This window comes from Leptodactylus fuscus, chromosome 2, assembly GCF_031893055.1.
Source record: "Leptodactylus fuscus isolate aLepFus1 chromosome 2, aLepFus1.hap2, whole genome shotgun sequence".
Classification (NCBI taxonomy): Eukaryota; Metazoa; Chordata; class Amphibia; order Anura; family Leptodactylidae; genus Leptodactylus; species Leptodactylus fuscus.
Window position 1 is genome coordinate 139,387,447 of NC_134266.1, and position 72,089 is coordinate 139,459,535.

Here is a 72,089-nt window from a genome sequence, read left to right on the forward strand (position 1 = left end):
CCAGGGTAGGTGACAAACATAAAAACCAGTGTTAGGGTAAGTTCACGCGGGGTTTTTGGTAAGGATTTTGAGGCCGTATCCGGAATTAAATCAATGGGAGCCGGTGTAAAATATCCAGTATTCTGTGAAACTTGTGATCACGTGTAAAGAAGCCTTAAGAGATAGGTCTCATAAGGTAACATGATGGGAAGAGTCAGCTTGTTATAAAAACAATGTGAAGTTTTATTACTGTCTTCAAGGGAAACACAGGAACAGGGAAAACTTCCTGAATAACAGAAATATCAGTCAATGTCTCATTAGCTTACATCATCAGAGAAGCTCATAGCTAGGTTTCTTCCTCTGGATATTTTGTAGAGTTACAGCTTGGTTTGTGCTTGATCATCTGGTTGATGGACTCTGGACTGGTCACGACATCTTGTTCAGGATGACAGAGACAGCAGGCAGACTTGCCATAGATCCCCCATGGATGACCACCACCACCCATGACGACCACCCAGGCATGTGTATCTGTCACTCATTTATGTTCATGTTGCCCTCCATCTTCTTGCTTTATAAGGACTCTAAAATGGTGTACGCTAACCTCACCCATGTACCAAAATATAGAAGAGTGAAGTCAGCAAAGTATTAACCCTATGTATGACATGAATATTGTAATATTATAATATTTAACAGCCAATCAGTTCTTTATTCCAGGCAGTGCACGGCAAGCAGACGGAGCCCATTATAGTCTACTAGCCTCTGCCCGCGACTTCGTCTTTATTGGCATCTATATTCAGCAAATTGCTGCCGTCGATGGTTTGCCTGCTCAGGCATTTTGGCAGCTCTCAAGCTGTCCTGCTGCTGAACTTGTTCCTCACACCGTTCCTGTGATTGGTCAGCATGTCAGCAGCTCGCTGGGACGCCATATAATGAGTGTGTTGTTGGTGTTGATGATCCGCCTGCTCCAGCGTTTCAACAGTTGTGAAGCTGGCCTGCTGCTGAACTCATTCCTCGCGCTGTGCCCATGATGGTTCCAGCATCTCAGCAGCTCCCTGGGAAGCCATATAATGAGCATGTTGTTGGCGCTGATGATCCGCATAATGAGCGTGTGCTCAAGCTGGCCTGCTGATGAACTTTTTTCTTGCACTGTACCTGTGATTGCTTCGGCATCTCAGCACCTCGCTGAAACATCATTTAATGAGTATGTTGTTGGTGTTGATGATCCGCCTGCTCCGGCAGCTGTCAAGCTGGCCTGACGCTGAACTCGTTCCTCGTGCTGTGCCTGTGATTGTTCCGGCATGTCAGCAGCTCGCTGGGATGCCATATAATGAGTGTGTTGTTGGAGTCGATGATCCCCCCTCAGCTGTGCTTGAGGAGAACTGTGTGAATTCTGGCTACCTTCATAGCTGTCGTTGTTTGCGACAAAGTAGATTTTTTTTTTCCAGGGATGTTTAAAATTGGCAAACTGTCAATTTGGATTAAAGGTGTTCGCCTATGTCTTTTTTCTCAGCACTGGAGCAGATCAGATAATATGCAAATGTGTATACACAGTGAGGGTTAGCGTGTGTTTACTGAGAGAGATAACAGCCCTGGCTTTCTCAGAAGCTGAGATAAGAGCTGTGTAATATAGTATGTGAACTTAAATTCATAACTGTCTTGAAGCCATGTCATTTACCAGAATAAAAAGTAGCCTATATTTAATCGAGGTTACAACCTTGTCAGCTGTTTTTGCGTGATTTAGGAACAAACACACAAACAGCCAAACATACAAACTTTCATATTTATAATATTAGTAGGATGGGGTCTGTTTGCTTTGACAGCACATAGCTTCCAATTGCGATTGTATTTCATTTGGGGGGCTGTCCATGCGGACTCCTTCCAGATGGAATACAAGCGCTAGTGTGAACCAACCCTTACATTAAAAGCAGTTAACCCCATCATGTCCCTCATATTAACCCCTGTGTGCCACATATAAGGGTTACTAATATGTGAAAAGACCTCAATAATGAAGATGCTTAATTATTACCTCCATATGTCTCACATATCAGCAACGGTTACACAGGGGTTAATGTGAGGGACATGATAGGGTTAATTGCTATTAATATGAGGCACATGGAGTTACTAAACTAATGCACATGACCATATTTTTTCCACAATTGTGGATAAAAGTATGGACCTGTACATTTCAATGGGCCCATACACATAGGTGCCGTTTTTTCGGCTGTGTGTCCGGGCCTAATTGAAGAGCTGCAAACTATAGAGCAGGTCCTATAATTGTCCTATACCTGTAATATACAGTATTTGTCTGCATTTGCAGCTCAATTCATTTTTAATCTATAGGTCAGTAAAAATCACATCCTTAGGATGCCTAAAGGTGTCAGGTGTCAGAGCTGTAAACTAGCACTAATCTGGTGTTTGAATCTGATATCTGAGGATGTCCTAATATGGTCACTGTACACATTGTAGCCGATCATTATCTGAAGTGTCTGGTCATCTTATATAAAAAAAAAAAGATGGAAAAGAGGAAGAATAAATAGGATTTATTAAAAATATATCTGTCTTCTTAAACAGGACCTTTCAACATCTACAACAATTCCAGCTCTTGGTATCATTTAATAGATGCTGCTCCACTGATTGTGGCACATTTGAAATTTTTTCTCTAGCTCCCACTGTTCTTGAGCAATCAATGCCATTAGTTTTGGTGCCTGATATGCTATTTAGTCGCTGTACTGTCAGAAGGGCAATGTGAGACAGAAGCAGACAAGAGGTGTAATTCTGAGCTGTGACACCGGTTGCCTCTGCGTGGAGCTTTGAATGACTCCCCCTGCCTGACACTGCCCTACTGACAGAGCTTACATAGGACATCCGACACCAAAACTAACGTCGTCATAGTTGCTCTGGTGGGAGCTAGAAAAAAAATCCCAACTGTGCTGGAATCAGTGAAGCAGTCCCTATTAACAGATGCTAAGAACTTGAATTGGTTGAGGTGGAAAAAAGGACCACAAATATATATATATGTGTGTGTGTGTGTGTGTGTGTGTGTGTGTGTGTGTGTGTGTGTGTGTGTGTGTGTGTGTGTGTGTGTATATATACACACACATACATATATATATATATATATATACACACACACACATATATATATATATATATATATATATATATATATACACACACACACACATATATATATATATATATATATATATATATATACACACACATATATACACACACACACATACATACTTAAATACATATACGTACACACAACAAATGATGCTATATTTCAAGCAAAACAATGTATCATTAAAATGAATGCTGTTCTCATAGAGTGGAATAACTGGAAATAATCTGTTCTAGAGTTGTAAAGCACTGCAGGAAATCTTCTTCTTCAATGCCATATTTTGTGTATTGATGAACATATGCTCTGAAACAGAGGAAGAAATACAAACAACTTACTTTACTGGCTCCACCCAAATAATATTTCTATGTTGGAAGGAGTTGGCCTTTAAAACCTTGTTAATGCTTTATGTGCTGTCATTCTAAACACTGATTTCTATTCCAATCTATTTCATATTTTATGGACTGTTCGGGGTTCTAGTTACGGCACTGAAAGCTCTAACATTGCCAAAATGCTTTTTGGCTTGGGTTCCACATTGCCTTAGCCTTATGTGAATGACTGTGCACACTTAAATATTGCATTATAGTAGGGAAGGACTAACACAACCTGAGTGGAAGGCATACATATTTGCGATTACCCATTGTGAAACAAAAAAACATCTTAAAGAGGACCTTTCATGTCCTCATGCATGTGCGGTCTTTATATACCACTAGAAATCAGACAGTGTGGACTTTCCAGTTATGTGTCCCGCTGCGGGAGATATTGGTGCACTTAATTTCAGCACTACTCTCTCCCCACTGTCAGAAGGGCGTTCCTAACAGTTTAGCGTCATCGCTGGGTTGTGAGGAACAGCCTCCTCCACCCCTTCTCAAAAGTACTCGTCCATAGACTTGTGTTCGGGGGCGTTCCTCACAGCTCAGCATCATGGCTGGGCAATAAGGAATGCCCCCTTTGACAGTACAAGGCTATGTTAGAGTACTGTCAGGGGCGTTCCTCACAGCGATGACGCTAGACTGTCAGGAACGCCCCCCGGCACAAGTCTATGGACAAGTACTTTCAGGGGAGGGGCGTTCCTCACAACCCAGCGATGATGTTAGACTGTTAGAAATGCCCTTCTGACAGTGGGGAGAGATTGGTGCCGAAATTAACTACACCGATATCTCCAGCCCCAGCGCACATAACGGGAAAGCCGACAGTGTGCTGAATTCAGCGCACTGTTGGCTTTCTATCAGTATATAAAACTACATGTGCTTGAAGACATGAAAGACACAAACAGACAGACCAATGGATGAGAAAAGAACTGCGCTTGCTCCAGATCCGTTGATTCAACACGCTCTTTTATTAAGGTTTCTTAATGTATTAAGAAACCTTAATAAAAGAGCGTGTTGAATCAACGGATCTGGAGCAAGCGCAGTTCTTTTCTCATCCATTGGTCTGTCTGTTTGTGTCTACTCCACCTTTCGAAGGTGTTGGATGTTGTTACTGCTGCTGATCAAAAGCTCCCACGGTTAAAAACCTACTATCCAGCCAAAAATCGAAGTCTTGGTGGTTTGCTCGGTGAAATCCCTTAATGAAGACATGAAAGGTCCTCTTTAACATGGTTACATGAAAATATGCAAGTGAAGAGTCAGATGCAAGAACGATCAAGGTCCTAAAATTTGTCAAATTGAGATGATGGTGCCCTGTAGTATGGCGCTTGAACCTATAGGCTGTCAGTTAAAAGTTGGAAAAGCAATCAAAGTCCATGTTTATATTAGGCTTGCAAATATAGCATAAGATGGAAAAGCGATCAGAGTCCTGCGACACAGAACGAAGCGTACAGCGTTCTGGCAAAAAAGAGAGCAGGCCTTAAAGAGGACCTTTCATCAGATTGGGCACAGGCAGTTCTATATACTGCAGGAAAGCCGACAGTGCGCTGAATTCAGCGCACTGTCGGCTTTCCCGATCTGTGCCCTGGGAAAAGCGCTTTCGGTCCCGGTACCATAGCGCTTTATAGTCAGAAGGGCGTTTCTGACAGTTATCCTATCGCGCTGTACTGTGGAGCGGGGAGGAACTCCCCCCTCTCCTCCTGATAATACTCGTCTATGGACGAGCTGTGTGAGCAGAGGGAGGGGGCGTTCCTCCCCGCTCCACAGTACAGCGCGATAGGCGCTGCTGGGAAGAAGGGCGTCCCTGGCTAACTGTCAGAAACGCCCTTCTGACTATAAAGTGCTACGGTACCGGGACTGATAGCGCTTTACCCGGGGCACAGATCGGGAAAGCCGACAGTGAATTCAGCGCACTGTCAGCTTTCCAGCAGTATATGGAACTGCCTGTGCCCAATTTGATGAAAGGTCCTCTTTAAGAAAACTACAAGAGGAACAAAGTCAGCTGCATGCACAGGCACAAGCTTGGGGCAAAACACAATTCCTTTTTGCCCATTAGCAAAGCCAAATATGCTGATTTGAAAGTTTTGAAGAAATTCTGTGGTCAGGCTGCACAGAACTTCTTCAGCAAATTTCCCTCTAGTGACAAGGTTAAGGATAGCAGTTCTGAGGATGAAGCCTAGAAACTTTAAAATCAACAATTTTTGAATGTTTTGTGACAATATATAACAACGAGAAATTTTGATAAGAAGTAGAGTTATAAGTCTCCAAATATTAAAACTGACTTTACTTAAAATTTACGTTTTTGGACCTTGATTGATCTTCCATCTGACTCTTCAAGTGTTTTTAACGTGCAACGAAGACTGACACACAAATGGGCCTATGCAACATCTCATCCAAGGACCCATGATGCAATTTTCATTATAATTTCACATATTTTCTTGATAAAAAAAAAAAGGTTTAAAAGTTACATATTTCTAAAATGTACTTATTAAAACCATATCTTTATTTTCAAATGGTAGATTCCTGTTTTTTTTTTTTAATTACCTGAGCCTCTCTTCTGCTCTGTTAACAGCATTTACGATAGGCTCACACCTGCGTCCATGATTCCGTACATTGGGTCCGCTTGGGGACCCCACAAACAGAAACCTAATCCGCTTTATAAGGTGGTTACCCGTGGAAACAAACAAATTCCATAGACTATAATGAGGTCCGCTGGGTTTACGCCCAAAAAAGGCAGAAAAAATTCAGAGAAAAAAAAGGACTTTTCTCTCCCCATTTTTTAAGCAGTTTCGGGGATGGAAACCCTAAACGGAGAAAAGGCGCAGTTGTGAACCTTGCCTTAGTAGTACATTTTACAGCATAGTCACGGCCATAGGCAACAATACTCTGTTGCCAACACATTAAAGATTTTCTAGACATGCTCTGTGCAGGGAGAGGGAATAGATAAGCTGTGACATTAACTATTATTAGTAATGGAGGCAATGATGGGTCAGTGATGTTATATATAGAGCTGTTATCTTGTACTGTTATACTGTCTGTATTCTCTGTGGTGTAAATTAAGTGACTGCTGCGATGAAAATTCCTATAGAATTGGCAAGTGCCAGTGTATTATTGTCCATGAGGGGATACGAAGCTGGGATTATTTGATCCTCTGTACAATATACTGCAATATGTCTGTATTGCAAGATATAGTACATCACTGTTTATATGTTATAGGCCAAGGCAGCTAGATGCTCTAATGCAGAAATAAAAAAAATAATAGAATAAAGAAGCAGATGTTCTTACTTTGACGCAAACATGTTCCAAGCTTTTCCAACAATGCTGTCCAAAGGCTTCAACAGCCCTTGGCTATTGCTCATCAAAGTTGCTGACTTCTCGTATTTGTTGAAAGCTCTTGGTGATTTCCAAATACTAAATGAATCATCTGGTGACAACCAGGATGTATACAATGCTGGATCTCTAAAGCTGTCTGAAATGAAATAATTTAAAATAAATAAATAGTCAGGGGACCAGTCTGTAGGTTTTTTCCACCATAAACTTGTTCTATCATGTGTAATATGAAATAATGAACTTTCCATTGGCGCCCCTCTGTAGTCTTTCTGTTGCAGCAAAGTGAAGTTATAAAGATTCCTCATGTCATGAGGAAGAGGTCAATCATGCCTAAGGGAGCCTTAGGGCGCTAGTGTGAACTCCGGGCGCTAGTGTGAACCTAGCGTAAGACGTATGATTAAAGAGAGGACAGTATGACTAGGATGAAATGGCCCCGATCGCCCAGACAGCTTATTATAATTCACATATGACCTTTTATGCCTTCAAACATTCATAACTTCTTTGATGCAACAGAAAGATTAAGAGTCCTCATCTCACGTCGTCATAGATATGCAGCATTACATACCGCTAAAAAGAAGACTGCGTGCACTGTCAGCTTTCCTGGTATGCTCCCCAATACCATTAATTTTGTTAAAGGGGCTCTATCAGCAAAATCATGCTGATAGAGCCCCACATATGCGTGAATAGCCTTTAAAAAGGCTATTCAGGCACCGTAAATGTTATATTAAACTACCCCCCCAGTTTTAAAATAATAACCTAAAAAAGAATGTGCTCTACTTACTGAACGTGCACCCTGGGCGGGCATTCAGGGTGTGTCTTCATCTTCATCCCCGCCTCTTCTTCCTCAGATGTCCTCCGGTCCCGTCCTCCTCCGGCGCTCGCGAACGGACTTTGATTAAAAAAAATGACCTGGGCGCATGCGCAGTAGCATGCGGCTTCTACTGCGCATGTGCCCAGGTCATTTTTTTTAATCAAAGTCCGTTCGCGAGCGCCGGAGGAGGACGGGACCGGAGGACATCTGAGGAAGAAGAGGCGGGGATGAAGATGAAGACACACCCTGAATGCCCGCCCAGCGTGCACGTTCGGTAAGTAGAGCACATTCTTTTTTAGGTTATTATTTTAAAACTGGGGGGGTAGTTTAATATAACATTTACGGTGCCTGAATAGCCTTTTTAAAGGCTATTCACGCATATGTGGGGCTCTATCAGCATGATTTTGCTGATAGAGCCCCTTTAATAAGATATCTTACAAAATTTAATTACACAAATACTGACAGAAAATCAAAAGCTGTACGAAAGTTTAGTTATGCTTTAAGAGAAGCATCAATAGGAAGGAAATTATCCTGCATATGATGGGGTCAGTTTAAGGTGGGAAAAATAACAAAAAAGTTCCCTATAAATAGGGAAGAGTTCACAATATATACAAATACACAAGTAATATGGTCTTTTTATGCTAAGTGATAACATTTCAGCTAGCCAATGAGAAGATGCCTTCCCTTACAGCACTGCTGTTTCGAGTGCATAGAAGCAGAGTGAATGCTTCAGCCACAATACAATAGTCACATGTGGCTCACTCATTTGACTACACAGGATGTTATGCGGCTATGCATATTTTGGACTCCTTGGATGCCTCTGGCTCTTAAATCTTAATCTTTGTTACCAAATCATCTCTTCAGCAGTGATTAAAAGAAAATCAATGAAGAAAGCTTTTCACTGTACTGTGAATTGGCTTTAATAGAAATGTTCACAGTAGACTGTGAACTGACCAGTGGTACTGTTTGTACTCGGCTAAGCATACACCGCTCGGCTACTCGATAATATGACAGTGGGGCAGATAAATAAAACTGTCTAACTTTTTTGACTAGACCAGTGGTTCTTAACCAGGGTTCGATCAAACTCTAGGCCATATGCACGGTTCATTTTGTGTACCAGTAAAAAAACATATACCTATGTCTTGAATTTGGAAAAAAATCATATTTGATTTATCACTAAAGAAGGGTTCGGTGAATGTACATATGAAACTGGTGGGTTCGGTACCTCAAACAAGGTTAAGAACCACTGCTCTAGACATTCTTAACCTGCACCAAATTTTCTAAAGTGTCTGATGGGGTTTGAATATCTAGTGCAGTTTTAGACTGTCTAGTCTAACTTTACATAAATTATTAATTGGCTTAGTTTCCAACAAAACTGTGGCTAAAAATGTGATGCAAAGTCTAGCTCACAAGAGCAACATGGTGGCTCAGTGGCTAGCACTGCAGTCTTGCAGCGCTGGAGTCCTGGGTTCGAATCCTGCCAAGGACAACATCTACAAGGGGTTTGTATGTTCTCCCCATGTTTTACATGGATTTCCTCCCATACTCCAAAGACATACTGATAGGGAAAAAGGTACATTGAGAGCCCTATATGGGACACACAACCTACATAAAAAAAAAAAAAGTCTGGTTCACAATTTAGCATATTAGGCTATGCCCAATTTTCATCAGGCCCCTTCTACATACCATGCAAGGCACATAAAGTGGTAGAAAAATTGTCTAAGGCTGAGGCCCCATGTCTCAGAAACGCAGCTTTTTTTGTTGCAGATTTTGGTTGCCTTTTTTTGAGCCAAAGCCAGAAGTGGATTGAGCGAAAGGTAAAAGTAAAAGAACTTCTTATATATTTCCCATTCCCTTTGTAGCCATTCTTGGCTTTGGCTCAAAAAAAAAAAGCAACAAATTCTGCAACAAAAAAGGGGCCTTAGCTTAAACATATAAAATAAGGTGTGCAGCATGTATGCCAGTTGTTTGGTGCAAATTACGCCGGAATTTTGATTAATATTTATTAGTTAATCTGCCCCAGTGTGTAAGTAAGCTCCTGTGCCCCCTCTAGTGGTAGCTAGACAGATTTATCCCACAAGAAATATTTATATCCAATGAATAGGAAAATTAAATAAAACAAAAAAACTAAAACAAAAAACCCAGTATGATGAGGAGGATGCTAGCTTATGCTTAGAAGCCGTGATGGGATACAGCTCCTATTGTGTCTTATCCAATTGCTGTGCCAGAACTACCGTATGTTACAACTCTACAGCCAATGTTATACTAATGATACAAATCCCATCTATTTTTTGTCTATACAATGTATAACCACACCTATAATGTATTTAAACTACATTTTTCCTGCCATCAAAACAGAACTCATTATACACACAATATCTATCTGTGTGTGTGTGTGTGTGTGTGTGTGTGAGAGAGGGGGGAGTTCAACTGGCTCATATACCAATTGTTCTAATTAGGTCTTCAATAACGTGATACTTAGAGCGTGATTGTGCTCACAATGGTTAGTGGGTACAACTGCAGGGACCCCAACAAATCAGAAGAAGGAGGGACCCAGTCCCTCATTCCAGAGGCATTTGAATGGATTTCTGATTATGCATCCACCTTCCTGCTACATTAAAAACCTATAAAATTAATGAAGATAGTCAAGTACAGTGCTTGGCTATCTAAGCAGTTATCTGAACTTGGATCATGCTGTGGTTAGTAACTGTACCATCTTAAGTGATTGTGGGTGGCCACCAGCTTTACCTAACACAACTCTTTACATAACTAGCATTGCTGTTGCCTTATAAATGATACAATTATCACATTATGTAATCTATACACAAAAAAGATAAAGAAACAAAAGAAATGCTTTTTTTTATTATGTTCAACCTCCTCTCAAAAAAATCCAACAGAATAAAAAGTGAGCAAAAAAATCAAATGTACCAAAATGGTACCAATGAAAACATCACCCTATTGTGCAAAAACAGATAAACCTTCACACAGCTCCATAACTGGAAAAATTAAATTTTTATACTCACCCTAAATCTTTCTCATTGTACTTATTCAAATCCATCCAAGGACAATATCTGCATGGAGTTTGTATGTTCTCCACATATTTATGTGGGTTTTCTCCAGGTACTCCTGTTTCCTCCCACGTACCAAAAATAGACTGATTGACTCCCTGTACAAACAACTGACTCTAATGGGTGTTGGGGATAAGTGACTGTATGGCAGCCACTAACTACCCTACTGCATTATACTCCCTGTGCTTAATACTAATAGGCTGGAGAGGGGAGTATATATACAGAGAAAGGCCCAAACTAAATTTGAAAAAATTTGGGGAGCATGGTTGGACACACCTGGCCTTCCCTCCCCGTGAGGGATCCCTGGGGAGCATAGCCATCAGAGAAGTTCCCTGAAAACCCGGGGAAAATAAAAAAAACAAAACAAAACCGCCTTTGTTGATAAGCCAACCAAACTGACGAAGGATTCAAGGTTATCCAAAAGCTGATCAGGTTTTCCCTCAAGGAGGGAGCATTCACCAGGACTTCGTCCAGGTATGGCATAACAGGGACTCCTCTGGAGCGAAAGATTCCCATGAGTGATGCCAGAACTTTGGTAAAGACCTGGAGGGCGGTGGCCTGTCCAAAGGGGAGCTTAACAAACTGGAAATGACGTGGTCCCACTGCAAAGCAGAGAAAATGCTAACGAGACATGGCTATAAAAACGTGGAGGTAGGCGTGACGATGCTACCACTGACCACAGGGACTCTGCGTCCACAGGTTCTGCATGGACGCAGAAATCTTTTGAGCCGCTTAACCGTCCCCAAGAAGGACAGCTCTCTCCTCCCCAACTTGGACCTGAAGGTTTGAGTAAAAACCTTGGAAATGTTCTTAAGTAGGGACAGAAATGATGATGCCTTGGTGAAGGAGAGTGGAAATGGTGTGAAAGAAAGCAGCTACTCGAGAAGTTGAAGACGGCAAAGCTGATGGAAAAAAAATCTTCCAGGAGGAAGGGAAGAGATACCAACGGAGTAGCTGGTCAAAACCACCTCCTGGACCCCAGGCTAGCCAGGTCTCTGAAAAAGAGCAGCCATCCAGAGTGGGGGAAGATTTTCAGGTAGGAAGACTTGGAGCAGAATAGCCAAGCAGGTCTGGCCTTGAAGGAGAGCTTCTTGGAGTGGGAGTTGTTGGGAAGACTATCCTCCAGAGAGGGAAGTGGAGCCATGCATGGAGCGAAGATGCCGAGATCAGCCAGAGGAAAATGGAAGATGGTCGACACCTCGGGCAGTGCTGTGGGAGGAGAAAACTTTCCTCCAGTAGCCTCCAACATTAGCATCTCAAAGCCCTTCCAAAGAGGACTGCCCTGTTCATTTCGGGACACAGATTCTGCATTCCACAACCAAATTCAAAAGGTACGGCGGATGGCTACAAGCAGCATTGTAGAGGTACGTTGAGGCATGTAGGATCTGAGAAACTAGTAGTTGGTTGTCCTGAGGGGGAGCTCAAGGGGAGAGGCCCTTCTGGATCCTTTTAACCCAGGCATTGCAGGCCTCTCTAACACAGGAAGCTGTGAAGCAAGGCTTAAGAGCAGAGATGGCTAAAGCTGCTTTGGAGAAGAAGTCCACTTTCTTGTCCACTGAGGCACAGTCTGCCAATGGCAGTGTAGTAGCCTTGGACAACCAAGCTATGGAAGTATCCACGGCAGGGATTTGGACAACAACATCCAACTTCTTTGTGGTAGACAGGCGGGTCCTGATGAAGCCATCCCTTCTTCAACATCTGGTCCAAGGCCCTGTGGTTTGGGAAGACCAGAGGGGGTGGGCAGCAATTGTGCCAGAAAGAGAGACATCCTCCTGGGCAGCAGAGTCAGGGTCTTCAGATATATGAAGGGTAGCCCTAATCGGCCGAATGAGGTCCTGCGTAGTGGCTGATAAAGATATTCCTTGCTGAGGCTCTGAGTCTGAGGTGTTCCCAGGAGCAACAGACTGAGTATGGGGAAAGTGGTTCCATCTGTTGTAGTAGAACTGCAGGCCACAACCCTGTCTGGTAAGGAACCAGAGAAAGGGGAGACCTATATGAGGACTTCTTGTTTCGCTTACAGGGGCGACAACTGAGCAGCAATCTGGGAGTGCAATCATTCCAAGGTCTCCACCAAAGACTTGTTAAGTCTGGCAAGGTCACCTATAGTCCAGGTAAGGAAAGCCACCCAGTTCAGAAAAAAGGGTTGAGGAGGTCCTGGGATGGCTTGGCTGGTAGGCACTGGAAGCAGATGGGTCAAAAGGCAGCTTAATATTATAGTGGGTGCATGTATAAAAAACATGGCAGCAGGGGCAACACGGTGGCTCAGTGGTTAGCACTGCAGCGCTGGAGTCCTGGTTTCATATCCCGCCAGGAGCAACATCTGCAAAGAGTTTGTAAGTTCTCCTCGTGTTTGCGTGGATTTCCTCCCATTCTACAAAGACATACTGATAGGGGGAAAAAAAAAGTACATTGTGATTCCTATATGGGGCTCACAATCTACGTAAAAAAAAACAAAAAACATGGCAGCAACTGTGGGGGGCCAGATAAAGGTGGGACTCTTCATGGGAGGATGACGCCAAAAGTAGTTACACAAAGGCTAGCCTACCACGAATTAAAGAGTGTCCAACTCCTTCAGTGGAAAAAGCTCCACAGAGAGGTTCTGCAAGTGCTGTGTCCCACCGAGCTGGCAAAGGCTCGGGTGCTTGAGCAGGTGCCTGGAACACAGAAAAAAAAGTGCTCCCTGAGATAAGAAATTGTAAGAGAAGTGAAAGACCTTTCCCATGATTCTCAAGCCAAGTGGATTATTATAGTGCTAAAAGACCCCTGCCAATAGAGGTCAAGGGGAAAGAATTGCGCCTAGAATCTGGGGACTAAATTTGGAGGCCGCGGCAAGCAAAGCAGCACCCTCCTGGAAAGGCCCCAGAAGACTGACAGATGCCAGGAAGGGTAGGCAAGAACCCCAGGGAGGCACACTAAAGATGACGGACCTGCCCATGGAGGGAAAGGGGGCTTGGAGGGGGAATAAGTGCAGAGCAGGAATGGGGGTCATCCATTGTAAAGAAGCAGTAGGTGTGGGAAAGTGGCAGATATGCTCACCAAAATTTGAATTCTTTGGGCGCATGCAGGGTCACTCTTTCAGTGACCACCCTCATGAAAGTGTAGCCACTGGTGCTCCAGATGCAGCAGTGGAGACTTAATAGAGCACAGTGCCTGCAACAGGATTTGGTGTACATACGGACAACCTCCTTGCGCCTGAAAAAAAATAAAATAAAAAAAGCAGAAGACCTGAATGCAGGTAATGTCTACCTTATATGATTCTAAGCAAAAACTGGCTAGCCTTATGTCTGAGGAGAGGTTATAGCCCAGGGGCAGAGCCAACCCTTTTTTTTAATATTCCTAGAGTCAGCCTCCTAGTGGCCAGTATAAAGCAGAATATATGCAGCTCTGACCACTGTGGAATGACCTGTATATGTATTCACTGGATCTATTGAACGAACAAATGGGCTGCACAGAGAAACCCCCGGACTGTTTCACGGGGTAGACAATAGTAAAAAAAAAACTAAAAATTACTCCAGCATGCCCAATTATATATAAAATATAACTTTTACTTCAAAAATTTAAAAACATAGTACAGACATGGATCCAGGCACGTACAAAAAACAGATAAGCTTACGCGTTTCGGGAACAAGGATGGGGTCCCTTATTCATAGCATAGCATAGCAAGGATGGGGTCCTAGTGGCCAGGCCTATACCATGTGGTGCCGTGTCTCCCAATGATATAAATGAGAAAATGAATTGATGGCTCTCAGAATATAATAAGTTTTTTTTAATGGAATCTCTCACCAAGTCTAAAGGTAGCGAAAGTCATCATGATTCCAGCAATGTGCCACTTGTGGGTTTTCTTGCAGTAGTTTCTCTAAAAATCTCACTTTATTAGGTGTAGCTGAGCTGAGAAGAGTGTCCTCGCATTCATGAGCGGTTTGCTTTCCTCATGGCTAGTTGACAATTTTTGCTTCTGCAATTAGCACCAGGGGGTGGCAGCTCATAAATATAATGGACTCCAAAGCATGTGCACATCATTAAGAGGTCTCAGTGTTTGGCTGCACCTGTTAAAGTGACAGACACCCTAAATATAGCCATGAGTCACTTTTGTATTTTCTGGCAGTAGTTTCTAGAAAGACACACATGTATTAAATGTGGGGACTCCACACTATACTGCACCAAAGTGTGGTTTCATGGAAACTACTGCAAGAAAAACTATAAGTGACACACTGCTATAATCAAGTTGTCTTGTGACTATGTCACATAGGGCAGTATAAATCTAAAGACAGATTCCATTTGATAAAGTGTTTATTGTGCAAAAGTAGTAAAATATTAACCAACTATATCAATCTGGTAATGCCGTGTAATAAAAAAGAAACCCAGATGTGTTTTTCCACACATTATATGTACATTCAAAATACTTATCTCACAAAAAAAAACAATGTCCTTATACAGTTGTATGCTACTAATGCTACTAGAAGTGGCTGCCTCCAAGTGACATACTGTCCTGTACTGATTACAGATAACTTTATTGCTACACGTCCCTCTCCCATCATAAGGTATAGGCCAATAAATCCAGCCAACACATAGACTGAATTTTACAGCTGAAACTCAGTTGTGTAAATGTGCCCTAAAGGCATGGGCAGCGTCAGCCATCTCTACTCTTCAGATATTTTGCACTGGTTTGTGTAACAGGCCAATACCAACCAGTGTTTATCCTTAAAGTAGGTTTACACTACTGTTATTACAGGGGTTTTACCCTATGATGGATGAGAGCAATGGATGTTCATAACTGTAGTATGAACATACTCTTAATCAGTGTGAGTTCTCCAAGGATTTACACTAAGGGAATGGGAATAATAAGGCTTCTCTAATGTAATATATAGGACTCACCATGAGAAGCACCTTCAATATCTTTTCCACGGAAAATAGCAAGGTTTGCTATAGATTTATTGAACTGCAGTTTATCCGTCAACGAGTTTCTTCCTGTTGCTGCCTCGGAAGGGAGTTGAACTTGCCAATTTATGCCTAAAGATTAAAACAAGTATTCTTTAAGATAGCATAAAGCAGATGTTATGCAGCCGTTGTCTATAATGACTGTTAATGTAGAATTGAACTCAGAACTTTCCAGCATGAATAAAATCTCTTCAAGTAAATGTTTTGGACAGAGGTCTGAAGCATTTCAAGCAATAGTTACAGTCTATAATTCCCTAGTAATGCCTTTAACCTGACTCCCCAATGTATATAATAATATTCTGGGGTAGACTGGAACTTGGTGGTGAGCGTTAGGAAAACAAGGGAAACTTATTTTCTGGCTACCACTGTGCAGGTGACCTGTGTTTCTCCCTACAATCTTCCATACAAGCACTGTCAATTCACAGGAGTAGCCTTAGCTGGGAAGATATTTTATTACAGCCTTCTTGAAAGGTGGTGACCTCTTTAGCACAATGCATTGTATTGTAAATGTGCGTCTATGGACATCGCATGACTGCATGGTTGAATTTCCTTCCAACTTTTGCACTTGATAAAAGGGTACTGAGACCTGAAATGCGTTATGTATTTGTCTTTGGAATAAAGTCAACTGTTAAAGGAATCTGGATAAGCGAGGTTCCTCTATTTCCACTTTTGGATTTGGTCTACCATTGCAATCATTTTGACATCCCTCATGGGTGATGTGGATTCTGCTCCTACTCAGTGACAAGGATTGGTGTTATTCCGTGACTTAGATCACAACCTGCTAACATGAGGCTATCCTTTTAACCCTTTGCTATCTCTATTTTTGTGTATTAACGGTGTTACACGATGCATTGCTTGGTGAGTTTTCTTTTTATTAATATCGTTTAAGTGCTTGAGTTTAATGACTGGGTATGGCTGAATGGGCATGACTGAAATGTCTGCACGCGCAGGGAAAGTGTATATCACTTAAACTGTGCTGAATAATTTACATAATCAAGATAAGGATACAATTTTTATAAGGCAATGTAAGATCTACCTCTTTGGCAATACAATAGTGAGTTAAACGATTTTTCTTACTGACCCTGAATCTATTTCTAGGGACAGTCACGTCAGGTTTCTTTTAGACACACCCATTCCCAGCTATGTAATGGCTGATTATTTTTGTTTCCAAAGGGCTTAAAGTCTAACCAGAAATGACCCAAAACAGACGAAAGATTACTAAAAAGTGCCAAGTGCATGTCTAGCTGGGGATACAAATACTGAGAAGTGTCTGTTCTAGAATGGGAGTTGCTGTCGTAGATTCTGGTGGAGTTTGGATTGTGGGTGCTGCAACCACACTATGTGCTAGTAAAGATGCTCTTTACTGTACATGGAAGGAGTATTTTTTTCCACTGAACTGGCCAATGTCACTAGAGGAATATCCAACAAAAATAATCCTGAGTAGCTTACAAGAACACATTCAAACTGCATAGTTATCTGTATTTATTTTAAGCTCTGCTACATGACTACTCGCACCTTCTTCCATTTTTGCATTAGCAATGAGCATTTGTCTCAGATGTTTGATGAGACCATGCCAAGTAAATGTACTATACGCCAGGGAGTGTTCAGACATCTGAGGAATGTTACGAAGACCTAACATCTTGAATTCCGGGTGTGGAACCAGGCACTCCATCAGTTCCCCTGGGAAGAAAGTATGTATTAGCAAACCTGACGAGAACAAGTATGCATTATTTTTACAGGAATTTTTGTGTAATGTTACATTCATTATTTAACATTATAAAATAATGGTCCATTTGAGTGCATGAAATATAATAGACCACAACTACATAGCTATCTTATAATGGGACCAAAAAGACTTACGGTAGCTTACATTAAAATAAAAAATAAATAAGTGGATGGATTCCAAAAAATACATTCCTGCTTTCTTCTGATGGGATTTGTTCCAGTTTTTGGCTAGAAAAATTGTACACTGGTATGGAATGGTCCAACAAATATACCAATGTGAAAGTAAGTTAATGCAAAATAAACATAGCGTATGCATAGAATATTGAGATACAGCACAGGGTATCAGGAGATATAGTTTTGATATGTTCACATATCACATAATTGCTGCAGATTTTCAGTGGGGGTTCTGCACATGTTAAACTGCAAATTAAACAGTACAATGTATGTAATTTTTCATTGAAAGACTGTGAAATACAATAGCACAATGCAGATGAAAATGGTTTTGAATTTCCTATTCAGGTTTATTTTTCTCCTTTGCATATGAAGATCTAAGAATATGCTGTGGATTTTAATTCCTTGAGAACCACCTTTATTTGCGCATTATGGATGCAAGCACTAATAGCCATCACTGTTACAATGACAGCCAATCTATTAGACCACACCTTTGGCATGGTCTAAAAGGTTTATTCCTATGACAACCCTGGGTGAAATCTTTTACCCATCAGCACCCTACCCCATCCATTAAGCTCCTTGGATGCTACAACCAACAGCTATTGAACGTGACCAGGCCAAGGTTTAAATGACCAGGATCGGAGGTTTATCGGTGACTCACCACTGGGCTCCTGGCTTGGACCAAGCAGGCACAACAATTGAGCATCCCTGACCCTCAAGACATAACTGTATGTCATGGTGCCTTAAAGTGTAACTCCCATTTTTTTTCCCTATTTTGTCAAGGGTTTTTAGTGACTATTTTGTAATATAATTTATTAAGCTATCTAGCGTTCTTTCTAATAGAAAACAGGTTGTAACATTCTCTTTAGCAACCCTCTAGCTGAGATTTTACTAAGGAAAGTCCGTATACATTTATATTGTGAATATACAGAGCTGAAGCATTTACTAAAGAGGAAGTGGACACTTCAAACGGCTGTATCTTCGATTTTATACCATCTAGAAAAATGGTTCTGGTATCATAAGAAAGCTGAGAATCTAATGTAATCTATTCATATGATGCCAAGATTGAAGTAGTAGGTGTAACATAACCTGAGATATCACTAGTTAAAAACAGTCAGTCAGGAAATTGAACTTAATGTCATGCAGTTCATGTTGCATATAAAATCACTTTCCGAATGTGTTTTTAACTATTGAAATCTCTAATTCTTTTACAGCTACATATGAAACATATGAAAGTGGAGAATCTCAGTTGTCTTGTTATACTAGAATCATTTTTCTGGATGGTATAAAACCGAAGATAGAGCTATTTAAAAATTAAATACTGCCGGAAAATCAGAAGTTGTCCTAAAGTTTATTTCTGCTTTAATATATGGCAATGGCCAAGTGCAGCATATACTGATGTGGAAAGAAACTATGAATAGGCATTGCAGAGTCCTTGCTGCACTGCTCTGTGATAGCCTCTGATGTCACTGGTCTATAGTTTCCTCAGTCCCAATGTGCTGGACTAGGCGAGGGTTTAAGAGACACTTCATTTGCAAGAGGTCACATGGTTCTGTGAAGTCTCATATGCAGGCCTCAGTGCTCGCAGGCAACTTGCAACAAAACCAACCATTGGTCACGTGGCCTGAATGTAAATCAGGTAAACTGAGCCAAATTTTAACACGATGATATTAGAAAGTTGTTTATATTCAACATCCCTATTTTATGACCAATGTTTTAATTTTAATAAACCAGATTACCTCAAAGTATTTGAAATCTAAATGTTCTTTAGCTTGTCATAGATCAGTTTCCAATTATGTCACATATTCCACCTACTCTGTTGTGAGAAAATCTGCAGCAAATATCCACTTGAGGTTTATGTTTCTAACTGAACATGGTAGATTAATCTGCAGATTGTTCTTGTTTTAAGAGCTACAGTTGTGGACAGACAGTTCATATTCCATAATCGCAAACATATTATCAACTTATCATACCAAGAGGATTTCTACTGTAGTGTGAAGCTCCATCTGCAGTGTATGCAGGCTGAAATACACTGCCAAGCTGGTGTGCAATAATTTTATTCACATCCCGGAAGGATATCTGCTTGATGTTCATCCGCTGAGAGCAGACCTTGTGAAGTACATCATTTTCATGAACCAACAGAGCATCAGATACTTGATAGAGGTGGGAGAGCGTCAGAATGGAGTTGTAGTTCTGAACAATAACCTAAATGTAGAGTTTGGAGAATTCAATGAGATTGCATTACTTTTAGCCAATCATAATAAAGTTATCAATAAAAGAAAGCTTAATTGTATGCATAGAATTCAAAGTTTATTAAAAAAAAAACCTAACCCCAACTATGCATGCTATGTGATACTGAAGCAACACCAAGTTATTTTGATAACTAGCTTTAAACACACCCCAATCAACACTGTTGCCTTACAAGGTTCACACTAGCATTTGGATTTTTGTCCTTCAGGTATGCTTGGGGAGTTGAAAAAAATTAAACCCTATCTGTTTAAAGAGGACCTTTCACGTCCTCCGGCACTTGCAGTTTTATATACTGCTAGAAAGCCAACAGTGCGCTGAGTTCAGCACACTGGCGGCTTTCCCGTTATGTGCCCTGGGGCAGGAGCTATTGGTGCCGTTACCGATAGCTCTTCACTGTCAGAAGGACGTTCCTAACAGTATAGCTGGGCTGTGAGGAACGCCCTTCCTGACAATACTGTCCGTAGCCCTGTACTGTCAGAGGGGGCATTCCTTACCGCCCCTGCCATTACGTTGAGCTGTGAGGAACGCCGCCCCCCCCTCCCAGTACTTGTCCATGGACTAGTACAGACTGGGGGGGGGTGAGGGTGCTCCTTACAGCTTAGCGTCAAGAGAAAAGTCCTGCTTGCTCATTTTAAGTATTTTAAACAGAATAGGGGGCGGAGTTTGAAGACTCCCTGAGGAATTCACCTGTTTCCCTTTGGGTCAGTTTGAACCAAAGTGTACTTCCCTGGATTCAGTGAAACACTATGGCATACAGATGGCATACACACAGATAGCATACAGACAGGTCCACAATTCATGGTCACTTCTGACACCTGTACTATACAGTGCACGCAGCTGGAAGCAATTAGCTCCATGCCCTGTATAGCAGCCCAGGAACCATTAGTGTACCTAATCTCCCATTGAAGGCAATAGCAGCTGAGCTACAGTAACACTGCCAGGCTAGTATACTGGGCACTGAACTATGTGCTTTTATCTCCGCTCCATACAGTGTATAGTACAAGTGTTGGAAGTGGCCCTAATAGTGGATGAGGCCATCTGTCAGCCACCCTGTGATCAGATATTTAAAGGAATTCTACCACTAAACCAGCATTTTTTCTAATTACCACGTTGGAATAGCCTTAAGAAAGGCTATTCGTCTCTTACATTTAGACATGGTCTCCGCGGCGCCATTCCTTAGAAATACCGGTTTTAACCGGTATGCAAATGAGTTCTCCGCAGCAATGAGGGCGGGCCCCAGCGCTCAAATGTGGCCGCCGGCCGCTCTTGCTCTTGTAGTTCAATACAGGAGCATATGCGCAGGCGTCGCAGGTTGGACCGAGACGGAAGACAGAAGAGGCGGGGTTGCAGCTGAAGATGGAGGCGTCGCTGGAGTGAGCTCTCAGGCAGCAGTGGGGACGCCCCATCGCCGTTTGCTGCGGAGAACTTATTTGCATACCGGTTAAAACCGGTATTTCTAAGGAATGGCGCAGACCAAGTCTAAAGGTAAGGAATAGTCTTTCTTTAGGCTATTCCGAAGTGGTAATTAGAAAAAATGTTGGTTTAGTGGTAGAATCCCTTTAAGTCCTATTTTAAGGATAGGCCGTAGGCCATAAACAGAAAATTCCTGGACAACCCCTTTAAATATTTGTGATTTTTAACCCAGAATTCTGCATGGCCATTTAATACTAACTGTTTAAATAGAAAATGGTTTATGTTTTTCTACTGCACAAAGGCAACTGCAAGCAGAAAAGACGAAAGCCAAGGCACTTTTTTTTATGATAATAAGACTATTGGTGTCCTCTAGTTAGAAGAATTATATACCGTATATACTCGAGTATAAGCCGACCCGAATATAAGCTGAGACCCCTAATTTTACCACAAAAAACTGGAAAAACTTATTGACTCGAGTATAAGCCGAGGGGAGGAAATGCAGCAGCTACTGGAAAATTTTAAAAATTAAAATGGTCGGAGTTTTTGGGTGCAGTAGTTGCTGGGGAAGGGGAGGGGGTGTTTTGGTTGTCTGTCTGCCCCTTCCCTGAGCTTGAGGACTGGGTTTTTCCCCCCACTTGGAATTCAGTCTGGCTGAATATAGGGTATTTGCAGTGCCCCTATTAACCCCTTCCCGACGGAACAGGAGCACTACCCTATATTCAGTAGACCGGGCACTGTCAGACACAGGGATGCCTAATGTGTATAATGTGTTTCGTAGTAATCTTCTACTTTAGGGAAAGGAGTGATTTAGAACATTTTTTTTTCTTTTTTGCTGACTCGAGTATAAGCCAAGGGGGGCTTTTTCAGCACAAAAACTGTGCTGAAAAATTCGGCTTATACTCGAGTATATACGGTATTCTTTGTTTAGTGTTGAACCTTCTCAAGACAGGCATAAAATACATTCATAGTCCTGTGCCTTTAATTAGAAATCTTGTATTTAGTTGTGCCATAGACGTGCACAATATCCACAGGGTAAAGTGTTATTAGTCAGCTATTTTGTTTGACAAATAATACTAAAACAACAAAGGGGAACGATGTGAGTCACTGAGTAAAGTCCATACCTTAGAATGGGATTTTGAAGGTCTCCACCTTCATACAAATAAACACACCCACAAATTCAACTTAATCCATGTATAAATCAGGAGGGTATTGACCCATAGATTCTACAACAATTGGCGAAATTGGACACCAAAGTTTTTCCTCCTATCATAACTGAAATTTGTTAAACAGTTTAGTTTGAATTTCTTCTTCATGTCTTGCAAACAATTTACAGTATAGAACCATAATGGCGATCCTATGGCATGGGTGCCAGAGATGGCACTCAGAGCCCTCTCTGTGGGCACCCATCTGTGGAACAGATTATACTGTGTGGGGGTGACTGAGGAGCAGATTATACTGTGTGGGGTCCACTGTGGAGCAGATTATACTGTGTGTGTCCACTGTGGAGCAAATTATACTGTGTGGGGGCCACTGTGCAGCAAATTATACTGTGTGGGAGTGACAGTGGAGCAGATTGGACTCTGTGGGGGCCACTGTAGAGAAGATTGGACTGTGTAGGGGCACTGTGGAGCAGACTATACTGTGTGGGGGCCACTATGGAGCAGATTATACTGTGTGGAGGGTGATTGTGGAGCAGATTATACTTTGTGGGGGCCACTGTAGAGCAGATTGGACTGTGTGGGGGCCACTGTGGAGCAGATTGGACTGAGTAGGGGCCCCTTCACTATTTATATCACACAGTATCTGTTTAATAGCAGACATGTGAAATTATTACAGGTCATAATAACACTGCATGGTCACTATAAAAAAGATCCCGTGCGATGTAAATAGTGAACATTAATTGTTCAAAATTATACCAAATGCAGTACAAAGTTGTTTGTATCACTGAAAGGTCTGTAAGGCCCCATTCACGCGACCGTATTTTCCGGTTCCACAATTGACCATATTTGTGGATCCGCACAGTATTAAGGTTAAATTGTTGTGTTGGCACTTTGTGATAAATTAGTGGATTTTGGGTTGTAGTTTGGGCACTCGGTCTCTAAAAGGTTCACCATTACTGGTATAGAACATCCAACAAACTGTGAAATACAACAGAAAGTAAACAATCCGGTATGCTTCTAGAAGTTTACAACCCCTTTCATTTTCATTCTTTCTTAGTATGATGCATGGAAAGATAAAGATATTTACCTCTCCTGTTCCATAAGGCCATATAACCTCATTGAGTAACAACGAGTTGGGATAGACATCACGCAAACAACTTGTGATAAAGGTTCCCATACCAGAGCCAGTGCCACCAGCCATACTCATTATTGTGATGAAGCCACCCAATCGATCACATTTTTCTGTTTCTTTTCTAACCAAGTTCATGATCAAGTCCTTATGCTTCGGTCCATGTACATAGTAACTGTAATGATATAGGTATTAGAAAATAAATGTAAGCTATTACCATACAGAAGATTACCATTTTGTATAATACATTTTTCTTTGTCCTATGCCAGAACATATAGGGGTAAACTTAATAAATCAGGTTCACCGAAACTGAAGTCTACTGACGTTCTGATCCCTAAATCTGTCAGCCAAAGGCGTCCTGTTGCTGCTTACTATTTGCCCAGCTCTGTCCTCTTTCACAAAAAGTGAAGAGTGAAGTGCAGAACAAGGGATGTGGCAAGACAGAGCTGCACCAAAGCTGCAATACAATTACATCCTTCCAGAAAGGTGGGTTAATATATTTTCCTTAGAGTGTAAAACATTAAGCAGCTTGTATTTAATTGGTTAGTTTTGCAAAGCTTCAGGGATGTTTCCAAGAATATATTTATTTCCAATGCTAGTTGGTGCTTACATCACAGGCACAATGAATTCGGGGTTTTAATTTACATATAGTGCATTTGTCATTGAGTTTATTTTACTTCCTGTGAGGTCTCAGATAAAATTGGATTTTTTTTACTCATCGTAAAAACCTTTTCTCATGGTATTCGGGGGGACCACACCATGGGTATAGAGCTGGACATTAGCAGGCTGACAGTAGGAATATCAAAAGCTGTTGGCTCTATCTCAAGACTATACCCTCTTCACAGACACTGTGCTAGTCAGTTTGTACTGCAGCAATAGGATGCCTCTCCACAACCAAAAAAAGAATATGGAATCAATAAACCAAGTCTTGAACCCAAAAATGAACCAAAAAAAGCCCGGAACAGGAACAACAAAAAAAACAGGAGTGGAATCTGTGTCCCCCAATAAATAAAAAAGGATTTTAAGAAGAATACAAAAATCTTGCCTCTTAAGAGAAGATCAATCCCTTGGGCCAGGCTGGATTGGAGAAAGCCAGGATTCTAGGAAGAGAACGGTAGAGCGGGAGGAAAACATTACTCTCACACCACCGTACATAGGCATGAGCATGGTCTGGAAAACAGGCTATTCAAAACCAAAATGCCTCTGGACCTTGACTTCAACAGCCACGCCATTAAATGCAGCTGAGGTAAGGAGGGGTGGAACAGCAGTCCTTGAGACAGAAGGTCAACTTTCAGAGTATGAGGCCAAAGAGCGTCTGCCAGCAGGAAAATGAGACTGCGTACCAGGCCCGATGGGGTTAATTTAGGGACATTTGGATGCCTAGAACCCCCTCGGTCTTCAGGGAGAAGAGGAAGGGGAGGGAACAGCAAAAGAAGCTGGAATTCCAACCAGGGAATCACAAGAGCATTGGCGGAAAAGGCCTAAGGGTCCAGGGACCTGGCCAAGTAGCAGGGGAGCTTGTGGTTCAGGTGAGAGGTCTACACTTGGCATGCCCCAACAGGGAGCACAACTGGAGAAAAATCTTCTGGTGAAGAGACCACTCGCCTTGGTCAAGCTTTTCTTGGTTTAGGCAGTCTTCCGCTCAATGGTCCATGCTTGGAATGTGTACCACAAACAGAGCTGGAACAGTACATTCCGTCCAAGGAAGAGAGCAGGAAGCTTCTTACATAGGCGTAGGACTCCTGGTGTCCCCATGATGGATGAGATAAGGCAACTGAGGTGGAGGTGTCGGTCTGGACCTCTCTCTTCCCAAGGACGTCCAGTCAACGAGAAAAGACTAAGAAGATGGCCCTCACTTCCAACAGATTGATCTGGAGTCTTGGCTTTGGACCACAGGACCTGAAAAGTCAAGGCACCGAAGACCACATCCCAGCCTGAAGGACTGCTATCGGTGGGAACTTGCACAGGTGCATGACTAGGATCATGCCCAGGAAATTCATGCGCTGAGAGGGCACGAGAGAGGACCCTACCTTATGGAAGTTAAAGGAGGTCCAAGTGATCCGCAAGCTAATTGGATTGCGTTTGGAGGCAGACTTCACCAGGAGGTAGTCCAACAATGGAAACACTACAGCTGGAGGAGGAAAGTCATGAGAAATGCCATCATCTTGGTAGATACTCGGCAGCGGAGAACCGACCGAAGGGGAGAGCGGAACATCAGAAATGATGCAAACCCATCGCAAGACGAGGAATCACCGCACTCCAGGGATGCCACCACCGACCAGAGGGGCTCCATGCAGAACCGGCGGACAGCGCAAACCTGTTGAGCCCATTCAGATGAGGTTGGGATGAAAGAGTCAACCTTGAGAATGATGAACAGTGGAGGAAAACATCTTTCGCTTGGAAGGGAGGAGAACCTGATGGAGTAGTTAGTCGACACCACCTCTCGAATCTACGCGTTGTTGACACTGGCAAATAAGATCTCGAGAAGGAGAGCGGCCATTCCCACGTCCGAGGGGCCCCAGGAAAAGGCCTTCAGGCAGAAAAAGGCTTGGAAGAGGAAGGCCTGGAAGACTAGGTATGAGACTGTAAGGCAGGTCTGGGCCTAAAAGAGGGCTACTTGGAGTGGGAGTACCAGGAAGACAATCCTCCAGAGCGAGAGGTGGAGCCAGAGAAGGAGTGACAATGCTGAGAGCGGCTGGAGGAGGGTGGCTGGCGCTTAGGATGCCTCTGGAGGAGGAGAAAGCATTCCCCCCCCCTCCCTATAGCCTCAGAGGTGAGCTTTTCTAGGTCTTAGTCAAAAAGTCATCTCTGTGCGCCCCAAGAGAAGGGAAGAGCCATGACTGCCTTCTTAGAGATGGATTAGGGGAGACCAGGGACTAGAGTAGAATCGCAGCCGGTGGCATGGTACACTTGGCAGGAGCTCTGGATGGCCTGACGTAGGCATGAAATAGGTACCTGGAGTCAGGTAAGGGGCTACCCACACCAAGAAAGAGATAATGGGTGCACCCCCTCCCCAACAGGGCTGCTCAGTAGGAGCGGCAAGGAAGGGCCAAAGGGCCCTAGAAAAAAAGGAGCTCATGGTCAGGGGCAACATGTTGGCTCAGTGGTTAGCACTGCAGCCTTGCAGCGCTGGAGTCCTGGGTTCGAATCCCACCAGGAACGACATCTGCAAGGAGTTTGTATGTTCTCCCCGTTTTTGCGTGGATTTCCTCCCATTCTACAAAAAACATACTTAAAACAAAAAAAATAAAATAAATAAAAGTGTACATTGTGATCCCTATATGGGGCTCACAATCTACATAGCAAGAAAAAAAAATGGGGCTCATTGCCAAGCTCCAGGACTCAAGTAAAAAAAGGACCCAAGGAGAGTGGAAATTAGGGTCTCAGGGGGCCCTGTGGGAGTTGAGGGATCTCTCATGATCACCTTGTTTGCTATTTTTAGGTGGACTTCGCACATGGGAGTGGAGTCACTGGCATTCCAGCCGCCGATACAGCAAATGGGAAATGGGTGATCGGTGAGGCACTCTTTTGCAGGGGGGGGGGGGGGGGGGGGTACGTCAAGTGTGGTGTACATGCTGAAGACCCCACTATACCTAAAAAATAAAAACCAATGGACAGAAAGACCATTAGGTAATGTCTCCTTCCTATGGACACTAAATTAAACTGACTACCACAGTGTATGTGAAGCCCATGGGGTGGAGCTGACAGCTTTTGTTATTCCTGGTGTCAACTTCCTAGTGGCCAGGTCTATACCCATGGAGTGGTGTACCCCAGTGAAAAAAGCCAGAAAGAGATGTTTTTTTTTTCTTCCTGTGTTGATATTATTAAACCCCCTATTCCACTGGTGATTAAGTCAGGACTTATTAATATAACTAATATTAAGTAAAATTTCTACCTTTTATACATTCTGAAGAAATCCAAATAAACCTGTCTGCGCTCTTGATGTGTCGGTTTTAGTAAATTTCTTTTCTTCATTAATGGTAACCAGGAATTGGATCAACCCCTGTGGAGGCCATGAGTTGGTGTCTGTTTGGTCCTGCATGTGATAGCTGAGACCAATTAGCGACTTCAGCGCTTGCTATAGAAGGAGCAGTGACATCATTTACTCCCTTCCTTACCAGAGACCACTGACTAGTCTCAGCAGGCATGTGAAATGCAAGACTTCCAGCATCCAGGCGTGAGACTGGACAGTGGCGGAGGGTAACCCCTTTAAGTAACAATTATGAATCATCTTTTCTAATACGCCTGGATTGTTGTATTCCTCGATTAATCCAAAATGAATAAATCAACAACTGAGTCTTACTATTTTCAGTGCAAAAGGCGATGTGTCCTGCATAGGGTTGAGCGATCGTTTTCGGAAAAGATCGGATTCTGATCGGCGATCGAGAAAATTTCACGATCGCCATCGGAATTCCGAACACGATCTTTTTTTTTTCTTTTTTTTTTTAAATGTAGATTGTGAGCCCACATAGAGCTCACAATGTACATTTTTCCCTATCAGCATGTCTTTTTTGGAATATGGGATGGAAATCCATGCAAACACGGGGAGAACATACAAACTCCTTGCAGATGGTTTTTTGCCCTTGGCGGGATTTGTACACCAGGACTCCAGCACTGCAAGGCTGCAGTGCTAACCACTGAGCCACCGTGTGGCCCCCGAACACGATCTTTTTATGTGGGATCGACATCGGTGATTTTTTCCACAATGCATTGCTTAGCCTTCACACTGAGTATATGATGTATATTCAGTGTGAAGGCTCCGCTGCAGTTCCATAGGAATGAATGGAAGCAGCCGACACACAGCCTTAACTCCCCTGCGCGCCGGCTGCCTCCATTCATTCGAATGGAAGGCTAAACTAAATCTCTAGCAGCTACTTACCTCTAGAGATGGCTGCTCCAGTGCCCTCCTTCTTCTTGGCTCGCTAGAGTGTGGGCGGGTACAGGGCGGGGAGATGTGACATCTCCCCGCCCACACTCTCCTAACCCGCCCACACTCTCCTAACCTGGCAGGGAGGGGGCAGCGAAGGAAGAAAAGCAGCGTGGAGCAGCAGCGAGGCGAAGAATGAAGGCACGGGGCACAGGACCAGATATCTCTGGAGGTAAGTGGACACCAGGGGGTAGGATTGCTTTTAAAATCCGATCTCCGATTAAAAAAAATATCCCATTGACTTGCATTGGGATCGGAATTGGGATCGAGATCGGGTTCAAATGAAAAATGATCGGAAATCGGATTTTAAAATCGATCCTGAAAAGTCAAGATCAGCTCAACCCTAGTCCTGCAGCCTGGCACTCACAGCACTTATTGGACAGAGTCAGATTGAGGAGAAACACACCTTTAACAGGTAATAGCCAGTTGTCAATATATTCATACATTTCCATGAGTAGCAACACGCACACAGCAAAATGCACAGTACTAAATATAGATTTCTTATTTCATAGATAACAATACAGAAAGTTATTAAAACAGTGTCAGGAGAGCCAACAGGTCCTCTTTAATCTAAACACAACAATAATGACTTCTTACCCATTTGCCCAGTTGTTTCCTGATCCCTGCTTCTGGGAAAATTGTGACTTCTCATTATACCTCCATTTACCAGAATGGGCTGCCGCTGATAATGTTTGAGAAATTACTTTGGGTTCCATGTCCAGAAGCACTGCCCGACTTACAAACTCTAGTAAGGACAAATATATAGAATTACACTATAATAAAGCAAAGCTAGACAGATTTTTTTAAGCTATGGACACATTTGTGCATGAAAAATAATCTAATTTATGTCTTCCTAACTTCCTGGATAAAAGTTAAAGGGGTTGTGCAATTATGAACACTTATCTCCTAACCACACAAATAATAAGTGTACAACAACTGCTGCTTTTGTTTCTTCTTGGGGTCCTGTCCATTGGCCTATAAAGTTATATGGTTCTCATTTCACCTAGGATATATGTTGCAACAACGGAACAATGTTCCATGTTATTTATGGTTATTCCATGGTGTTAATATGGAGCATTTTATTGCCATGCATTAAGCTTGGCGTTTGTATAACATTTGGGATCACTTGCTGCCATGTATTTAGATAGGTAGTCTGACTGTCCAAGTCTTTTCCCCATATTTATTACAATTATTGTGTTTTTGTCACTATGTCCATGTTTGTTTTTTTATTGGACATTTAATAAATATGTATGATTTATACATTTATGTGGGATTTTTTTCCTTAGGGGGCGTTCACACTACCGTCGGTGTCCGACATGTAGTGTCCGCTCACAATCTGTCACGGACACTAGGAGCGGACACTAGATGTGTCCGTGACACCTGTCATTCACTTTAATGGGCATCGGGTGCGTTCTTTTGCACTCCGTGCCCGTCCTTTCCTGTCCGCAAGAGAAGATGTCCGACTTCTCAAGCGGACCGAAAAACCCTGCATGCAGGATTTTGAGCGGACACTAGGAGCGGACACTACATGTCGGACACCGACGGTAGTGTGAACGCTCCCTTAGACTATACATTTCTTTGACCAAAATACATAACCTTACATTTGTCCACATTAAAGGGATTCTATCATTAGATTTCCTTTTTTTCAGTACTATCATGTTGGAATACCCTTAAAGGGATTCTATCATTAGAATCCCCTTTTAAGCTAAGCCCATGTTGGAATAGCCTTGAGAAAGGCTATTCTTCCCCTACCTTTAGATGTCTTCTCTACGCCACTGTTCCTCAGATTTTCACTGGGGGCGTCCCCTGTGATGCGAGAAAACTAACCAGCAGCGCTTTCTTCTTGTTCGCCGCCTCTTCTTTCCTGTTCGGCCACAGGAAAATGGCAATGGACATGTGCAGTCAGCCCTTTTTGAAGAAGACGTGACAAGGAAGAAGAGGCGGAGGAAGCATACAAGAAGAAGGCAGTGCTGGATAGTTTTCTCGCAGCACTGGGGACGCCCCCAGTGCTGTTGAGCGCTGGAGACCGCCCCCAGTGCTGCATGAAAACTAATTAGCATATGGACGAAACGGCGGTGCGGAGAAGACATCTAAAGGTAGGGGAAGAATAGCCTTACTTTTTGAATATTGGCACACCACATTTGCTATGCACCAATTATGTGGAATAAACCCAGTCAATATTGTATCTTTAAATTCTGTATCCTGCTCTGTCACTACCTTGTTGACATCCAGTGCATGTTGCATGACTAGCACTGAGCACGTATGAGATTTAATCAATCCAGAGAGGTTAGGTTACAGGTGCTAGGTGAAGTACACTGTAGCTGAAAAGAGGCTATAGGTCATGGAGATATTGCCTTTATATACTAGCTCTCCTTGACTTCAAGACCCTTATTTACATACTGAATAAAAGTAATTTTTCTAAGGATAGAAGCAGTGCTCAGACATGACACACGGACAACATTGGACAACAGGTGAAATGTCCTGTCAGGTACTGGTGATGGTTTTAGGGGAAAAATTGTGCAGACATGTTCATTATAAGTGTTTGGCAAGAACTAATACCTCCAGATTCAGTCTCATCAAAGAATCTCTCTTTAGATGCTGCAAGATAAAGCCCATTTTCTTTCCTGTGGCACAGTCCATTACTGTGTAAATCATTACAAATGACATCAAATAACTCATAGCCAATCTGATTGCCACACTGCCCCAACTGTAGTGTAATGAGAGACATGTTCAAATGATCCTGCTTTTATCTGCAGAAGGAAGAGACAGGAAAAATAAAAGATGCTTCAAAGTATTCTGACATGTCATAGGCAGTTTTTGTACTTTAACTCTTTCCTGAGATACACCGTAATAGTACGGCAGATGTCAGGTATTTAAATATGAACTTCTGATATTAGAGAGCAAAGACTCAGTAGTAATGACTACAATCAGTGCCTGCATTGATCATATGCACTAAGGCCCCCGGCAGATTGAGGTGCCATTTTGGAGGCATTGCAGGCTCTATTACAGGCTGCTCTATGGAACCTGTAATAGAACAGTTGGAATATTGCAATACATTAGCATTGTAATGCATTGAATTAGTGATTAGATTCCTGGGGTTCAAGATCCCAATAGAATCTAATAATTAAAGGGATTCTATCATTGGGAAAACTCATTTTTAAAGGGGTTGTCCCATCACAAGGATCCTATCTATACTGCTTGATAATGTGGATGTAAGACTTTTCCTAAATACATTGCTTCAGCAAAACTGCTTTGTTTGTCCACTATATTACTTTATTCATTTTTTTTGATACATCCCTTGACTCATAAGTCAAGTGATGTATCTGCTGCTCTGAGGGGGAAGGGAGGAGGGGCTAAGTGCACGGGAGCGAGTTTGGAAGGGGGGGGGCAGTTTACCCTTTGGAGGGAAGGGACCGCCAATACAGACTGTGCCGGCGTCTACACTCCCCGGCATCTGCCTCTCTATTACAGCGGATATCGGAGAGTGTAGACGCCGGCACAGATGCCTGCAACATTGCTATGCTCTCTGCCCTGCATGAAGCCAGCGGCGGCAGGAGCGATGCTGCTATTCCAGAGGGAGGGGCGGGGGGGGCGGAGGAGCGGAATAACAGGAGCTCCGGCCGCTGCTGGCTTCATGCAGGGCAGGAGCGTAGCGATGTTGCAGGCATCTGTGCCGGCGTCTACACTACCCGGCATCCGCCTCTCTATTACAGTGGATGCCGGATCTGTATTCGCATTGTGAGAATGCACGCAGGGCCAGTGGCATCACGCCACTTGGCTTTGCATATGTAACCCCCCCCACCAATGACAAAACAAAGCAGGAAGACAGAAGATTTCACAGCAACGAAGACTGGTGAGTATGCGACGTGGGACAACCCCTTTAACTGAGCATATATTTGCATAGCCATTAGAAAGGATATTCCAGACATACCTTTAATTTGTTAATCCTCTCAGCTGTTTTTGAATTAGCACACTTTTATTGATATGCTAATTAGCCAGCAAGGTGCACTCCGGAAGTTTACTGAGCACTGTGTGTACACAGGGGGAGGTGAGAGCAGCGAGGCTGCTAGGGGACGCTGTGCCGCCAAGCTCTGCAGTCTATAGGACAGCTGGCAGGCACAGACTCTTGTATGTAGCGGTGCAGGCTGGTGGTGTGCTCTGAAGACCTGCCATGTATACGGTGATTCCTAGAGACATCATAACACTTCCTCTTATAATGTCAACTGCATGGATACAAGAGGTCCTCAGTAACTTGTTTCAGGGGGCTGTACCCTACGTCTCACGGTGTTCTGTGTATGGCCTTGTGTGTAATGAAGAGAAAATAAAGGTAGGTAGGTCTGTGTATTTGTGTGTGTGGTGATTTCAATATGTTATATCTCAGGCTAGGTTCACACCTGCTCTGTGTTCGGGCATTTCTCATGCAGAAACCCCGGCAGACCCCATTATAGTCTATGGGTTTGCAGGTTTCTGTAGGTAACCACTTTTTAAGCAGAGTGGATTTCTGTTCTTCAGGTCCCCAGGTGGACCCAAAGACCGGAAACCTGAACGCAGATGTGAACCTAGCATCAGTCAATATGTTGTGATAGATCTATACTGAGGGGGTATTCATTCAGTTGTCCTTTCTACACAGCACTCTAATTCGCAGAATAGGATCCCAGCCTAAGTTTAATGAATTAAAGGGGTTGTTCGGCACTTTAGGGGGCATTCACATGGAGGAAGTTGGCGCTAATTCTGGCATGATAACTCGTGGCAGAATCAGCACTGAAAAAAAAGACTCCCAAAAAACTCCCATTGACTTCAGTGGGTTCCATTTTCCGCGCAATGGGTTCCTCCCACATTGAAGGCTTTTTTTCAGCGCTGATTCTGCCACAAGTTAACTTGCAAAAATCAGCCCCAACTTCCTCCGTGTGAATGCCCCCTAAAAATGCCGAACAACCCCTTTAAGTCATTAAACTTAGGCTGGGATCCTATTCCGCAAATCAGAGTGCTGTGTAAAAAGCACAACTAGAAAAGTGAATCAGAAACAGATAACGTAATACAAGGAATGTACTATAATAGGTCGTATCATAGAATTATAGATTGTAAGCAGAGCACTCAAGTCCCATTTGTATGACTGGATTTTGTCAGTGTAATGTAATATTGTAATGTTAATGATAATGTAATATAATATGATCAGCTCTGTAATGTCTCTTTTTGTCTGTGCTTGAACCCTGCAAATTGTACAGTGCTGTGGACTATGTTGGCGCTATATAAATAAAATATATGTGTGAATATCCACAAAGCCTAAAGAAAATACCTGAGAGAAAGTGTCGGGGAGTCGGCTCACCAAATATCACGAAAGCCTGTGACAGACCACTGCAGACATAATACCACCTCTCAGGCTCCCTTGGAACAGCCGTTTAAACGAAATGCCATCTCTTACTGTTCATTCGCAAGGAGGAAATAGAGAACTATTATTGTCTGCAGGAAAGGAGCCATTTTGGTGAAGCCTGTAAACGCCAACTCTATTTTATGTATACAAAGGTGTATATATGAGACGTCATCCGGTAGTAGCACACATTTGTGTATTTATTATTTGCTTTATTATTCAGCTGTGGATAAAACCAGAGCCAAATCCTGCAGAGGTTCAATGACCAGTGGCCTGCGCATGTGCGTGTTGTTGATTCTTTTCCTAATCTTTCGCACCCCCGAGTTGGCGGGTGCGCGCACGCAGGAGACCTGGGAAGTAGAGTCGTACGGGAGCGCCGCTGCGCTTCCACGTCCGGTGATGGCGGCCTTGTGCTGGAGCCCATGAGGCGGGGGAACGGGGTTCCGAAGTGCGGCGCGGGGAAACAGAGAACGTCCGAAGCCATGGCGGGCGTGTTTGATATAGACCTAGACCAGCCCGAAGACGCTATTTCGGATGAAGAATTGGAGGACGGGGTGAGTAGAAAGTGCGCTCCACCCGGAGGCCACTGAGGACTGGAGGCCTAACTACTGCCCCAACCGTCACCTGACTGCACAACCGGCTGCAGCGTGAGGCCGTTCTGCATTCTATAATGTAGAACCCCCGGAGCCCTGTGCTGGGCGCCGCTAGGGGACGCTGTGCCGCTAAGCGCTGCAGTCTATAGGACAGCTGGCAGGCACAGACTCTTGTATGGAGCGGTGCAGGCTGGTGGTGTGCTCTGAAGAGCTGCCATGTACACGGTGATTCCTGGAGACGTCATAACACTTCCTCCTACAATGTCACCTGCATGGATACAAGAGGTCCTCAGTAACTTGTCTCAGGGGGCTGGGTGATCGATCGGTTATGTATATGCACAGGGGCTGTCACCCAGCTTTCCCAGGCTTTATAGTGGTCCACCTGCTGTACACAACTAGGAGTGAAGCCTGTTGCAACTTCACAAATGTAGATACCCAGGATTTATACTGATGATGTTCCTGCAAATCCAACCTTCCAAAAAACTTTGCATCAATGTATACAGTGGAGGAGGTAAATTAATAACAGGAAATGTATTGTACATTTATTTTCCTATCAGTATGTCTTTGTAGAATGGAAGGAAATCCATGCAAACACGGGGAGAACATACAAACTCCTTGCACATGTTGTTCCTGGTGGGATTCAAACCCAGGACTCCAGCGTTGCAGGGCTGCAATGCTGACCACTGAGCCACCTTGTTGCCCCATATTAACCCATCTCTGTCAGTTTCCTGGTGTGCATCCTTGGCACATGGCCCTCTAGTGCACCAAAGAAGGTGCCACATCAATCTTTCTTTTCCTCACTCATCACATTTTGCAAAATAAATTATTATTTTTTTAAAAAACTTGCGTCATAAAATTGTTGTGTGTTATTCATGACTTGCATAGATCTAAGTTGCGGCACAAGGGCATGCTTCTGATTTATAAGGCTGGCACTTCTTAATAACAAGACGTGTCAGTAGGCGACTTTATTATGACGGATATAGGAAATGCCAGTCTTAATAAACTCCCTACTGTCTGTGCCAAGTTTTCCAAAGTGTCTGATGCTGTTTGAAAACCTGGGCCGCTTTTAGATTGTTCAGACTAAATTTACAGCGCGTATTTTATGGGGGGATAAAAATGCCATTATTTTGATGCATTTTTTTAGTGTATGCAGTTGCATTTTAAACCCCATCCAGTTGTCAGGCAAGGCATAGAAGCTGGTGTCTAAATCATAGAAAATGAGTTGTAAAGAATATCAGCTTTTTATATTAGAGTTCTGGCACTTTTCCATTAATTATAGGCCCCTATGTTCTGCCATTATGACTTCTTCAGCTATTTTTGGTAGTTTTTCCCCTTTGGCCTCGCTCTGTAGTTTTCATTCTTAGATGGAGACTAGCTGCCAAACGCTACACCAAGATGGAGGAGAAACTGTCTCTTGCACATAAACAGCCCTAGGACATTTGAGGTGTATTCTGTGGATAGGCCATACATTTTTAAAATAGAGGGGGAAAAAATACAAGGGCATTTTGGGTATTTTCATATTTCTAACTTCTTTCCTTAGAGTAGGTCATTGATATGATCCACTGATAGAAAGCACTGTGCTTCTTCACTGTATACCAGGTAGAATACTATATTAAACATAAAAAACTTCAGTAGTTGATACCTTTTTAGTGGCTAACTCATAATGATGACAGATTACAAGCTTTCGAAGCTCTCACTTGTTCCTCAGGTAAATTTACTTATGAGTTAGCCATTAAAAAAAGGTATCAACTACGGAAGACTCAAGTTTTCTGTTTTTTATATTTCCTACCAACTGGCTAACACGGTACAAAACAAATGTTTTCCTTACATTAAACATAGTGGCTGTGCTTATTGTAGCAGCTCAGTCCTATATACTATTACTAGCAAGAGGTTGTGACTTCTTTAGTTAGCTGATTGTGAGGGTGTTGGTCACTAGATCATCATATGAAGGTAAACACACTTTATTATGGTGGTCTTTTTGGATTGATTGTTGTTAATTCTGTTTCTTTTACAGAACATAAATGAATTCATGGACCATGGGGGCATGTCATATGACCTGTAAGTTAAAGTATTGGCCTTGTGTTAAATTGCTGTGGGTAGTCTAAAGTGGTATTTCATTTCCCATATGGAGGTTTAAAATCACACTCTGTATACTCTTTGCTGTTCAGCTGAGGATCCAGCAGAGTCTCAGTTTGGCATCCAGTTCTTTGTTGACATTCTGCCCACATGTGAGTGTCAGCCAACCTGTGTCTGAGAGGTTTAAGCTCTATTTAAATAAGGCATTACTGCTCAGCCACAGATTAGCTGTATCACTCACTTGGGGGGCAAAGGTCAAGAACGCAAGGGATCTAAATGGAGACTCTGCTGGACCTCCAGATGAAAAGAGAGTATACAGAATATGACCTTTCACCACCTCCACCAACTCTTTACATCCTTCAATAGGCGCTACCTCGTCACTTCTGGCACTTGTTTTTTGTTTTTCTTTGTAGCCCTCCTAGTTCTTGATCAATCATTGCTGTTATCAGAGGGCATAACTATGCAGAAACTGTCAAATGGGCAGTTCATATCTGTTTTCTGCAGCCTAGAGCTGCTTATCTGACCGTAGAGAGCATGATTGTTCTGAAATAAACAAAAATGATTGCTCAGGAACAGTCAGCACTAGAAAAATTACAACTGCGCTGTAATCAGCAGAATATTGTAAGGGGTTACAGTTGGTGAAAGGTCCTCTTTAAGCCTTTGCTGGGATTAAAAGTAGGAACTAGAACACCCCTTTAATTTTAACGTTGCCTAGATGAATCTTAGTCTGGCTTGGTAGTTCTTAAGGGTGTAGCATGTTTTGTCTTTAAAGAGGACCTATCACTACCTTCACCAACTCCAGCTCTTTGCATTCTTTACATGGGTTGTCCAGGCAAAAGTGGACACTCCTTTTACATTTGAAATTAGACAGGAGCATTAAATTTCCCCCCCCCCCTCCCCCCCAAAAAAAAACTAAACAAAACACAAAAACGCATACTCACCTGTTTTCGGTGTCGTCCCGTGTGTCTCTGTTCTGCTCTGGTGGCATCTTCCGAAGGTCCGTTGAAGCCACTGATTGGCTTCAGTGGTCGTGCGACTACTAGGATATGGTTGATACCCAAACTGTCTGCTCCAGCGCATGACTGCCTACCTCACAGAATATAATTGGCACATTGGTAGCTGAACATAACAGGGACACTTTGGAGTAGAGAAAAAATTCAAACATGAAATTAGTCTAGTGACACCTATAGAAGGATGCAAAAATTGGAGGTGGTAGAAGGTCCACTTGAAGGATGCAATCAAAGCTCAGTTTTTATTTTTTCTGTCCTAACCATAAAAGGGCTTGACTTTTTGTACACCTAGAGCAGGCAATGAATGACCTCTTATCTCTGGTCATCCAGTCATGATATTACCTAAGGCAAGAACTTGTTAATCATTGTGGCAGTTAAAGGGTTTTTCCCCATTTGAGACTTATACTCTGCATCACTGTGAGGGTTATCGATTTAAATTACTGTATGTATTGCTTATCTCATTACTTTTGCAATCAATAAAGGTGTTTCTCTAATGACATTTGATATAATATGCATTTTTTTTTTTCAATGAAGTGGCATGGAACATTGTGAAAAGTTTGAGATCTCGGAGACCAGTGTGAATAAGGGTCCAGAAAAGATCAGGCCAGAGTGTTTTGAGCTTCTTCGTGTTCTTGGAAAAGGAGGTTATGGGAAGGTAAGAGATCATTACTATTTTTCAGTTCTTTTAGCAGATTGGTACAAAACCAATGCACAAAACCTTGACTTAAAGGGATCCTATCATACAAACACATTTTTTTTTCTTGGTAACACGCCAAAATAGCCTTAAAGGCTATTCGTCTCCTACCTTTCGTTGTCTTCTCACCGCCATTCCGTAGGAATCCCGGTTCTTGTCTGTATGCAAATTAGTTCTCTCGCAGCACTGGGGGCAGGCCCCAGTGCTCAAACTGTACTGGGGGGCGTCCACAATGCTGCCAGAGAACTCTCTCCAGCACCGCCTCCATCTTCCTCACGAACGTCTTCTTCTTCTGGCGCAGGTTTCAGACCATTTTCTCGTGGCCTGTGGGCATGCGCAGTCTGCTCTGCCTGAGGCCTAAAAGTCTGAAACTTGCGCCGGAAGAAGAGGATGAAGAGGACTCTCCTGACGAAGATGGAGGCGGCGCTGGAGAGAGTTCTCTGGCAGCATTGGGGACGCCCCCAATTCTGTTTGAGCGTTGCGGACCACCCTCAGTGCTGCGAAAGAACTAATTTGCATACCGACAAGAACCGGGATTCCTACAGAATGGCGGCGCGGAGAAGACAACAGAAGGTAGGAGACTAATAGCCTTTCTAAAGGCTATTCCAACGTGTTACTAAGAAAAAAAATTGTCTTTGTATGATAGGATCCCTTTAATGAGGGTTTCATTTTTTATGTAAAGATTTCAGTGTTACTGTAACTTTTGTCATGTTAAAGGGGTTGTACATACAAAAATGGACAACCTTTTTAAAGCTGGGTCAGTGGGAAAAAAAAGTGCATAGTAGCCTGTCTTCCAGCGTTGTGCTGAAGCCACTGATTGACCTCAGCAGTCATGTGACCTCTCGTGCCAATCAGCAAAGAGCCTGAATGTCAATACCTGTGACATCACAGGTCTTCTTCCTGAGACCGCTGGTTGGCCAATTAGTGTCTTCAGCACAACACCGGGAGAGACCTGGGAAAGCAAACGAACTGGGAGGTGAGGGACGACAACGGAGAAAATGGGACAGGTGTGTGTAATTTTTTTTATTTATTTTTAAATGAATTTTAATGCTATTTATTGAGATTTCCAGCAAGAATACTACTCTAATTTTTATTTATTTATTTTGTCTGGGGAAAACAGACAGAACTCTGAATAGAGGCTGTAAATGCACATGTGAACAATCTGCAGTGGACAGTGTACTTTTGGTGTTAGAAAATCAGTATTTGTCCATAGGATATTTATTGTCATTGAAATCCCAGAGTGTGAAAAATACATTTCTTGTGCAGGTATTTCAAGTACGCAAAGTCCTAGGAGCTCATCCTGGAAAAATTTTTGCCATGAAAGTTCTTAAAAAGGTAAGTTACATGTTTCCTTACTTACTACTTTTAGTAGCTTATAAAAAATAAAAAAAAGTCGTTGTACATGTACATAGTTTCCCTTAACCCCTTAGCGACCCTTGACGTAACTGTACGTCATGGGTCGCATGGGGATGTATGGAGCGAGCTCACACGCTGAGCTCGCTCCATACACGGCAGATGCCGGCTGTATCATACAGCCAGGACCTGCCACTAACAGCAGCGGTCGGTGCCCGAGCCGATCGCTGCTGTTAACCCTTTACACACTGCGGTCAAAAGTGACCGCAGTGTGTAAACGGCGCCGGCGGCATGGGCGCCACCATGTTTTGCCGATCGCCGCCCTCCTGAACGTCACATGAGGGCGGTGATTGGTTGCTATGACAGCCGGAAGCCTATTGAATGCTGTAAAAATTAAACCCATAAGAAAATGGCGCAAATGCATTTTTTCTCCAATTGCACCTCATTCTGAATTTTTTTCCAGCTTCCCAGTACATTGCACAGCATATTGAATGGTGCCATTACAAAGTACAATTTGTCCCGCAAACAATAAGCAATCATGTGACTCTGTGAACTGAAAAATGAAAAAGTTATGGCTCTTGAAATGTGAGGAGGGAAAAACGAAAAAGCGAAACCAAAAAATGGCCTGGTCCTTAAGGGGTTAATACACTTAATATCTGACTCCCATGCTAGATCATATTTCCTTCCACTACTCCATTAGAGTAATGTGGGGCGTAGCAGTTTGCAGAATTAGAACTGCCCTCAGTGCTCTAAGCTGCTCATCTGCATATTGTGAAATTATCTTGGTAACATGGGGAACAAATTTATGGGGACAAAGATTGCCTGAGCTATACAGTGACTGTTCGTCTTTTTTCATCCGTACGATGTCTGTATTGTACTGGGGATGGGGAAAAGGCATGACTGTCTACCTTTGTCAGTTTATTATACTTCACCCTGGTGACAGACTTCCTTTAAGAAAGGAAAGCTGAGTTCTGCGTTTGATACAAGCAACAAAAATATAATGTAAATGGGCCCTAAATGTGCTTTCACAGTTTCCTCTTTGTTAGCCAAAGTAACTGTGTCCCCCGTACTACCTTCTGAGATTCTTTTCTCACAGTGATGTCCTCCCTTCGTATGGCATTTGTAAAGAAAGCTTTTCCATGCCAAGCCAAATTCAATTGTTTAAAAATACAAATGCAGTTTATTGCATAACCTCACATAATGGTGGTTCTTCAAATGTACTTGCTTTTCAGAAGTGTCAAGTTTATGCAGTAACTCCTATATTGAAGTTATTTTTCCATTTCTCCTAGGCAATGATTGTGCGGAATGCAAAAGACACAGCACATACAAAAGCAGAGCGTAATATCTTAGAAGAAGTGAAACATCCTTTTATTGTGGACTTAATTTATGCCTTTCAAACTGGTGGAAAACTCTACCTCATCCTGGAGTATCTTAGTGGTCAGTGGCCTTATACACCTAACGCTGTATTATATAGAGGTGGTCCCGTAAAAGTGCTGATTGAGACATTCTTTGATCAGCACTTGTTTGCATTGGCCTAATTACTCAGGCCAATGCAAACTTAATGGGGAGGAATGATCTTTTTTGCAATAGTTTCTCATCCATTAGCTTTGTGCTGCTGACAATGGCTATCTTCAGCGTAAAAGATGCAATCAGACAACCTACAAGTGTTTGTCAGCTGAATGGCAGTGCTGTTAGCATAGGGCCTTTGCAAATGCTTTTTATTGTCCATTTTGGAAAAGATTAACACCATACTGAAGGGATCCTGTCAGGTTGATTTGGAATACTTAACCCCAGGTTTAAAGTGTCCCAAATCGCCCTTTTATAATGCAATCCTCGGCTGGGTTAAAAAAAAAACGAAAAAATAACTTTCTTCAGTAAAGTCAGAGACACCACGGCGTTGAGTATAAACCTGTTTTCACTTTTAATGTGCCCACGAATTGCATTATGAAGGGGTGATTTGAACACTAAGCTGCCAAAAACCTAAGGGATGTTTGGTTCACACTGGGTATTTTGGTCTGGAATTTGACGTGGAGGCCACCTTAGATTCCAGTCCGCTTCAGGAATAGTGTGTGTCTTAAAGGGGTATTCCCACCTCGCATACTCAGCAGTCTTTACTGCTGTAAAATCTTCTTTCTTCCTGGTTTCTTGCATCATTTGGTGGGCGGGGTTTCACATGCAACCTGCCGTTTAGCTCCGCCCGCAAATTCGGGTGTAGTTCCGCCCACCCATATTGGACTATGAAGTACAGGCAGCAGCAACTCCATTCTGTGTTACATCCAGAGACTGCCTGTCTCTGCCATAATGAACACAACTGAATTAGCTAGCCTGATAACTGGGAGAACAGAAGAAATGAAAGCAGCTCCTCTCCTCTATCTGATAGCAGGACCTAGGTCACGTGGTGTAGACACAGGAATAGCTAGATACACAGGCTGGCTCCTGTGCACTTAGCCCCTCCTCCCTCCCCCTGAGAGCAGCAGATACATCACTTGACTCATGAGCAGCTAAGTCAGGGCTGTGGCCACAAAGAATTGAATAAAGTAAGATAGTGGACAAACAAAGCAGTTTTGCTGAAGCAGTGTATTTAGGAAAAGTCTTACATCCACATTAACAAGCAGTATAGATAGGATCCTTGTGATGGAACAACCCCTTTAAGGCGGATGTCACAAGACAAATCCGCCTGAAGAATGAGCATGTCGCTTCTTTTTTTCTGGGAGCAGGAACAAACCGGCTCCATTGAATTACCCTGTGTGAACTCAGCCTCAGTGTCCCAAATTACCCTAACAGATTCCCATTAAATGCTGACGCTGTTTAGAGGACTACTTTCACAATAGTTTTCAGTAACTGGAATGTGAATACCTACTAGGTATCAGCAGCATACTTCAAATAGAAGGGATCATATTGACGTCTGCATAATTTCTAGTCAGTCAAACTGTAGCATTACCTTGCCGTTTTTTTCTTTCTTTAATTTAGGTGGAGAGCTCTTCATGCAGTTGGAACGTGAAGGGATATTTATGGAAGATACTGCTTGGTAAGTAAAATAAGCTTCTTCTGTGTTCTGTTATTCCTTGAAATGTTTTATTTTTGTTCTGCCATCCATCATTTATCTTGTATAAAGGATGCAATAAGCCAACTCTGGGGCGTTTGCTTATTATTTATTTGATCGCAGCTCTATTACAAATGAGCTTTGACCACCAATTTAGTTTCTCTACTTTTAGGAGGGTGGTGTCAGGCAGGTGGTGATTCTTAGCTCTGACTGCCACTGATTGGGGCTCAATGGAGCAGCCATTCTACAAATAAACTATAGCACTGTACTCTCAGTTCTGAGAACTATATAGTGCTGGGTCTGGTTTTATGTTTTTGGTGCTGACAGACTGCTTTTTAAGGGAGCGTTCACACTACCGTCGGTGTCCGACATGTAGTGTCCGCTCCTAGTGTCTGCTCAAAATCTGTCACGGACACTAGGCGCGGACACTAGATGTGTCCGTGACACCTGTCATTCACTTGAATGGGCATCGGGTGCGTTCTTTTGCACTCCGTGCCCGTCCTTCTCTGTCCGCAAGAGAAGATGTCTGACTTCTCAAGCGGACAGAGGAACCCTGCATGCAGGGTTTTCTGTCCGCTTGAGAAGTCGGACATCTTCTCTTGCGGACAGAGAAGGACGGGCACGGAGTGCAAAAGAACGCACCCGATGCCCATTCAAGTGAATGACAGGTGTCACGGACACATCTAGTGTCCGCGCCTAGTGTCCGTGACAGATTTTGAGCGGACACTACATGTCGGACACCGACGGTAGTGTGAACGCCCCCTTAGTGACAACAAAAAGTCTCCATGTAATCTAGACTTAATTCTGTGAATGGAAATGGCAAGGACTGTTATGTTCTGATGGCAGTAAGATACCTTGATGGAACAGTCTGAAGAACTGAAAGATGACCAGTGGTAAAATTTGACTAGTCATTTGAAAGAGTCTGGTGTTTTTTTTTGTTTGTTTTTTAATCAGTGCTGATCCTGTATGCTAGTCCCTTTCTTAATATATTTTGTGTTTATTTTCAGCTTTTACTTGGCTGAGATCTCAATGGCTTTGGGACATTTGCATCAGAAAGGAATAATTTATCGTGACCTGAAACCAGAGAATATTATGCTTAACCATCAAGGTGAAAACACAATAACTTGAAACTGTGTCTTCTGCACAGATTAAGAGAAGTCTGCTTATTTGTTGCTTCAGTATTGTGGGTATGCCGTAAATGTATAAACACCCCCTCCCCCCTTTTCTTAGATCATATATAAAAGTAAACACATTAAGTAGCCCGTTGCTCCAGAATATCCGAACTATTAAAATATTTATCAAATATGGTGAATGGAGAAAACATTCAAAATGGCCAAATAGCTTTTTTTTTTTTTTCTTTCCCTCCAACACTTTGCCTCCTATATAAAAGTGATCAAATCATCAGATCTTCCCCAAATGGTATCAATAAAAACGTCATCTTGTCCCGTATAAAAAGATTCCATACCCACATTGTCACAATATGGTGACAGATGCAAAAAATGTTTTCTATTTTGCAAAGTTTTTCATTTCTTAAAAAGGTATCAAAACATTACAAATACTAAATCAATTTGGTATTACTGTGCTTGTACTCCTCCTCAGAATATAGGTCATTTTTACCACAGTGAACACCATAAAATTAAATCCATATGAAATTGGCGCAAATGCTTTTTTTTCCCTCCAATTGCACCTCATTCAGAATTTTTTTTTTTTATTTTTTTTTTTTCACAGCTCCCCTGTACATTGTACATCATATTGAGTGCATTTCCAAAGCACTATTTGTTTTGCAAACAATAAGCCATGATGTGGACGCTGTGAACTGAAAAATGAAAAAGTTATGGCTCTTGAAATGTGGGGAGGGAAAAACGAAAATTGGCAGTGTCTTTAAGTGGTTAAAATCCAACCTAGTGCAGGTTACAAGTGGCCTAGATGAGTTGTGTGGGTTTGTTTTGTTTTTTTCAAAATGTTACTGGGCCAGCCCTAATGCAGGCTATTAACATAACATAACGGAGAAGGTGGTGATAGTCCTGTGATAGGAGCTGGTTCTTTCTCTATGAAACCCCTAAGAAAGGCTAGCCATAGACCCCAAACATAGCTCCAGTCCTTACAAGGGCTCATGTAAACTACCCTTTTACAACTTTAGCTTTCTAGCCCGTACTCGTTTGCTGGATGATCCAAGAGATTAGTCAATCAATAGGTATCTACATACTTACTTGTGCTGGAGCGTATATTATACCACAACTAGGATCCGTTTGGATACCATTTTGTCTGGCTCCACTGATGGTGGGTGGTTGTGGCTTTATGTGCATACAAATGTGGCATGCACTGTGACGGACACTACACTATCATAATTTAAGAATTGGAGAATCATTCAGGTGGTTTTGGGGACACTAAACCTTTCGCATGTCCTTTTGAACCACTGATCTTCTAAGGGCATGTTCACACTAAGTTTTTTTGCAGACAGATTTTGACACAGAATCCGCCTGCAAAAATGCCTCCCATTCATTTCAATGGGAGTCGCTCAGTTATTTTCCCACTAACAAGACCCTTTCCTGATTATGCCCTTTCATCCAGGCCTAATAAGGAGCAGGGTGCCGCAACGGAATGCTGATGCACTGCATTGGCTAGGCGCACAAAAAAGCCGGTGGTGCAAAGTGATCCTCTTCACTTTCCGCCGTGTGAACATACCCTAATAGTTGCTCAGAAATTACCAGGTTTTAGCATGCTGTTAAAATATTAAACTAAGTCACACAAAATTTCCGCATCTGTCGCCACTTGCAAGTTCTCTGACACCCCAGTCCTAAACTTCAGCAATGACATTTTGATATAGTCATTGTGAATATAAAATTGTAAAATTCTGCTTTCCTTTTTCTAGGACATGTAAAACTAACAGATTTTGGACTTTGCAAGGAATCCATTCATGATGGCACAGTGACACATACATTTTGTGGAACCATAGAATACATGTGAGTTTTTTATTTTTAATGTTTTGGTTGTACTAACCATTTTGTTGCCAGTTTTCACACTATTGACATTCATAAATCCTAAATTCTTAAATAATTATACCACCATACCAATAAATTTTTCTGAAAGTAGATATCTGGCACATTGTGAAAATTCCAATGGGCACTTCACAGTCTTCCTTCAGACAATTCTGCATCAAAACATAGCATTTTGTAAAAGCAAATATAAAATTCTGATCCAAGCAGAGCCTATGACACGGAGCCCCTAAAAATAAAAGTAAGGGGCAACACAGTGTCTTGCACTGAAGCCTTACAGCACTGGAGTCCTGGGTTCAAATCCTGCAAAGGACAACATCTACACGGAATTTGTATGTTCTCCCCGTGTTTGCGTGGATTTTCTCCCATTCTACAAAGACATACTGATGGGGGGGGGGGGGGGTACATTGTGAGCCCTATATGCGCTCACAATGTACATTAAAAAAAAAAAAAAAGTAACTAGCACACTAGTAAATTTAAAAAAACATCTGCAATCCACATGTTAGAAAGCATTATTGTTCACAATTGGCACCTCCCCCCATGTGTGCTTTTCATGTCTCCTGCAGCTTGCCCAATGTACAAATGCAGGATTTAAACTTAACAGGATGTTCCAGTTTGTATATTTAACCCCTGCAAGAGCCTTAAAATACAGTGAAATCTCTTTGGGATGTGTTTTCGGAGAGATTTCACCATAACAAACATTGAATGCTCTCCTCTCCATTTGGGCCTGGGACTCTCCTCCTTGGTCTGCGGTGTTTCTGATCTTTGGCTAGCACGTGAGCAATGGAGCCATTCAGTGGTTAAGCGGTGATCCTCTGTCCAAACAATTGGCTGTATCTCTCATTTATGGCCAGTTTGTTGCCGCTACTACCACGTCCAAGCAGAGAACTATATATATAGTGTTTCTTTTAAGGATATGCAGGGTTTAGAAGTGTGAACTGGAACACTTTTTTTTTTATTTCAAAATAGGAATTTTACAAATCCCTGTGGAGACTTGGTGAGCTGTATCATAATAGAAAAACATACTCTTATGTTCTTAGTGTTCTCTGATACCACTGATGTCCATTTGTCCTTGTTTCCGGAAGTCCTTCATCTCATGTGACCACAGAGACCGATCGATAGGCTCAGCTGTCGCTAGAGAGGGGCCAGTGACATATCTCATGTCACTGGTACCTTATCAGCAACTGCTAAAGCAACTGATCGGTCTTGTGCTGTGTGATCGGCGCTGGAAGTCCTACAACCCACTTGATGGCTGCAGCCTGACACTGGCAGTGAACAACCACGTCGGGGACAGGTTTTGTGTGTAGTGTAGGTTTTTTTTATTTTTGTTTGTTTGTTACGTCTCCCCTGGCCACCAGAGTCTTATCCAATTCTTGGACAACTCTGTTAATATGATTCCAAGATGTATGCTCTAGTTCTTATGTTCCAGCTCTGGTAAATGCTTAAAGTATACATTTGTGACAAAATAGTTAAATGAGAAGAGTAGGGCAGATGCCAACTAGGTTTTGAATATATAAATATAAAAGATTTATACAAAATTTGCCGTAACTTCATGATGTAATTCTGCACCCATGTTACTATGGGTATTGTTATTGGTCTAATTGTACAATCAATGTAGTTCTAATAGGAGCCTTTCACATATGTTGCTGTGGGACCAAGCAACATCTATTGAAAAAGCCTTGAATATGTGTTTTCCATGCAGGGCCCCAGAGATTCTAATGAGAAGTGGCCATAACCGTGCGGTGGATTGGTGGAGTTTGGGAGCCTTGATGTATGACATGCTAACTGGAGCTGTGAGTGTTTTAAATGTGTTATCAGACACTGTTTTTACCACTCTCTATAGAAGGAAATATGTTAAATGGTTAAAGTGTTAACTCCTAATAGCCAATGAGGATATAATATATACAGTTCAGCTCAAGCCCTGCTCAGTTTTTTAGCAAAGTAAATTTAGTCATCCCGAGTAGGACACATTTTGGAACACTAATTTTAAATGGCTCTAACTCCAAAGCCCAGAAGGTTCTAGCTTCTTGGCTTTAGAGGTGCAGTACATGACCGTCTGTGATGCTAGGAGTCCTTTCCTCCCAGCAATATGGTGTCCCATATCAATAACAGTACGGGACAGTTTGTCGCTGGAAGGCAGGGACTCGGCATCATAGGTAACTATACTGCTAGGAATCCTGCTCCCAGCACAAAGTGCAGGCCGGTAAATCTGGCTGACACGCGGACCATGTTTCACAGGTGAAACACAGTCGTGTGCTGGTCTTCTTAAAAAAAAGACTAAGATCATGTCTGCATGGTGTTAAAAAGAAAAGAAAAAACCTCAGTCAACCGAAAAATAAAAATGTTATATAATTGATTTATGTCCCCGAATAGCTTTTTATTCTGCAAAATCAGTAATGCATGAAAAAAAATGAATTGGGTATCTCTGTAATTGTACCAACCCACAGAGTAAAGGTAACATGTTATTTATGCTTTACGCTGCACGTAAAAAATTAAAGAGGTAAAAAATAATGCCAGAATTGACAAAATTTAACTTAAGTTATAGGCACCCAAAAATAGTGTACTTACAAAATTCATCTCTTACCACGAAAAACAAGCCTTCATATTGCTACATCACCAGAAAAATAATAAAAATTAATATATAGCTTGTGTAATGTGAACATAAAAATCACCAAATAATTAGATCAAAACTAATTGTGGGTGGAAGGGAATGTATAAGCTATTCAAACGTGTATCAAGGTACACTCCAAATTTATAGCTTATGAGGGAAGAGAAACCAGAATTGAGGACATAGTAGGCATACATATTCACTTTTCACCATCTGCTATGCATTCATGTCTGGGATACTAATGCCCACTGCGCGCTTTGATAAACTGTTTGGAGGGGCAGTTTTCACTTCTCTGGTACCTTAGAGGCTCTGCAAACATGACTTAACGTCCAAATACCAAACCTCTAAAACTGCACTCCAAAAGCCCAGTAGCGCCCACATGTATGCCACTGTTGTGACCAGGATAATGTACTTAATGATATATGTGGGTATAAATTGCAATTTGGGCACAGCCAGGCACAGAAGGGAAGGCACTATTTGGTTTTTGGGCGCCATGCAGCACAGATATCCTGAAATGCCAGTAAAGTGGAATTCCCTAACATGTGACCCCATTTTGATAGCTACAGAAGATATGGCAAGATCGACTGTAGGAGGCTAAATAAAACTACATCTACATGTTACTCTTTCAGTATGCCAAAATGTCTCTCAAATCAGTAATAGTTACATGTACTGGCCTTCAGTAGGTGTAAAAACATACCTTTTTGACTGCAAACAAATTAAGCAAGGCAGAGAATGTTCTTTTAATGGTTATGCAAATAAGTCTCAAGTGCATGTGGAGGGGATAATTTATTTTTTTTCCTCATGGCTGCAGCCATTTGACCATCACCAAATTTGGAGGCTTCTGTAGCTAAAGAGAAAGGGTCTATTCAAAACCTTAGGTTAAGGCCTGGTTCACATCTGCATTCGGTAATCCATTCAGGGAATCCATATGGGGGCTCCACCCCAAACGGACTACCGAACGCATTGACAAGCGGTGTGCAGTGAAAGCACATGGACCCCATAGACTATAATGAGGTCCATGTGCTTTCCGTGCGTTGTCCACACGGAACATGCGGAGAGAAAAGTACTTAATGACCTACTTTCCTGTCCGTATGAATTCATGCAACTTTTTTTCTTATACCAATGTATTGTCACTCTGTCTGTTTAACAAGATTTTATTTTTCTTTTCCAGCCACCATTTACTGGTGAAAACCGTAAAAAGACGATTGACAAAATTCTTAAATGTAAACTTAACTTGCCCCCCTACCTCACCCAAGAAGCCAGGGATTTACTTAAAAAGGTATGTACTTTTTATTTCCACAAAATACAGAGCTATGCTCAATTCCCTGTGTATTTCACTATGTTATAAAAGGACTGGTCTATTGAAGAACAGAATTTTGTAGTCTAATCAGATTAAATCGAATTATGGAGTGGTTCATCAGGAGACGCAAGACATTGAATGGTGACATCTCAGGGTATGTTCACACGGAAAATGGATTCTGTGTGTGAACATGGCGTGTAGCTAGCCGCGACTAAATGCTAATGCAGTGCTTCGGTATTCCATAGCAGCAATCTGCTCCAGATTAGGCCCAAATGAATGGGCCTAATCGGGAGGGAGTCTTGCGTCACGGAATCCGATTAGGATCATGCTGCTTTTTTCTGCTACTAGCTAGCAGAAAAAAGAAGCGAGCGGGTCCCATTGAAGTCAATGGAAGATTTTTTTTTTTTTTTTTTAGGCGGATTCTGAGTCAAAATCTGCTTTCAAAAAACTGTATGTGACCTTTTGTTTATACTCCCTAAATTACATTCAGTTTGAGCTTGGGTTTAAAAATGGATCCAAGTTCACACTACTGTTGTAAATGTCCGTTGCTGTCTTCCGTCATATGATGACAGCATCAGACATTAAGCTGTCGCAGAGAACAGTCAGACTGATTCTTTGTCCCTTCCCATTGACACTAATGTAAACAACATTATGGAAGCTATCCTCCATCATATTTGTTTACTTTTGTAACAGGTAGACAAACTCGTGCATGCAGGACTCTATCTTCCGTTACAAAGGTAAACTAACATGACTGAAGATAGCTTCCGTCATGTTTTATTGGTGTCTTCAGAACGGAGACAGAATCGGTCAGTGACAGTTTAATGTCCATTGCTGTCATCCTATGACGGGAGACAGCAACAGACATTTAGAACGGTATTATTGTGAACTCTCTCCTAATATGACTTCACAAGACACGGAGAATATAAGAAAACTAAACAAAGCAGATCCTGCCTGGGTTCATAGTAAAGTATAAGGTCACCTTGCCAGGCAGCACAAAATCAGCTGTGGTACATGTCGCAGTGGGAAGGAACCAGGTGTAAAGAAACCCATAAATAAGAGGTCAGCACATAGCGACTAGGCCAACATTTAGAAGAGCCCGATGAAAGGGCAGTGATATATGGTATAGGGAGCCACTGTACCAGCACACATCAGGGTAGGAAGGGTTGAGTTTATTGAAGAGACTAAGAGTGTGGTACCAAGTTCTCAGCATGTTGACCAGGTTTTTCTTATATAAAGCTTTATTCTTAATTTGGATTTTATCAGTGACAATTCAAGTTATGTGTGCATTTGTTATTATACATGTTCCATTTATTTATTTTACTTTTCTCGGAAAGCTGCTTAAAAGAAACGCTGCCTCACGTCTGGGAGCTGGTTTTGCTGACGCTGGGGATGTTCAGGTAAACTTTTAGTCCTTATGATTTGCAACTAAATGTCTGAAAAACCAGTGTAGATATTGAGAATGTAAATGCGTGTAGGTTTACAGTAGGACTTGTCATTTCTATCTATATTCAAGTATCTTATGCATCATTCACGCAGCTTTTCAATAGTTTATCCTGCCTGAAAATGGCTTCCTCTGACAGATTGCACTGGATTTTTGATAACATCTTGTGGTGGTTGTTTTTTTTACTATGTTTCAGTGGCTTGTTAAAGTTGACCAGTGGAGCAGGCACTACTAAGCCTTATCCACTCATCAGTGTTTTGCATCAGTGCTTGTAAGCCAAAAATAGGAGTAGAGACTACACAGAATGTATTATGGAAAGGTTTGTAAACTTTACAGTTGAAAATACAGATACAAAATACTGACCAAAACACTGAGATGTGAATAAGGCCTTGACAGCTTTGAAAGTTCTTTCCCCTGATAATGTGTTCAGCTTAAGTTTTTTTTATTACTGGAGAAGACAGAAGAGATGGAAAGCTTGTGATATCTAAGAAAACATGTTGTTCATCAATGTCACTTATGAAAACCTATTAATTATCAACTTTTTGTTTTAGGCTCATCCATTTTTCAGACACATTAATTGGGAAGATCTCCTGGCTCGGAAGGTGGAACCTCCCTTCAAGCCACTCTTGGTATATGTTATTTTTATCTTTTTTTTTCCCCAAAGTTCATCTATAAGGACTACTGTTTTGTTAGTGATCGAAGACGGGGGGCCAGTTTCTTTTTGATAACTAACCTCATTTTATGTAGTCTTAATAGACATGCATTAACTTTGCTAAATTCAAATAAAAGTAAATATAGAGTGTGTGAATGTTTATGGACACTAGCTGTCTGGATGATATAAGCAAATGACACTTGAATTAAGTGGCAGCCTTAAACACAGTGGGAGGAATTTATTAAGACTGGTGCTTCCTGTGCCAGTCTTAAGGCCACGACAGGCATGAGGCATGCCTGCATTATCAAGAGGCTCAAGACTTTTTTTTTTAAAGAGGACCTTTCACCACCACCTATCTACCACCACTAATAGCCACCACTCCACTGATTCCTTGTGCATTTCGATTTATTTATTTATTCCCCAGAATCACACATGTTGCCTGCCCCTGCCAATTGCTGCCTTCCTGACAATAGAGTCTAAATAGCACATCAGGCAACAAAACTAACAGCATTGTTTGCTTGGGAATGGTATGGGTTAGAGGAAAAAATTCCAATTGTGCCAGAATCATTGGAGCTGCCCTTATTAACTGATGCTAAGAATTGGAGTTGGATGTCGTGAAAGACCCTCCTTAATATGTTGGGTGCACACCTGTGCTCCAGATTATAAATTTACATTCGGAACTGGTTAGTTTTCTTTATAACTCATGACAGTTTTCTGGAATGATGATAATGTTGGGCCGTGGAATCCCTGGCCAGCATGCCCTTCTCATCCCCACTTCGCGTAAAGTGGCAAGCAAGGTGCATATTTTGGAATATGGCACAAGTAAACTGGCATAGATGATTTGATGAATTCCCTCAACTAACTCGCAACAACTAGAACATTGTATTAGTACCTTCTGTTTATTTGTATCTATTTTTCCCCCCCTCTATAAAGCAATCTGAGGAAGATGTGAGTCAGTTTGATTCAAAGTTTACACGTCAGACACCTGTAGATAGTCCAGATGATGCCACTCTCAGTGAAAGTGCCAACCAAGTGTTTTTGGTAAGTTTAACAGTTTGTCCCTCCAATAGTTCATTCAGCTTTTTTTTTTTTTTTTTTTTTTTTTTTTAATTAATGGGGTCTATACAACTCTACAGCCATGTGCTGCTGCAACGTTTTGTTTGCTAGCCGCACTGCTCACAGGGAGGGGTAGTGAGCTTGCAAACGAAAATGTGAGGTCACAGTCCTGAAATTATATCAGGCAAACGGTGCTGAATTTTAAGCAAGATATATATTGGGAAGTGTTTGTATTGATGCATCCTGTTTTGGTTAAAGGGGCATTTTTGGTTATCTAAAGTTATCCCCTAACTAATATTACTCCATTCATGTCTAAGGTAATACTAGAGTTGGCAGAGGGCCAGTCAGTCCCATACAGAGTGAATCTAGTGGCAGTGTAAATGCTCTACCTGTCAACCCCCCCCCCTTCTAACAGTATAATGGGGGCACTTATTCTTGTTGTTGTACACCCACCTATTAGACAGTGATCTGCTATTTAGTGGATTACTGGAATACTTTTAATACTTATATTCTTAATGAAATAATAATTCTGATACAACTTCTCTTAGACTTGTAAAGATTTTTGTGTAAGGTAGTGACTTTGTTGTTGACCTTTCTTTAGTTTCTAAGCCAGTCTCTCAATGGTCGCTTACATATAATACATAGCATTCAGCTAGCAGTAATACTTCAGATTTTCAGCACATACAGTGTACCTTTTTGTATTTATTTGTGTACGGTGGTGTTCTTTTATCATTTTTCTGTTGAATCACATTTGTTAACTTTCTGACTTTTATATTCTGTAGGGTTTTACTTATGTGGCTCCCTCTGTACTTGAAAGTGTAAAAGAGAAGTTTTCTTTTGAACCAAAAATTCGATCACCTCGTCGCTTCATTGGAAGCCCAAGGACACCTGTGAGGTATCTTTATTTCTGCCTCTGCATTACTTTACTTGCGTGAGCAATATTATAAGCACAACTGTGCGGATGCTTAATTTAGTTTGTGTTAATTTTCCAAGAGATATTCCTTTAGGCAATACATTAAATTATCTCTTTACTAGAGATGAGCGAACACTGTTCGGATCGGCTGATCTGAACAGTGTTCGCTCATCTCTACTCTTTGCTTAACAGATGTAAGGGCACTTTTAGACACATGGGCAATTAATGCAACCATATGGTTAACAAGTACGCAAGTGGCATAAAACATATGATCACTGACAAGCTTTATATTAAGTCTATGTATGGCTATGTCCTACTGAGTGATTCAAGCAAAGGGTGTCTTGTGAAAGTCATGAGCCCTCTTTGGGCATGTACAAAAGTAAAAGTGAGTTATGTGATATCAGAAAATTCTAGAAGGAATTACTTTTTTTGCCTAACTATGTTGAGACTAAATTGAGAGAGGTTAGATGAGTTTAGTGACACAACTTGTGATTTTGTGGCCAGGTTCAGATATGTTCTCTCCATCACTCTTCACAATGATACGCCAACGTACTCCATTATAGTCAGTCAGGTCCATCAGGTGTCAATCATGTGACAGATTCATCTGTTTTCGTTTTTCTATTCCTATATGTAATAGAAAATGAAATATTGATGCACATGGGAATTCAGGTGGTTTAAAGAAATAAAAAAAAAAAAAAAAAAAATAGAATTTCTACCAAATGTATTTTATGTAGAAATTGCTGAGATTTGGCCAATTTTAACTTCTCTTTTTCTTTTCAAAGCCCTGTAAAGTTTTCCTCTGGTGATTTCTGGGGACGAGGAACAGCTACTGGAGCCACCAATTCACAAGCACCTGCTGATTTCCGAATGGAAACCAGTGGTGTGGAACAAATGGATGTGACAGTAAGCGGAGAAGCATCAGCACCGTTACCAATTAGACAATCTAATGCTGGGCCATACAAGAAGCAAGCCTATCCATTGATCCCCAAACGACCAGAGCACCTACGCATGAACCTATGACAATGTAGTGTTTTTTCTTGACACTTTGACTTGTACAGGTGGTAAAACCAAGAAAGATGAAACCCAACTGAAAACAAAGGAAATGATATAGGCTTTGGGTTTTCTCAACTCCCTATGAGCAGGGAAATGAAAGTCTTGGTTGCTACACATATCAGTTTGGCAAGACTAAGGCGCGAACAGTTAATTTTTTTTTTTTTTTTTTTTTAAGATATAATTTATATATATATGCTCAAATATATATATTTCAATCAGTGGTGCAAAAAAAGCAGATTAACAAACTGTAACCAGAAATGGAGGCAATGTATTAAGCTCCCAGCATACTCTTTCAATGCCATAGTTGAAAGATAAACATATTTGCTCAAGGATTTCATCTTACTTTACAAGTTTACATTATTTTTTTTTTTTTTTTAAATCACCATAAAATGAGCTCAGTGGACAGATGAGATCATTCTGCAAGGACAATGATTCGCGTTTCAAGTAACAGAAAATGAACTTCTCTGAAATGTGTTTGGCACACAATGATTTGAAAATATTACAGCATTTTCTTCAAACAAAACACATAATAATGAACTTCCCTGATGCCATGTTAGAGAGGGCTAGCTTTACCCAGAAACCATTGGCAGTCTTCCATTGTGTTTTGGGAAATATATGCATTGGGGTAACTTCTGCATCAGTGTGTGATTTCTTGCATTTTTGCAACAAGCTACTTTGCTATTTAGGATATAAGAAAATGAGTATTGAAGGTCTCAGTAGAATTCAAGGCATATGTGATCCTTGACACCGGAGTGTTACAATCTACCAGTAATGTATTCTTTTGCTATTTTTTCTTGTTTCCTTTTTTCTATTCCTCCATATAGTAAGCCTTTACTGCTATAAGAAGAACTTTAACTGCTGGGACTCTCCGATTGTAAAAGTATTATGGCCTTTCTGCTCATGTCTTCCATAGAGGGGGGAATACTGTCCCTGGACCTAGGGAATGTTATGACAATGCTGGTCTTGGATTCTGTATGAATGGTATAGCTGTTTGGCTTCTTGGTACAAAGAAATAAAGGTAACTTTACCTTGACTGCCTTAACAAAGCAATTTTGTGAGCATCTGAGGAGGTAAATAAATCATGGTCCTTTTTGTACTGTGCACCTAACAGCATCACATAAGTGTTTTTCTTACTCATGTCATTGTATTCCTGTAAGTTTAATGATGTACAGTTAGAATGGAGTATGGTAGCATCACCTGAACCAGACACACAACTTTCAATCTATAGTTGAGCCTAGGAAACAAGCCATACAATGTTTATGTATTGATGTCACTGATTCAATAAAGAAAGCATCAATTTGGTGCAGTTGACATTGCAGTTATACTCTTATGTATGATGCCCAGCTTGCCACACCTATTCATGACAAAAACACAGAACTTTACCATGGCTTCTGCTATTACAAAAATCACTTGTTGGCTAGCCAATCATATGCAATATGTTTTCAATGCCCAGAAGTTAATTCAGTTGCCAATACAATGTGTACCCATAACAGTGAAGTTTTAGTTAAACCGCTTACAAGTACAAGGGAGCTTTCTTTGCACCCAAAAAAATGGACTTAAAGGATTCGAGCTGTCCATTTCTGTGCCTATCACATGTCCATGGATTAATTTTTATCTAAAGAAAGTAAACAAATGACAGCAAGCAGAGATCTAGAAAACTGTGAGGAATTTATACAGAAAGTATATTGCTAAATTGTATAACTGTGTTTGTATTTTGCATGGTAGACACATGATTTGCCATATACACCAGATCATAATCATTAATGGGTTAGATTGTGATTATTTTTATTTTTTTAAACTCATTTTTAGTTGTATTTTAGTGTGATCTGCATTGATGATTAATATAAATCTGATGTGTTAAGTGTGGGTTGTAGTTTAGGTGTTATATAGGAAATAACTATATTATACCATATAGGTACACACTTTATAATCGCGGTCATTAAGGCTGCTTTAATGCCAGTCTTTTAAGAAATTTAGTTTAATTTTCATCAGATGCTAATCACAAAATATTTGCTGGCTCTGAACTGGGGTTGCACCTCATCTTGGGGTTTCACCTGTCTTTCTGTCTCCTTTCCACCTCATTTCCTGATTTTCAGCTTGGTCCAGCAGTTTATTCCATGCTTGTTTCTGAATTGCCATTAATTCTAGATTTGTATCCAGAGTTTAGAGGCACTGATCAAGCCCTCATCTGTGTTTAAACATGTAAATAAACATACAGAGAGAGGTAGATAAGCTGATATATGTAGCTTTTGGACAGGGACAGTCATCTACCTGACCAGAGGGGTGGTCTGTAACCTAAGGCGATTAGCTGTAAACACTGAGAAGGCACAATGAACAGTATCTGGCAAAGCGTGTAAAGTAATGTATTTGCTGAACCACTCCAGTAAAGGGGATGTCTCACCAATATGATCTATGTATCCAAACCAAGTTTTTACAAGAAACATTTTTTTTAAACTATTTTGATGATTGTCTTTATTTAAAATATTGTACTAAATCTTGCAATTTTCGCTCTGTCCAATAAAGCCTTAGAGCAGCCTTACACTTGCAAATTCTCTAGAGGTGTTTATTGCAGAAGTGCCCTCATGTATCTAACAAACAAGACATATAGGATCAGAATAGACGTTGACACTTGTACATATAACACCTAGAGTGACACATCATTACATCCACTACTGGCAATAGATGATGTCACAGCTTATGTATTCCTCCATCCTGCACAAATCATATCTAGAACACACTCCCATAGACATCAATGGGTCAGTTCCAGACTGTTACTGCCTATGGCCATAACTAGCAGAGGAAAAGCTCATGTAAGATGACTACCCTATAAGCATATACAAAAATAGAATAAAAAAAATAATAATCTAAAATCAGTAAATAAAAACCAGTCTATCTGCTTTTAATAGATACAGTGCCTACAAGTAGTATTCAACCCCCTGCAGATTTAGCAGGTTTGATAAGATACAAATAAGTTAGAGCCTTCAAACAAGAGCAGGATTTATTAACAGATGCATAAATCTTACAAACCAAAAAGTTATGTTGCTCAGTTAAATTTTAATAAATTTTAAACATAAAAGTGTGGGTCAATTATTATTCAACCCCTAGGTTTAATATTTTGTGGAATAACCCTTGTTTGCAATTACAGCTAATAATTGTCTTTTATAAGACCTGATCAGGCCGGCACAGGTCTCTGGAGTTATCTTGGCCCACTCCTCCATGCAGATCTTCTCCAAGTTATCTAGGTTCTTTGGTTGTCTCATGTGGACTTTAATCTTGAGCTCCTTCCACAAGTTTTCAATTGGGTTAAGGTCAGGAGACTGACTAGGCCACTGCAACACCTTGATTTTTTTCCCTCTTGAACCAGGCCTTGGTTTTCTTGGCTGTGTGCTTTGGGTCGTTGTCTTGTTGGAAGATGAAATGACGACCCATCTTTAAGATCCTTGATGGAGGAGCGGAGGTTCTTGGCCAAAATCTCCAGGTAGGCCGTGCTATCCATCTTCCCATGGATGTGGACCAGATGGCCAGGCCCCTTGGCTGAGAAGCAGCCCCACAGCATGATGCTGCCACCACCATGCTTGACTGTAGGGATGGTATTATTGGGGTCGTATGCAGTGCCATCCAGTCTCCAAACGTCACGTGTGTGGTTGGCACCAAAGATCTCGATCTTGGTCTCATCAGACCAGAGAACCTTGAACCAGTCTCTCAGAGTCCTCCAAGTGATCATGAGCAAACTGTAGACGAGCCTTGACATGACGCTTTGAAAGTAAAGGTACCTTACAGGCTCGTCTGGAACGGAGACCATTGCGGTGGAGTACGTTACTTATGGTATTGACTGAAACCAATGTCCTCACTGCCATGAGATCTTCCCGGAGCTCCTTCCTTGTTGTCCTTGGGTTAGTCTTGACTCTTCGGACAAGCCTGGCCTCGGCACGGGAGGAAACTTTCAAAGGCTGTCCAGGCCGTGGAAGGCTAACAGTAGTTCCATAAGCCTTCCACTTCCGGATGATGCTCCCAACAGTGGAGACAGGTAGACCCAACTCCTTGGAAAGGGTTTTGTACCCCTTGCCAGCCTTGTGACCCTCCACGATCTTGTCTCTGATGGCCTTGGAATGCTCCTTTGTCTTTCCCATGTTGACCATGTATGAGTGCTGTTCACAAGTTTGGGGAGGGTCTTAAATAGTCAGAAAAGGCTGGAAAAAAGAGAAAATTAATCCAAACATGTGAAGCTCATTGTTCTTTGTGCCTGAACTACTTCTTAATACTTTAGGGGAACCAAACAGAATTCTGGTGGTTTGAGGGGTTGAATAATAAATGACTCTCTGAATAAACTTTTCACAATTTAAAAAAAATTAAACAAAGAAATAACATTCTTTTTTTCTGCAGTGCATTTCACACTTCCAGGCTGATCTACAGTCCAAATGTCACAATGCCAAGTTAATTCCGAATGTGTTAACCTGCTAAATCTGCAGGGGGTTGAATACTACTTGTAGGCACTGTAACTGCTTTAATGCATTTGGACAAGACAATACATGTTATTGCTTGGAAGCAAACAAATTGTGATGATTGCTTAATATAAATCTTTACCATCAGACTATAGAATATGCAACCAGCCATCTTTACTAAATGGTAGAATTTGGATAATATATTGTTGAAGATGACGTAAAGCAAAGTCCCTTCACCCAGAACTGTGAATTTTTGTGTGGAGTTTTTATTACATATTTCTTGCTACGTAAAGCTAGGTTCACACCTGCACCTGCTCTCTGCTGGGGGATTCCGTTCCCCATTCTGCTTGAAAAATCTGGAGGAAAAAAAACCCACTGAAAGCAGTGCTTTTTGTTTTTGTTTTTTTTTCTGCATTTTTTCACCCTCTTCGCAGGTATGAACCTAGCGTAAGAGTGCTACATTACAGAATAATTCCTTTTAAAACTTAGGCTGCGCCATAAATCAACAAACCCATACTGTAATATAGAGGTTCTCTAAGAATGAATTCCTATATTAGAAATAAACTTGGGTTATTTGATGTCTCATGCTACAAACTGTAAACAGATACGTGTGTTATCTATTCCCCCCCCAATAAATTACATGTGAATGTCCTAAAGTGATCAGGTGGCTGAATATTTACATTGCTTAGACTGTACCTTATACATCACTAGCATCTAGAGATGAGCGAGTACTGTTCGGATCAGCCAGTCCGAACAGCACGCGCCATAGAAATGAATGGATGCACCTGGTACTTCTGCTTTGACGGCCATTCATTTCCATTCATTGGTGCCATTATAGCGGCACCAATATCTCCAGCTCTGGGGCACATAATGGGAAAGCCGTCAGCGCTCTGAATTCGGGGCACTGTCTACTTTTTAGCAGTATATAAAACTACATGTGCCCAAGGACATGAAAGGTCCTCTTTAAGAGTCTTAGGTAAAAATGTGTACCTATTACCCAGCTGTCAGTTCACAAAATGAAAAGATGGTTTTAGGGCAGATGTTGTTTCTGTCTTGGTTAAACAATAATGTGTTATATTTGCAATAGAGAAGTAAGACTGGTGGATATTGCAGATTTGCATTTCAAGATACTGTTGGAACAGCCAGAATATCTTCTTACTCATTTGTGCTCATATAATTCACATTTGCATCCCTGCAATAATTACAGTGTGGAGAGACATTGTCTATATATATCTTTAAGTAGACAATTGTAAAGGACAGAAATTATGCCCTTCATTTAATAGGTAGGAATGGAATAGTCTTGGAATTCTAAGACAGTGGTGTCAATTTGTACATGGTAAGCATTGTGCAGCTGGAGGTGTCTAAATGTGACTTTGGCATGGGAGTACAAAGTCTTCCCTTAGCATATGGAAGTCTTTGAGGCCAGTGGAGGGCCTCTGTAACAAATATACACTGTGTTCCAAATTATTATGATGCGGAATCCGCCTCAGTATCCAGTTACAAAAACCCCCTCCCATTGACTTCAATAGAAGCCGTTCGCTTCTTTTTTTTCAGCTAGCGGTTTTAAGAGACCTGCCCTTTCTCGCCCTGGATTCCATGGCCGAATCTGCCGTGGCCTCCGCGGAACGACACTCCCTATCCCAACTAGGCCCATCATTTAGGCCTAATCTGGAGCGAAATGCACTGCACCGACATCCAGTCGCGGCTAGGAACGGATTCTGAGGTGGCCTCCACGTCAAAATCTGGTCCAAAAATCCCCATGTGAACTTACCCTTAGAGAATAAATCAAATTTTAGTGGATAAACCTCCCAATGATAAATTTTTTCACGAATGAAAAAAAAAAAAAAAAAATCGAAATCCACGGTTCCAAATTATTATGCATATCAGCGTTTCTAAACATTCTATGGGTTATAAAGAACTGAAAATGGAAATTTTGTTGGTTTTGCATCAAGACGTCACATTTACTGAAATCAAAAGCTATTTTAAGCAAACACATCTTAACAGGCCAAGTTACCTGTTGAGGCCCAGTTCACATCTGTGTTGGGGGAGTTTGCTTGATAACTCCCTCCGAACAGAAACCTATACGCATAGAAAAGCAGTTACCTGGGAAACCACGCGGACCCCAAGCAGACTCCCCAAACGCAGATGTGAACCTGGCCTAACATAGAACTCCTTCTTTGATATCACCTTCACAATTCTTGCATCCATTGAACTTGTGAGTTTTTGGATAGTTTCTGCTTGAATTTCTTTGTAGGACGTCAGAATAGCCTCCAAGAGCTGCTGTTTTGCTGTTTGATGCTCTCGTAGATCTTTTGCCTGAGGAGATTCCAGAAGTTCTCAATAGGATTGAGGTCAGGGGAGGATGGTGGCTACACCATTAGTTTCCTTTTTTTTTGCCCATAGCAGACAATGTCTCAGAGGGATTCTTTGCTGCATGAGATGGAGCATTGTCATGCATGAAGATGATTTTGCTTTTGAAGGCATGTTTTTTTTTTTTTTTTAAACTCTGGAAGAAAGTGGTCAGTCATAACCTCTGCAAAGTATATAGAGTTTATTTTCACACCTCCAAGGACCCTAAAGTTCTCTCATCATGATTTCAGCCCAAAACTTGATTCTGCCACCTCCTTGCTGAAATTGCAGCCTTGTTGGGACATGGTGGCCATCCACCAACCATTCCACTACTCCATCTATCTGGAGCATCCAATGTTGCACAGCACTCATCATTAAACAAGTTTTGGTTTGGGTTTTAAAACAAGAACTCATCATATATAATTTATAAATCATGCAGTTGACTTGCCACATGATATGATGAAAATGTATTTTTCTGTAGGAGAATTTTGTGGTGCAGCCACCTCAATTCAACTGCTATCATGTATGTGTAGATAAGACACCGAATCCAACAGTCTCAATAGCTGATGGGATGGTCCATCTCCAGTGGACAAGCTATTTTAGGCTTAGTGGCAGGTGTTGGAAATGCTTAGGATTTTTTAAAGGGGCTCTATCAGCAAAATCATGCTGCTAGAGCCCCACATATGCGTGCATAGCCTTTATTCAGGCACCGTAAAAGTTATATTACACTACCCCCGTTTTAAAATAATAACCTAAAAAAGAATGTGATCTATTTACGGAACGTGCACCCTGGGCGGGCATTCAGGGTGTGTCTTTATCTTTATCCCCGCCTCTTCTTCCTCCGATGTCTTCGGGTCCCGTCCTCCTCCGGCGCTTGCTCGTGGACACTGAGTGTAGTTTAATATAACATTTACGGTGCCTGAATAGCCTTTTTAAAGGCTATGCAAGCATATGTGGGGCTCTAGCAGCATGATTTTGCTGATAGAGCCCCTTTAAAATGGAGATCACAACATGGAAAATGCAAGAAATCCAAGTTATAATCAAAAATTCTTAAATATGCTTAATATAAAAACATGATTTAAATACATAATTTCCTGCTGACACTTTCCTTTTAAAGAGGACTTTTCACCACCTCCACCAATTAAATTCTAATGATCAGTTGGTGCCGTTTCACAGAATCCAACACAATTGGGAACAGTGAAGGCTACAGAGAAAATTCCAAGTAATAAACCCAGTTAGTTTTTGTGCTTGATGTGTTATCTAAAGAGGACCTGGCACTAGAATGAAATTAAAATTTTAGATTATTCGTAGTATGTGGGCTTCATACAGATCATGCAATTTTTTTAAAAAAAATTTCTGCACCCACCCCATACTCACGATATCATCTCTGTAGTAATTTTGTGCCTAGTATGTAAATTACCCAGCTTTTTCCATGGGGACGGTGACCTCTTTAACTGAGTGGTATTGCATTCTCCGCTGGAGCTTTGGAGCCCTGCAGACAGGGGTTTTTGAGCCCTCTGATGTTGTCCTAGCAACACTCAACAGTGTCAGTGGCTTGGCCAAGTGTCCTCTCGCACATCTCACTGACTCATCATCTCACAAGATAGATTTATAGTTCTTGTTTTCCAAAGGATCACTGCAGTGTAGACCCATCTTGTGAACTGATGCGTCAAACTAGGCGCGATATTACTAGAGGCAATCCCTTGGGTCTGAGAGGGTGCAGAAACAAAATTTTAAAAAACTGCATGATCTGTATGAAGCCTGCATTCTGCAGATATATATGCTAAAATGAAATTAGCTGGCTAATGTCTGAAGGGCAGTGTTAAGCAGGGAAAGGGGGGGGGGTGTGTGATTCAGAGCTCTATGTGTTGGATCTTCAATTCCCCTCCTCACTCAAACTAGACCAGGCCCCCCCGACCATCTGATTTCAACATAAGGAGTCCATCATAAACAAAGCCTTTGAGTCCCACCACAGCTCTGAACCCCTCCTGTACCTCCTAATACATCATCAAATGCCATACCTCTGGAGATTTCCTTTTAGCCTACAAGTCAGGCATGACAGCCACCTCTTTTCACTGTCTCATCCAAGCAATCTTCATGCCTTCACCGCAGTTCTTGGTGACTTTTCAGAACTGGCCCTCTCTGCTTGGAACTCCGGAGCCTGCCCAGATCCCAACGCTGACCTAGTCGACGCCAACAAGACCCAGCCTCTACATTGGATGTCCAACTGAGTGATTGCCAAGTGCTCCTGACTTAAACTGCTGTAGTGGCACTGAGTTTTCCAGGGGTCGCCTGACAGTGGCCTTTAGGGACATTGCGCCTCCACTAGGGTTATTGAGCACTGTATAATGCTTAATGTATAAGATCTGAAGGAAGGTCTACATTATGCCCCTGACAGTCTCAGTGTTCCTTTGGTGAGTGCACCCCTGCCTTTTACCTTCTTTGTTTACTTTGCCTTATATTCTCTCATGTTTTTTTGTTTCTATTTTTCATCAATAACTCTGCTGGTTCTATTTTCTCTTACTTTTATCTAACTCCCCCTTTTTTCTCCTCCTATCTTATTTTGACTTCATATTTTTCCCATCTACACAATCCAGTCCGCTGTCTTATTGCTGTTGATGACATCCATTTGCATGGCCTGGGGGCCCCGAGGGGAAGTAACTCTTATTACAAAGCTGTTCCTCACCGGGGTCTCCTTGCTACTGTATAGCACGTGTTTTGGCATTTCTGCGTTTTCCTCACCTATTTGGAATAGATCTTATATTGTTTTCCACTCCATTGTTACATTGCTTGAGAATTGCAATTGCTTTTTGTTTCTTCCTATACCAGCTGCATAAAAACTGTTCTCACATTTTGATTTTGCAGGGGACTCATTGGATGAATCTGGTATGTTTATGTCACTTGTTTGACACAGCAGTATGCTGAGGATGCAGCTATTTTGATGACTGTGGCATTTCACTGAGCAGTGACACATATGGCAGTGAGTTGCCCTGCTAGAAAAAGGAAACAACCTCCATGTGGGGAAAAAAAACAAACGTGTGTAATACAATGCTAAACTATCTTCAGCTTTGTAAAGGTATTCTGTACTAAATATTGTGAAAGTTTTCCATATTTTATCAAGTAATATGCATTATACAAATGGGGGAATAGAAGTGTAGGTGCCCAGGTAAAGTAGGTCTGTACATGTGCGTTAAAGGTGTATTTCCACAGTCAAACTTCATATAAAAGTTACAATCAACACTAGATATGGGCACCACTATAACAATAATAATTTCACGAGTGCCATATTCATGTCTGATATCAATAGGATAAGTGACATGAAAAAAAATGCACATAAATATAACATTTTTATTGTACATATGGACACACTTAAAAAAAAACAAAAAAAAAACACACAAAAATTACTTAGTACGCAATGCAAACAATAATAGGTAGTCCCAACCCTGACAAGATAAGTTCCAAGAAAAGATCTCATCCCACCTAGTACAAATTCTTGATTACACATACATGAAATATCAATTTTAAGTAGTTAATATACTGTATAATCATGCATATACAATTCATATATAAAAAGCAAAGCGATACAAAAACACAATCTAAGAGTATGCTCACACAGTTTTTTTGCAGGCGGATTTTGACATGGAATCCACCTCAAAAATGGCTCCCAGTGACTTAAATGGGAGCAGCTCGCTTTTTTTTTTTTCCAGCTAGCTAGTAGCGGCTCAAGACACACTCCTGTTTAGGCCCATTCATTAGGGCCTAATCAGGAATGGGATGCGGCAACGGAATGCCGATGCACTTCATCGGCATCCTGTTGTGGCTAGCCGCACCAAAAAACCACACGACGGAAAACTTTTCTGCTGTGTGAATAAATAAATACCTTATCAAATGGATGTAAAACAAACATGGCAGGGAATGTCAAAACATGACTAATGTAAATTCCCAAACTGTAAGTCCTCAACAACGAATGGGTCCTGAAATTCACAATAAAGATACCACAAAAAAACAAAGAAAAAGATGACTAGGGCACCTAAATATAGTCAAAAATACAAAACTTTATTTGGACAGCAATATTTAAAAATATACAAGGGAGGACAAAGTGCTATCAGACTGGAGAGCCGATGATGTAGGCATATAAAAGTATGCTTTTTTCCCCCCCCTATTGCTTTCAATGTGATATGCGCGTATGACATTGAAAGCAATAGGGAAAAAAGCAGCCCATTCATTTCTATGGGGAGCGCACGTATGCCGGCTCCCATAGAAAGCAATGGGATCTGTTTTAACGCCGCAGATGCGAAACGTGTTACACGTTCAGAATCAGCGAGCGTATACTCCGTGTGAAGGGGCCCTAAGAATAAAGATGTTTTTGAAAGCAGTGACCCACAAATGTTGAATCAGGGTTTTGTGTGTTCATCCCCACAATGTAATTTACAATGCGATCTTTCAGTGGTGTCAACTATATCTTCTTCTCTGAAACAGATCTCATTCTCTAGTAGTCGTATGGTATCTGCGGAGAGATTCCTCATAGCTCAAGACTTTTTCATCTTCCTCTTTTTGAAGAGTTGGATGTGAACAGTCAGGGTTTTTGGATGTAGAGGTAAAAGACATGAGTGTTGGCGGACTGGCAGCAGGTGTGCTGGTAGGGGTACTAGGGGGAAGTCTGATAGGAATTGTTAGGGCATAGAGAAATCCCATTGCACCAAAGAGTTGCAAAAAAGTTAGGTAGATGACATTACTGAAACTGATAATTATTCTTTTACCAGAATTTACCTGGTCACAAGCTCATGGTGACATCACAGGAAGAGGATAGTGACAGTTGCAAGAATCCGACCTGACGAGCAGCCCACATATCCTGAAGACCTACCTGGTATACATCAAAGGCAGCCTCGAATGGTAGCGACACTGGCAGACATGTTTCCACTGCTGCTTGTTTAGGTGGCAGCAGCTATGTGCGGTCATCTCCAGTATGGGAATTTCTTTTTTGTACATTACCAAATAAATTAGTGGCAAGGTGCAAGCAGATAATCACCCATGGGTACACAGACACATGTGTAGGAACTAGGTATATCTGTACTCACATAAAATGATGTCAGCAGGTTATTTAGTGAAATAGAATTGACAGTGGCACCAATTCTGTTCTATTCCCTCTTCCTATTATCATCTTTGCAGGCAGGCCAAATCCACACCTAGTACATGGTGATCATTATCATCTTTTTCTGTGTAGCAGGACATGTTTTTCTACAAAATCATAGTGTCTTATTGATGTGATATGACAGGGTTAATGTCTTACTGATCAGTTTATATGTATTACTTGTACATCTGTAGGAGGCTCAGTTTGTAGATTTTGTCTGTATTTCTGTATACTATACTGGTCACTCTATATTGCTTAGTAGATAAGAATTTTTTCAAATTCCTGTTCCATAAATGGTCACGTTATAAGCTGACCACCTAGGCTGGGTTCACATAGGTAGCCACGACTGAATGCCGTTGTACTGCACCAGCATCCAGTCGCACACTCCGCTCCGGATTAGGCCCAATAAATGGAGGGAGTGTCTTCAGGCCGATTCACGAGGCAAAAAAAGACCTGACCGGCTCCCACTGATTTCAATGGGAGTCATCTTTTTGATCAGGATTTTGAGGCGAATACGGCCTCAAAATCCTAACCAAAATACCCTGTGTGCACTCAGCCTTAGCTCCACAGCCTCCCCCAAAGGAATTATAAAAGGAATAGAAAGCTATTGTTTGTGTGCTTGGGCTGGAATCATGGCTTGTCGAGCAACTCTCGAAGTGAATGATAATGTGGCTCCCCATTCAGTGAGCCATTACATAATTTGTAACCACAGCTACGTATAATATCTTTTCATTTATTAAACATTGATTATATTCTGGGGTGATTAATGTCATTCTTTGACCATCTTTAAGGTAATTTTTTTTTAGAAAAACCCATTTGCCTACAATCTACGCCAATTTCAGTTATCATAAGGAATGAGTGTCCAGTAAAAAGCAATCTGCACTCACTCAGTCAGCCCGCTGGTCTGAAACTTTAACTCCCATGGGGCAGTACACAGTCTCAATGGAGAATACCTAGCCACCATTATTTCTCAAGGAAAGTTGTCTCTGACTAATATTGCCATGTGGGCCTCTCATTCTAAATGTAGAGTAAGGTGCACACCACTGCCAATATGTGTAGCAGCAACAATATGTGGAACAATACATAGTTGTCATGGCCCACTGGGTCAAAGTTCTAAGGTCGGGTTCACACGATGTATTATGGCACGTAATGTGGTACGTAGACGGCGCGGGAGCTTTTGCGGCCGTCTATGTACCACAATACATTGTGTGAACCCGGCCTTAGTGTCAGAGGCCACAGTCTAGAAACACAGCAAGGCCTGATGCTCTCTAGCACTCACATCATCTCATAGGTGCAAGACAGACCCATCTGCTTTCTCCAGTTCCTACACACTGCAGCATTTGCCACTTCCTACTTTGGCAGGTTATGCAATTTGTTCCACTCCCCCTCACCCATGAAGTATTATACTCTGGGATCTTTTTAGACCCCAGAGTATAATGATCGGAGACCAAGGGGAGGTGATAAACATAAAAACCAGGGGTACTTACATCTCCTGGGCTCCGATGCACTCCCTGCTGCTTTCGTCCCTCTTCAATGTCATCCTAGACGTCATGTGGGCCAGGCCATGGGGTTACTCCAGCAGGTAACGGCCTATTAAAAAGAAAAAAAGAAAATTAAGCATCATGGGCCTGTAAACTCCCAGGCCCAGTGGCAGCCGCTATGGCTGCTCTCCTGGTACTTACACCACTGGCTTCCATACAGATATAACCAGCAAGGGTTGTTTTCAGGTTTCTACAATCCTTTCCCTGTCAAAAGATATTCTAGCTTTTTCTTTTTTATAGAAATTCTATATTTATGTTTTATAAAACAAGAATAACAAACAGAGAGAGAGAATATTTGCATGTAGCTGCATAGTGTTAGTGTAATGCCACAGTCCAGGCTGTGTGCTTCTTCACTCTATGCCAATACATGCCGTGTGTAAAAGGGCAGATGCACCCTTTCACTGCTACTGGCATCCCTGTAGACACTTTACTCTGCAGTCCGCCATTACTACCAGTGATAACGCGCACTTCCACCTCACTCAGCTCAATTCCGACCCCCCTCACCATGCTCGCTCCTCGGCACTACTATCCTATAACCTCCGCTGCGCTATGCAGCAGGAACAAGGCATTACAGAGAGTCAGACCAATCGTGCTACAGTCAGATCACGTGACCGGTGAAGTCAGGTGGCTGGTCACGTGAGCTGACTACTGAGGAGGGAAGCCAGACGATACTGAAGGTAATAAGGTTACCTCATGGCCCGAACAGGCTGTGGATAGAAAACAACACTGACACATTGTCGTCTGCAGCCACTCTATACAAAGCCATCACTATCACATAGCAGCCCGTTATTATTAGTGTTGTATTCTGCACTAGGGGTAGCATGTGAGCCTTGTACCCAGTACCCGGTATGTTACCTGCAGGGATGGCGTAGCCTGCAATACACAGATATTTCTGTGAATAAACCCTGTTGGGACACTTGTAGCATGTTGATGGTTGGGACACCATAATGGTAGCAGGCCCATGGTTCAGCTTTTTTGGTAGCTAGGTTGGCCATAAGTGTGCACGCACATTGTCTCAGCTGTGAGCCACCCGCACATTCCATATCAATGTCATTTCCTGGCCATATGATCCCTTAAAAAGATACTGTAAGCTGAGTCCATAATTGTCTCAGGAATGCAAAGTGTAGTTGCAAGCGCTGTGCTGTAAAAGCCTATAATGGGGTCCGTGTGCTTGCCGCGTACTGCCCACACGAATCATTCGTGCGTGCCAAGGACACGGATGCCGTTATAGTCTATGGGGTCCGTGTGCTCTAACTACACAGCGCTTGCAGTTGTGATTGTATTCCTCATGCGGACTCCCCCGGACTGAATCCAAACGCTAATGTGATCTAGGGGTAAGGAGAATGTTATAGCCTGTTTTATAATAAAAAGTTATGTTAATATTTTATGAAAAGGGACACCAAACACCTCCTGACACAATAGTGCAAAAAAAAAACCCAAACAAACAAATTAACTGAAGGAAATAGGAGATACACTTTAAAGTTTAACTTTGGACTAAGCATTACTAGCTGAAATAAAGCTTTCCTGCTACTTTGGGCCTAAGCTACTATCAGCAGACTGTCTATTTAAATTGGACAGCTAGTATTCAACAAAATACTGTTGTAATGTCATACCACAGTTTGTAAACTTAAAGGAAAGACATTATCATCCTTTATAGCAATTGTAATAAAAGCCATCTTTTAATTTATTTGGTGAAAGGCTAAGAGAGTTTCTCTGCCCCTTAGGCATTGTGAAAATAATTGCGGCTTTATTCATTTCTGAACCAGACAAATACCCCTTACATTTCTATTTGTGATTCTTACAGGATGAAACACCTCACGTCCCTCTCTATCTGTCCTCATCTCTGGCACTCAATACCTTGCCATCTCAATGAACTTCGCCTGGATTTTGTATTGCCAGGTGGTCAGTCTTTTCGGTAAGTCATAATTTTTATAACTTTGTTTAATAAATAAAATATATTCCTGATAATCATTATAATCCCTACACTCAAACTGAATTTTAGGCTCAAAGGTATTTATTGAATAATAGCAGTAACAGAAAGTATGAAGGACACCAGTACAGTCATAAAAAAATGGCACAAAAATGGAAGGAAATGTAATCACAAGTCAGAGAAACAGCTATACAAGAAAAGTCAAGAGATAAAAAGGTATCCTATTAATATTATAAAGGTGAAAGTTTGTGAGTTTGGATGTTTGTGGGTTTGTGTGTTTGGATATTTGTTCCTCAATCACAGCCAAACGGCTGAATGGATTTTGGGGAAATTTCACACACACCTACATATTTCCCAGGAAAAGGTAGTAGGCTACTTTAATTGCCCCAGCTTCATGCCCCAGCTTCGTTGGACTCACCTTGCCGCGCTCCCCCGATGCTCTCTCCCCTTGCTCGCTGCACGTGGGTGTCGGGCGGCTGGCTGCGTATGGCAGGTACACTGCAGTACAGGCGCCGGGATTCGCCAATGCGCTGTTCAATACCGGCGCCTGTATTACAGTCTACCTGCCTAGGCTGCAATACAAGCGCACGCCTGACAGGCCAGGGAGGCAGCGCGAGGCTCCGGCTGTCATAGCAACATGACGCTGGCCCTTGCTCTGCCTCCTATACGCCACACACAGCCAGCCACCCGACACCGATGTGAAGCGAGAGAGCGGCGTGGGAGCGTGGCAGGGTGAGTCCAACTACACTGGGGACGAGGTGCTGGTGGGGGGGGGGGGGGAATGAAGCTGGGAGCAGAGATGGGGGGACAAGAAACTGGGGGCAGAGATGGGGGGGACATGAATCTGGGGGAAGAGATGGGGGGACAGGAATCTGGTGGCAGAGATGGAGGGCCATGAATCTGGGGGCAGAGATGGGGGGACATGAATCTGGGGGCAGAGATGGAGGGGACATGAAACTGGGGGCCGATAAAAGGGGGGACAAGAAACTGGGGGCAGAAATAGGGGGACAAGAAACTGGGGGCAGATGCAGGGAGGGACAAGAAACTGGGGGCAGAGATGGGGGTACAAGAAACTGGAGGCAGAGATGGGAGGCCAAGAAACTAGAGGCAGACATGGGAGGACAAGAAATATAAGCGGTTCAGCGCCACCGCCAACCCGCAGACGAAGTCACAGGTAACTGCTAGTAAAAACCATAAACCAAGAGGTATGAGGGGGGCAGAGGGAAATTCTGGTGGTGCAGGGGGACAAAATATATATTAGTAAAAGATCCTGTCTGAGTAAAGGGGAATGGAGGAGCTTTTAAGACAGTATGACAGACCTGGGAGGAACGATTTTTTGATCTAGGGCGTCCAGACCTTATCAAAGATCGGACGGGTGTCCAAGATAGTGGCATTGATCTTTTCATGGATCATGACAATGTTAATTTACCGAACTACATTGGTAAACAAGAGGAAGGGTTTCCTCCGGTTGAAGGCTACATGAATCCAGGAAGCCATCAGACTGTACTGAAATAATTTGAATTGAACATATTTGAGGACAGTAGGCGTAAGATTTAGAAGAAAAATGGGGACTGACAGTGGTCCAAACAGCCATTGAGCTATTCTTTAAATGACTACCCAAAAGGGCAAATCCAACAAATATTGAAAGTAGTGCCTAAAACATTGCAACCTTTAAACTAGGGGCGACACTGAGGGATATGCCATGTAACCTGTGAGGGACTAGGTAAGTCCTATGAAGGATCTCCAAAGATGGTTCCATAAGGGTGACCTGCCAACTGCTTTTGATAATTGAAGTACAACAGTCAGTCCATTGAGCTTAAGGTCCGGCTCCTAGGCTGCCATAAAGTCCAGCTTAGTATCAGTAGGTGGGATGTTTAGCAGGCTATATATGAAAGAAAGATAGCCCCTATCTGCCGCTCTAAAAAGGCATAGCCTTTCAGATTCAGTAGGAGAAATTTTTAGAGTGAGTGAATGAATCAAGTAGAATACCTGTGCAGTCCTAAATGCCCCTGAGAGAGGCGAATAGTAAGTAGAAGCAAAATATTCCTGGGTGAATATCCGCCAGTTACAGAGAAAGGAGTTGCCGAAACCCAGCATGCCTCCACCAAATGAATACCTCAGAGGACAGGCCAGGAGAGAAGAGAGGG

At 42.0% G+C, this 72,089-nt stretch overlaps 3 protein-coding genes across 3 annotated transcripts in view; 2 read left to right on the forward strand and 1 right to left on the reverse strand.

Moving 5' to 3' along the window:
* Positions 1 to 3,202: 3,202 nt before the first annotated feature.
* Positions 3,203 to 33,779, reverse strand: TUBD1 (tubulin delta 1). Its single transcript, XM_075264786.1, has 9 exons — positions 33,690 to 33,779; positions 30,953 to 31,143; positions 28,991 to 29,138; positions 23,425 to 23,641; positions 19,488 to 19,719; positions 17,134 to 17,298; positions 15,556 to 15,690; positions 6,757 to 6,940; positions 3,203 to 3,409 (listed from the first exon to the last, which is right to left on the reverse strand). Exons 2-9 carry the CDS (start codon positions 31,119 to 31,121, stop codon positions 3,307 to 3,309), a joined length of 1,353 nt encoding a protein of 450 aa, XP_075120887.1. The 5' UTR covers positions 31,122 to 31,143; positions 33,690 to 33,779; the 3' UTR covers positions 3,203 to 3,306.
* Positions 33,780 to 34,124: 345 nt separating this feature from the next.
* RPS6KB1 (ribosomal protein S6 kinase B1) lies at positions 34,125 to 57,079 on the forward strand. Its single transcript, XM_075264731.1, has 15 exons — positions 34,125 to 34,315; positions 36,369 to 36,412; positions 37,975 to 38,095; positions 39,401 to 39,469; positions 40,777 to 40,924; positions 42,458 to 42,515; positions 43,538 to 43,638; positions 45,403 to 45,493; positions 47,229 to 47,319; positions 49,306 to 49,413; positions 50,769 to 50,831; positions 51,427 to 51,504; positions 52,461 to 52,568; positions 53,366 to 53,478; positions 54,279 to 57,079. Exons 1-15 carry the CDS (start codon positions 34,184 to 34,186, stop codon positions 54,514 to 54,516), a joined length of 1,563 nt encoding a protein of 520 aa, XP_075120832.1. The 5' UTR covers positions 34,125 to 34,183; the 3' UTR covers positions 54,517 to 57,079.
* An 11,525-nt stretch (positions 57,080 to 68,604) lies between these two features.
* Positions 68,605 to 72,089, forward strand: part of OGG1 (8-oxoguanine DNA glycosylase) — a 17,922-nt gene continuing 14,437 nt past the window's right edge. Inside the window, exons 1-2 of the mRNA XM_075264791.1 lie at positions 68,605 to 68,689; positions 69,817 to 69,927. Of these exons, the coding sequence (XP_075120892.1) occupies positions 69,818 to 69,927 (110 nt within the window). The 5' untranslated portion in view covers positions 68,605 to 68,689; position 69,817. The remainder of the gene's footprint in view (positions 68,690 to 69,816; positions 69,928 to 72,089) is intronic.

What these genes read in the sequence shown, in the direction of transcription:
- TUBD1 (XM_075264786.1), bottom strand. Translation starts at nt 31,121, where the DNA reads ATGTCTCTCATTACACTACAGTTGGGGCAGTGTGGCAATCAGATTGGC. An exon ending in TGATGAGACTGAATCTGGAG is followed by an intron (nt 29,139 to 30,952) that starts GTATTAGTTCTT and finishes TGTCCTTACTAG; the next exon opens with AGTTTGTAAGTCGGGCAGTG. An exon ending in TATTGAAGGTGCTTCTCATG is followed by an intron (nt 6,941 to 15,555) that starts GTGAGTCCTATA and finishes ATTTCATTTCAG; the next exon opens with ACAGCTTTAGAGATCCAGCA.
- RPS6KB1 (XM_075264731.1), top strand. Translation starts at nt 34,184, where the DNA reads ATGAGGCGGGGGAACGGGGTTCCGAAGTGCGGCGCGGGGAAACAGAGA. An exon ending in ATGAAGAATTGGAGGACGGG is followed by an intron (nt 34,316 to 36,368) that starts GTGAGTAGAAAG and finishes TTTCTTTTACAG; the next exon opens with AACATAAATGAATTCATGGA. An exon ending in CATCCTGGAGTATCTTAGTG is followed by an intron (nt 40,925 to 42,457) that starts GTCAGTGGCCTT and finishes TCTTTAATTTAG; the next exon opens with GTGGAGAGCTCTTCATGCAG.